We start from the raw sequence: 60,159 nt of genomic DNA on the forward strand, positions 1-60,159 counted from the left end.
TACAGTTTGAAAACTGTACTTGAGTCTCGAATTCATGTGTTTTCCCATTTTCGTGTACAAATTGAGCGCCCAATGTATACGAATGGGAGGATTCTGTTCAAATTTTTCATTATGCTGTTAAATCAAACCGCCATCTGTAGCAACTAGCGATCACTGACATTCAAAGCGCCGAGTTACCATGCCCCGAAAACATAGACATTTCACCCCAAGGTAAACAAAAGTTCACACATTCACGAATATACATGTATATGTCATCGTAAAAGATAACGAAATAAATTATGGGCGAGTAAAACAATTTTTCAAACATTTTGTATTAAACAACGCAAACAATTTTTTTCTTTCGAGTACTTTAATCAAATTAACGCGTAATCAAATAGTTTCGGTAATCAACTATTTGATTGTTGTATGCTTTTCGTTTTCTATTTTTCTGATTGTTGTCTTAAACATCGTAAAATCTAAAGTTTAATAAAGTTTATTCATGTTCAGTATCATTCAAAGCTCAAAGTTTTTTTTCCTTATATTTTGTTAATAGTTGGTGCAAAAGTCTGGTAAAAAAATTAAACACGTGATGAATAATTTAATGATAGTTTATTACTGTTAAGGAAACGTAAATCGCACCAGGATGGATTTTTATTAAGATGCCCTTTCACTGATAGAAATATCGCACATTACCAGTTGACAATTTCAATTGGGCCGCACTGCCATCTTACATTTATCTAGTAATCGTATATATGTACAAAAAAAAAAAAAAAATACTTTCTTTACATTAAATACATAAAGCTTTATCTTACAAAGAATTTCAACCCCGTATCAATCGATAGGTGCAATAACAAAGCTACCACTGTACACATGAAAAAAAAAAAATTTACTTTTTAATTCGCACGCATTCTCAGAGTCTTTATTAATTTGATCGCTTGTACGTCTACGTACGCTCTTAATCAACGTTCTTTGATACATTCCTACAAAATAGAAGCTCATACAAAACATTGCTTACAAATCGTGGATGATTTTTTTGTAATTTTTTTAACAAAAGTAACTTGATTGAAAACACAAATTGTTGTATATGCGACGAAAACATCGATTCAGCCATTATTACAGTTTTCTTACCACTATATGCTAAACAAAAAACCAAAAACGAACTTGTGCAGCAAAAGTTCTCATAATTTGTCTAAACTAGATAAACAGCAAGTGAAACGAATTTCCTCTAAATTTACTACATAAACGCATACTTTTACTTTTTGTAACATGCACACGAAAAACATTTATTTATTTATAATGAAATCTCTATCGTTAAATTAAAAAAAATCGCTTACAGTTACTGGAATGCTATATAATACAAATAGGTTTGTCTAACCTACCATTTATTTATACATGGGCAAAATTACATCAAAGAAAACATGGAACAAAAAAAAAAAAAAAATCCCTCCCAACCAATCTCGGTAGCATTAGTATTTTCAAGAATCCAGTATCCTTGAAAGAAACCATACAACGTGACGCTCGAATCAAACAAAATAAAGCTTTACAAGTATTTACATTTGATATTATAAGGGAAAAAAAAAAAAAAAAAAAAAAAAAACTGTACACTACACTAGAGTATCAACGCTCGAAACGGTGTCCTCCCTCTCCTTCTCGTTCCGACCACCAATATCAAATAAAAAAAATACGTAATGTCCAAAGAGAGCAAATAATAACCCGTGCGCTCTCTCTCGATCGAGTGGCCAATCTGCCCCTTCGCGACACAATGTTCGCCGACAAGCGTTTCAAGAGAGATTCCAGCAGACCATAAAAAATAATAATCCAGTCACGTGTATATAAGACACAATTGATCAGTCGCTCGCTTCTCCCAACTATATAAAATACAACAATTCGTAACAACGATAACAACAACGATAACAACAACGATAACAACAACGATAACGGCATCAGGTTGGCGGGGGTAAAAAGGAGGAGGCGTTTTCAGACGGTGACGCCCTGCTGAGCGAGCAGCCGCTTCCTCTGCAGCAAACTCGGCGACTCGGCGCTGTCGATCTCCGGCCCTACGACCTGCCTGCCCAGCGACTCGAGACACGCCCTCGTCCCCTTGGAGCTCCTCAGCGAGGCGTTGGCCAGCTTCCTTATCGTCTCGGAGATCGGGCACTTTATGAACTCGGCCGTGCACTCGGCGCCACCCCTCGCGCCGCCGACCCCCTCCTCCCCGGCGTCCTCCTGCTTCCTGCCCTTCATCCCCGTCCTGTCCATCGAGCTCTTGGGCGAGGCCTCGACGTAGCCGCTCTCGTCGCTGTCGGCCTCCTCCTCGTCCAGCGCCCCCAACTTTCCGTGGAAACTCGCCCCCACCGGTGGTGACCTCGCGTCCCCCGTCACCACCACCCCCACCGCCGTGCTCGATGTTGCCTTGGTTGGGGTCTCCTCCTCGCACCCGTCCCCCTCGTCCCGGGACTTGCTGCAGGCCCACCGCGCGCTCACTAGCTTCCGCACGTCCTCCCGCCTCGCCATCAGCGCCGAGTACCCGTCGCTCTGGGGAAACGACGAAAGTTATGCCATCAACCCCGCACTCGCACCTGGTGAGGTGTATGAGATCTGCCTACCTGTAGCCGGGTGCCCTCGCCGTGGGGCCGGAAGTCGACGACCTCGTCCATGTCGTCGGCGTCCTCGAACACGAAGAAGCTGTCCCCGGGAGTCGTCGGCTCGGGCTCGTCCTCCTCTTCCTCGTCCTCCATGGACTCGTCGGGCTCGCCGGTTGCTTGGGCTCGGGACCTGCGCTGCGGCCTGGCGCTCCTGCGCCGGAAGCGCGGGCTGCCCGCGCAGGTCATGAAGTGCGGCGAGCCCTCCGAGTTGCGCCGAGGACCCTTGGTCGAGCTGCCCGGGGAGGTCGATGGTGCCGTTGGCTCGGTTGTCCCTGTGCCGTTGGCCTTCTCCTCGCCTGAAAACGTTGAGGGTTCGGTTTACTCGTTTTGGTTTTCCCCGATGGCTATAGAACGACTCTCGACCGGCCTGCCTTCCGGGGAGGCTCGTTATACATAAACAACTCGACCTATCGAACATTCAAAACCGATGGCCGTTCCATTTTCCAATATTCCCATTTCTTGTGAATTTACAAACGAAACGTTAAACGTATTCCACTTGGTTCCACATGACCTCTGTTTTTATCTCGATGTTTGGTTGTTACGCTGTACATTTTACTTATTATGGAAACGGAAAGGATGATCGTAGTGACAATCGTGAATTGAATTTATTATTAAGGAGCTAAGAGCAGCATATCTGAAGAGAGGGAAAAAGAAAAAGGGTTGAAAATAGTGTGACTGACCGTTGCGCGAATCGGCCTCGTGCGTCATGAGCACGGCGTGCGAGTCCTCGCCGCTGGAGGCGCGCTCCTCGCTGTTGGCGGTGCTGGCGGTCTCGCATCCGCTGGATATGCTGCCGTTCTCGTCCGAGGACTCGCGACTGTTGAGGGCGTCGAGGAGCCTGGCCAGCCTCCAACTATCGGGCTCCTGCCAGCCGCAGTGCTGGAGGGAGCGCAGCTCCTCGAGGAAGCGCTGCTGCTCCATCTCCTCGGCCACCGCGTCCTCCTCGATCGCTGAGAGCTTCGGGGCGCTTTTCGACCGCTCGAGCGGTGGACGGTAGTTCGAGCCACCCGTGCTCAGGAGGATCTTGCGCCGCGGCAGCGACGGGTTCTCGTACACCGAGTTCGCCAGCGACAACCTGCAAGTGATCCAAAATCGGTTTCGTCAGTGCACGCGGTGGCAAGGGCAACGAAAGTTCGAAGTAGAACTAGATACATTTATAAGACGATGGATTTTTATTCCAAGGAACATATTATAATCATTCGTTTTACCGTTACGCAACCGCGAGATTTCTCTGCGCAACTAATTACTAGTATCGATGCATCGGTTCATAGAAATCATCGTAGAAAGTTGCTGGGACGTTTTGTATGGGTAAAAGATGGGCCTTACAGTGCGGTGAAAATAAAATTCCCAAATGGCCCCTCCTCTTACCCCCAGCATCTTTGAATGTGTACCCACTGTGTATATTAATAGTATAAAGTGAAAACGGGCATTAAATGGCGAAATGAAACGTTATTAATTTCATACCGCGTATCATTACTACTACTATGATTGTTGAGAATCTTCGAATATACGGCCGATTATATCACGCATGGACGAGGCTTACGTAACGTATCTCCACCGGGTTTGCAAGTAAACGTGTATAGCTAAAAATACGCGACTGCAAAAAAAAAGACACACTAAAATTCTTTGCATCTAATTTTATTCTAAAACTCAAGTATGTGTGTATAAATTGACCAGCAAAAAAAAAAAAACGAGTTATTCTACGCGCCAAGGACGGTATACAGTGTTATTGGAGCCCCCCAATCTGTCTCGATTAACGTGTGGTTGTACATCATCATAATAGTCACACGAGTCTTTCACCAGGAAGCGCGCAAGGATAAATTCAATGATAAGTATACTGGACACACGCGCGCATAAACATATATATATATATAGGCCCACGCACAAGTTCAAGGATCAAATAAACGTTGTCAATCGACACGATAATCAACTCACTCCGCGTAATTTGTAAAAAAAAAAAAAAATTGAATAATTATACGTATGCATATATGAAACGGAGGTCAAGCCAACAAATAAGCAGATGGATGAATAACTGTATACACACAAATGCATTAATTTTATCTCGTTTCCGTATGCATGATTTATGAAAAAAAAAAAAAAAAAAAAAAAAGGTATATACGGATGATTTCGAGTGATTTTTTATTTCTACCGACACATCACCGATGAGCCATCACTTTTACGCGCAAATATCCTTCGCGCGTCCTTCCGCGATTAAACGAACGGAGGTGGAGGTGGGGGGGAAGAAACTAGTCCCCAACAAACAAAAACGTGAAAAAAAAAAAAAAAGAATTACCTGGCGTTCTGCTTGGAGACCTTGTCGCGGCGAAACTCGAGGAGGGCCTGGTGGAGCCTCGCGTCGAGGACAGAGGCCAACCTGCGGGCGGTCGATTCCTTGGAGCACAGAGCCGCGTGGCACCTGAGCTCGGGCCTGAGCCTCCGACCCTCGTGCCTGTACACCCAGACGAAGAGCCGCGGGTGGGAGGCCGGGGCCGTGCAGTACGTCACCCTGTGGGCCCAGTACTCGGTGAGCCCGTGGTCCTTGGTCGTGGCGGTCAATCCGCCGTTCGTCACAGTCAGCCTCATCGTCACGTCCGGCCGGTTGCTGCTCGTGTAGTTCCGCCAAAGCGTCGACACCGGCTTCTCGACGCAGCCCTCGCCTGCACAAACATACCATACACAATCAATACACGATCTTCACTCGCGTGTCGTTCAATTTTACCCATTCCTTTTTAACACGTTATTTTTATTGTTGCTTACAGTCGGCAACTACATATATCATGATCATATCCCAGAGAGTTCGATCCACCTATGAACCCACATGTATAAAATGTACGAATTCCTCCTTCGAGCGCGAGCTAATTAACTTTCCCACGCGCTGGATTCATTATCATCGGGGCTTATTGTCCTCGTAGCTTTGCTCCCTCCTTCCCTCATTTTTTCAAAAAAAAAAAAAAAAAAAAAAAAAAAAAAAAAAAAAAAAAAGGTCGCTAGAAAAAGATTTCTTTCAGTTGTACGACACACGTTAGCTTGGAGTCCATGTAGCGATATAACAATAGCTGGAATTTCGAGGCTTTGCCGTTTGAAAAGTAGACCTCGCCTGCTCTTGTCAATTATACATATTATATTGTATATCCTCCCAGCGAGTTATTACGCATAATTTCAGGTTTTTGAGAGAGAGAGAAAGAGGATATATAAATACACGTATAGCCTCCTCACGCGTGACCACCGAGAGAAGGTAGAAAGGACAAAGAGTACAGTTAGCGGTGTAAATGACCTCTTTCTCCGTATTGAAAAAGAGAGAAGAAAATAAAGAAGAAGAAAATGTAATACGTATACGCCCTATAATATATATATACAAATATTTATACGTACACCAATTGTATTAGGCGGAAGATTTCGGATTGTTGTCGCGATACAGGATAGCTTTTGTTCTTATTTTTAGCCCACGATTGTATCAGTTATCTGATGTATACTTATACACAAAACGCGTGATGGTGCCTCCTTTTCCTTTCCTTTTTCGAGATTCGCTACGCAACGAGTTGCCAAAAGTTACAGCCAAGTCTCTTTTTTTTTTTTTTCGAGACCTTACATACATATACACACGCGGAGGAGTGAAAGGTGGGTAAAAACGACACGTAAACGTGATTCGCGTTATTTTTTACCTTATACCCATGTATACGCTGTACACGCTGAACTGACTCGAAGATTCATCCAATATATATTATATACGAGCTTATCTATTGTGCGTCGAAGCGATGGATATTTATACTTATTCATACCTGCGTGTACAAATCGACCGACCCCACTGACGCGTATCGACATAAACATCTATGTAGATAAGGCAAATGGCTCATCGTGTTTATTTACTTCGAATCGGCGTTAATAATGTATACCTACTCGGATATATATATGCATTTTGTTGATGCCGAACTCGACCAGATGGAAGCGTGTGGCGTGTGTCTCCCTCGATTGGACAGAGCCGCAGGTGATGTGCGTTTTTACGTTACAATGCACCGATAATATTATATGCCGGGAATGCGCGTTATATTTATTGTACATTTTAGCCCCGACAACTTGTTGGGTGACTTTGGCAACCTTCTAGGAATCGCATACCATATGTGTGTACGCTTTATATCTTGAATAAAACATGAATGGCTAATGATTGAAAAAAAAAAAGAAAAAAACAAATTACTCGCAATAAATTTGTGGGGATACAGAAGCTCTTGATTAATCGAACGCACATGATTTTTGATTTCTTTCTTTTTTTTTTTTTTTTTTTAGCCAAATCGTGTGGTACGCGTAAATAAACATAATGTATTAAAATGTACGTGATTGCTACCCTCGCGTGGCTTAATTACATCGCTGGATTCCGTTGTGTGCCATTATACACGAGAGCATCATACATTGGTATACCTACTAGATCTTTGCGTGAAAGTATATATAAATACATACATACAGGTTTAGCTCCTATTTGTATACATATCTTCATGAGAATCGTGCGCGCTCGTTAATATAATTTACGGGTTGTAAGCGTCTATACGCACTGTTTTTTTTTTTTTTTTTTTTTTTTTTTCTACGGATCCAGCTGATTATTCATACGCCATCAACTCGACAGTTTCATCCTACACTCCTGTAATTTGGTAAGTAAAGAAAAAAAATCGTCGTTCGTTCGGCTGTACGTGTATTACATATAGCGTTAAAATCCATGTGGAACTACCATAATAGCGCGCACCTATTATGCACACGTGAGGAAAATAATATTTCCGCGGTTGGGGGGGGGGCTTGTCGCGAAGAGCATCGCGATCCATCCCACGCGCGCGCCGTGCTGTTCTTTCCCTGGCAGCCGGTGCATTATCGCGTTATGAAATCTCAATTACGCGCGAGCCGAGCGAACCGCGCGGCGACAATTAAAATTCATGCATCGTCTCTTTCTCACCCTCTTGATGGCTATCCTTCCTCCCCTCCCCCCCTGCTGAGGGAACAATTGCCTACTCGTAGACGCGAAAAGGAGGAGGAAGAGTAATACCATCGTGGAAGCGGTCCCTCCAAGTATGGAGAGGAGGAAAAAGTAACTCGCGTGTACGCATGCAAGTGTAGGTATACGAGTACATTGTGACTTTTGCCGTTACGAGAGAGCGTATATGATGTTTCTTTTGCGCCGTCTCGGCTCTTCGTGGAGGAACGAAAGGGGAGAAAGCAGCTTCGGGAGGAAACCTGCTCGGGCGGATCTTTGTTCCTCAATTGCGATCGATTTTTTCGCGTTTGGTGTTTTGTTGTCTTCCATAAACTCATACACCGTATAATAACTACGCGCACAATAAAATACATTCATGTCCAGTCGATCTTTTCTTTTTTTTTTCTCGAATTATCATTGTCTCCTCTACGAGCGCGTCACTTGGGTACAGCTACATATTGCACAACCACGCAGATGATGGATCATCGGCGAGTGAAAAAAAAAAAAAAAATATTATTTCCAATGCGTAATTATGGTAAGCGTATGGATACACGCATGTTTTTTTTGTTTTGTTTTTATCAATCGCCGTGTTTTTTTCTTTCTTACCCTCTTATACACGGTGACAGTATAGCACTTTTGACAATCGGTCATTTTCAGGGAGGGCAACCGAACATTTGCTGCAACTTTTCACACTACTATAGCTTTTTCGTCGACAAAATACCCACATACTCTCTCTACATAGCTAAAAAATGTTTCCAAATCACCATCACTGTATTTATAAAAATCTGAGCTGGAAGTTGGGGCGAGGGAAGCAAGAGATGAATGTATATTTATATCACACAACCGCACGGGCATCATCAGCAGAGGCGCCCAACAAATCCAAGAGCTGCAAATCTGTTGGTGCATCTGCATAATCTCGAGCATCGGTACACACCTCCTCTAGCCCCGTGTTCTCGTGCGGGCCGCGTACATACCCCAGGCTCAGCGAGAAATTTCAAGCGCACACGCGGAAGCAGGAAGAGATAAAGAGAACTCCCGCGTCCTTCTGTTCTATTTACAATGTACCTTTTTTTTTACTCCTCGAAGCCCCCGTACATGTGGGGCTGTATATACTTTTCGATCGCCGCGCAACAATCGGCCTGGCCACTATATCAGCACCGGACATCTTTTCGGCGCACGCCTGAAATTCCCCCGAGGCTTTCCTTCCCCCTCCCGCGCGTTGTATACCTTTATCACGGGAGCCTCGGACACTTTTCTAAAAAGTCCCTCAAAAGGCGGGATGAGGAGCAGGGGCATGAAAGAGCCCCTTTGTTTCGCCGCTCGGAGCACAATGGACCCACGATTATCACCAGCCAGAGAGAGAGAGCGCCTTCTCGTTATACTTCACTTCACCTTTCTTTTGGAAAATAATATACCCCCCCCCCTTTCACCCCCGCGTGGTATGCGCACCGACCAATTAATTAGCCGTGCTGATGCGGTTCCCAGCGTTCCCAAGCTGAAGAGGAAGGAAAAAATGTTTGTTTGTTTTTTTTCCGGCTGTATTGACCCCCAAGTACCTGCGTGCGCGTAACACAACGGGGGTAAAGATGTTCTCCGTATACCCATGCGTACACCCTATACTCGCGTCGAGGGATCGCCGGGAGTGTGCGGTGTACAATTTAACAATTGATGGGCTAAGCTTACGAGTATATTGATGGGCAGGGCCCGTGGGTGATCGGAACGAAAACAAAGAAAGGGGGAGTAAACGCCCTCTTAATTACATGCGCGCGCGTGTGTGCGTCAAGGCTCTCTCCTCTGTGTGCGTCGTGTACATCGCGTGCGAGCTGATAACCCAGTGACCGATTGGTGGATTTGATGGCGAGTTGCGTACGTGCGTATATTATATAGTGTGGTTTTGTCGAGCGCCGATTCGAAGGAAGGTGGAGAGAAAAGATACCCACCCATCGGTCAACGAGGGACAACAGAGAAAGAACGAGACCGAGAAAATGTATACGTATTTATGGACATGTAACTCGAAAGAAACGATTGCACGTTTTGCGGAATCTCCTGGTTTGCGATGCACGCATGTGGGTTTGGCGAAATGTTATCCACCGCCGTAATTACACATGTGCCTATGTACATGTGCATCAAAGACAGGCGGGTAAACGTACATGATGTACTTATATGCACGAGAGCGGCGCGCATCGCTGTTATTGTTGATGTTGCGCAAAATTGTGCAGCGATGCGAGTTCGTACAATACATATACGTATACCTATACGTGGGCGTACATTTTTGTATTGTTACAACGAAATCGCAGTCGCGTGAGAGAGAAGGAAAGGGCGAAGAGACACTTGATTACTCCTACACGCACACACAAGCCGCTGTACTCGTGTTTTAATATACTTACACCGATGCACAATATAAACTAATAATGTTGTAACAACATGCAAGTGATGTGCAATCGTTATTTCGAGGGGAAAACCGCGTGCGCGTGGGGACAAAGTTTCGTTTTTGTCGCTGTAGCTTTGATAAGCAGTTGGCGAAATGATTTTCGCCCAAGTCGATCATATCGAGTTGGCTTGTAAAAAAAGTAAAGATCGTAAATGAAATTTTACGAGCTTCAGTTAAAGATGCCTATAGGTATTTTATTGGCTTGTGCATGTGTATACGTCGAGTCAAGTGGTGCGAAACGTATACGGGACCTTTTTTGAAATTAATTAAGGTTAAGACCGAGTGTTACGTAAAAGAGATAAAAATGTCGCGGGTTTTTTCTTTCAATCGTGAGCTTTACGAGGCGTATATGAGAACTCGCAAAATAAACTGTAAGTCTAAGTAAAGTCCACTGAGGGTAAATCGCATTATTTTCTATTATTACATTACGATGTATAGTAACAAAGAAAAATATGAGTAACGCACGAGTCACTTTTTAGCAAAATAGTAATTTTAGCCAAGGAACAAATGGTTACGCTGGGTAATGCCATCAGGTGGAGTCAACGATTTCAAAAAGCAATGCCCGAGCCGCTACATAAACCTACAAAGAGCCCATAACAACCCGATGACAAAAGAAGAAGAAAAAACGCCGTATTGTTCTCCCAAGGAAATAATTCAAAAAGGATTGTAAAACCGTAGGCGGCACAACACTTTTAAATTTAGAATGTGGAAAAAACGCCATCCCCAATGCAGTATTGGCGTTGAGCCTCGACAACAACTCCCAGCTGGTAATAAATACACTTTCGCGCGTTGGAATATCGAGGGCAGATACACAGCGGTGGGATACAATCATATACAGATCGAAATAGGCTCGCGTGTCGATTTGCATCGGTATACCTACACTTAATATGTACACGGTGCAGCATCGGTTCACGGGTAACGTTATGATTACGCGCATGTATACATGGGTGAAAGAGAGCGGCGCGACAGGTGTTTTCCCAGCGATGCCGAGAGAAGGGGAAAAAAAAAAGAAAAAAAAAGCGATCTTATCGGCACCGAGTGCGCGATGCAACGAGCATTTATAGCTGCGGCGAAAAAACAATACGAGAAATGTCAGGTGCCCGCCACCCGTCATTCATCGGAGTTAAAGGCACTTTTTTCGAGAGCTGATATATGTATACTTTCCGCTCGCCCACACACACATGGTGCATATACGTACAATTGTGGAAAAACAAAAAAAAGCCACGCGTGTGCCTTATCGATCGACACGGAAACGAGATTAGCGAGCATTCTCGGAAGTTCGAGAGCCGGTGTAAGTTAAAAACGCACGTAAAATTAAATCCCACGCGGCGTAGGGAAAAGAAAAAGACCGTGATTTGTTGTACCGGAGGGAATCGGTATTAGCCCGGTTTTTATGGATTTCAGGGGAAATTTCAAGCCCCATAAACCATGCGTTGTTAACCAAATACTCTATACCGTACGTCTCTGTGGGACAAAAAGCGGCATTTCAGGAGAAATGAACACGAGCACGTCCATGTATAATCGACAGCTTTGGAAAAAAACGGCTGCTAACTGCTGAGCTCTTTTATTCATCGAGCACGTGCGAAAACATAAACTTGCCTACAGTATGTACCTATATAATATTATACGTGTACGTAAACGCGTTGGCCAACTTTATTTCTGAATCGGTTTCGTCCTCGTGAGGTTTCTTGGCCAAAAATCACCACTGGCAGACTCGTAACCACATGTTTATTGGTACTCGCGATAGCCGATTGGTCGGCACCGATTGACTAACGCTACACTTACTGGGACTGATCCTGCGTCAAACGAAGCTTGATGTCTTTCGCCGAATCGATATCCACAGCGATGCACCATATTATATGTGTATCGCAGGAAGAAACGACCGAGGAAATGTAACTTTGCCTTTCGTTTTCTCTCTCTCTCTCTCTCTGTATCATACAAGAAGTATCTTTCTCGTACTTATTTTCCCCTGGTGTTGTTTTTTTTTATCCTACAGAACGCGATCGTTTAGTAATAACTCGAGTTTAATTGGTTTGTAAAATATAATGGCACAGGACGCGCACGACTGTCTCGAGCATTTGGAAAGTAATTATCCGCTGGTTACCTTTTTTCCTCCCATCTCGTCTCTCGATTATCCGGCTGATGATTACTACACTTGAATAATACATGACACACGTACGGGCACCCTCATGCACTTTGATTGTTGTGCCACACTGTGTACCTTTGAACGATCGCTAATTTTATTGCAGGAGTCATTTATGCACGCACGTATGGTACTTCTTCTCTTCTTGCGAGAGTACAATCGGAGAAACCAAGAAAGATCAACGAGGGGTGGGGGGGGGGGGGCAGTGCAAATTGAAAATAAAAAATAGGGAGGTGAGTCGAAAAAAAAAAAAAAAAAAAAAACTGTTTACCAGAGCAGAAATAAGTGACTCTCTGGCGCGCGTGGAATTTGCGAAACGCATCGGGCCGTAAATCAACCTCGGCCTTATCGCTTGCTGATTTTTTTGTTTTGTTTTTTTTTTCGCCCGAGACACGAACCCATCAAAGATTCCCAGTCAGTGCCAGTTAATAATCCTCAAATTAGCCTTTTTAGCGACAACGAGGCAGGGGGAAGGAGGAAGTTGTATCCTTCGACTCGATCGAAAATAAACGATGAGAAAGAGGTAAAAAAATCGCATCGGGACGAAAATATCCTCGCACGTAATATAAATTTCGGCAAGTGTATAGACGCACACACGTTTGCAGTGAAAACTCGACACGCGTTGATTAATCCGACATGTCAGTTGTATAGGATGCAGTAAATATATTGAAAGGTATACATCGAGGATCAGCTGCGTGGGAGAAAAGTATCGGTGCATGAATTGCTTTACATATACACACACGTACGTATTAACATTGAAAAGCTCGAGAGAGAGAGAAAGACGCGGGAACACGCGGAGATCAATGCAATCTCGATGAGATTGAAACGTAGTTTACAAGTGCAGTGTATATATATATAATACACCTTACACGCGAGGGCACCCCAGCAGCCTCTCTCTCTTCTCGATCCGAGATAATATTGTTACCCTACACATGTACGTGTACCTATACGTTGGGCCAATATTTTTCCATATCCCGAGCACGGAGAAATATTTCGTCGTCGCTGTCTCAATGCTCTTGGCAGCGCTCCGGATGCATTTTTTCCCCCCCTTTTTCTGCGGTACTTCCAAGAGATGAAAAATACGCGGTCGAGCATTCGTTGGACAATTACGGAGCTAATTGCCACGGCGGGTAATTGAATCGTACAAGCCTCGATTGTTACACAACTCTGACTAAGCTGAAGAAATGCACGTAAACCGAGTGCCGATTTTTCGTGCATCACAAGGGAGATAGTCTCAATCAAACGTATATCTACGCAGGGAAAGTTGTCGAAGAACCCGTTCAGCGATCAAAGAGGGAGAAAAAGGGTATTTTCGTTAATTAAATTTCATCGCACGTGATTGACTATTTTAGAACATTCTAGCGAATCTGTTGATCGGAAGCACATTTTTGCGAACGTTTGTACCATCGATATTATTCGTAAGTGACACGAAGATAAATAAAAAATATAATGCGATCGATTGTTATCGGTACATAACCGAGTGTCTGGCTTTTTTTGTTTCATACCTCAGCCGCGTTGTTTTCCAATACGGGTACTTATACAACTTTGATTGGCTTACGCGCAGGTGATACACTTTATTGCGTCCTTTCTAAAAATAAACACGATATATCCCCGAACGAGCGATGTGCAATCGAAGAACCGGCACTCGCTACACGTAAACATAAAAAACATCGCTTCGATGCCACATCAGTAAAATTATTTGTTTCGTCTACTACAGTACTAGAAGGTTCCGTTTATTTTTGTACACAAGTAATAGGTACTTTCGAGAGCTAAAATTTCCACGTGGAGAGCCGTACTGTCGCTCTTTACTTCGAGTACACATCACGGTGATTCCCGGCAACAATAATTGACGACCGAGTCACTGCTTCTTCAATCAGTGCGTGACTCAATTCATCCGGGGTTCGAGAGGACACGCGGATAGTGACGTACATGGGAAGAGAGTAGCATCAATTGAAAGCTCACGTGCATGTGTTGTACGTCACGAGCGCGAGATCGGTATATTACTTATGATGCACTTTATCCCGAAGTACATGGGTATATTATATACTGGCGCGTCGCGCACGGGCATCCTCAACTTTAAACGCGCAGCGAAAGATTAAAATTCAATCTACAGCAGCAATACATATTAAGTATAAGAGGAGAAAAGAAGGAGGATAAGTGTAATACAACCCTTTCGCTCTGTTGTGCAACGCGCGTGTGCTCTATTTGATAAATAAGTCCCCTGCACATATATATCACGTGCATTGCAAGCGTGTCGGTGATCCGTGTCTGACCGGACACGGCACGTATCTACTGGCGCGCCGTATATACAATGTCCATAGCTACAGTATACACATGTTATTTACAGATATACGTTGCCTGTTTCTTTTTTTTTTTTTCCTTTCCACGTGCACAGGGATACACATTTTCTCACGTCGAGCGTTTACTACACGCATTCGCGTACAACCAACAAGGACACAGGTTTGTCAACCAAAGCTCGTTATTTTTTCATTATTAAACACGGACGCACGCCTCTTTTTCTCAAAGTACCCACCACACGCGGGGGTGACGTTTACAAAGCCACCTGTACGTGTTGACACTTCCTACAAATTCGAAACCATCAGCCGGTGCGATTTGGAAAACTCGGCTCGATTGATTTTGGAAAAAAAAAACTGTAAAGCACCAAGTTCTCGTGTACACGTATTACGCCCATGCGCCCCTTTCTCTGGGCGAAAAGTGAAAACGCCGTTAACATTTACAAAGCGGTGCTTGGAGAACCCGATGACAATAATGATCGGTAATATATATATATATGTATATGCAACGCACGAGGGGCTGTTATTAAAATCGAAAACGTTATAAAGCGACAATCCTCCGCAAAAGTATGAAAAACGTCCCGGCGAGACACTCGCGTTTCGCTGCCCACCCAACCACGTAACGCGCTGCGACGGCCACCAGGTATGCGGAGAAAGTGGCGACGTCGTCGTTTCCTCCTCCCCCTCTCTGCTCCTCGTGCGGTCGACAAACTTTCATACGATACGAAATGTATTTTTCCACAATATACGGCCAACATGTGTTTGACTGCTCGGCAATGTACAGGGAAGCTAACGAGATACCGATTTCCTCTGTCTATCGGCGAGCAGCGGGAGAAAAAAAAAAAAAAAGTCGGCTCGGTGAAATGGAGCTCCATCCTTTTTTGTTCTCCTCTTAAATGTGTATAAATATACCGTTCGGTATCTAACGAGGCAGCGACGGTTGCTAGTTAGCGCGAGATTCCTTTTTTTTTTCCTCCGTTTGTTTTCGATACGTATATAAGTGAAGCACATAATACAAGGACGAAAGCCGAACCGGCAAAAGATGATGTGCGACATCGCGTGCCGATCAGGGATGCAAATGCTCCTGCTGATTGTTTTTTTGCTCCCCTCCTTCTCCGCTGAAACGGTTGTCGGGCACTTCCGTTAGAAAAAACTAAAAAAAAAAACCGGCTCGCGCTTGTTATTACCTACAGTGCGCACGCGTTGGTTTTCTTTTTTTTTGCACCTCCGACTTTGGTCTCGGAAAAACGGCCTCAGCTTTATGCGCTCGGCGCAAACACCCGTCGTGCCGTTCGGATAAATAGTTTAAGCGCTTCCTGTTTAATTAATGCGTTACGAAACGCAGCCGATCTCCAAGAGTATCGTAAAATATACCACTCGTGTGTACACATGGCCGGCTTGTGGCGAAATTTTGCATTCTGTCCGTGAAAATGTATGAGCTTGAGCTATTCTCTCCCACCTCGAGTGTACATAGACACGGTATACGCGTTGAATGACAAATTAAAGATCACGAGCGTCCAATACGGAGGAGAAATATTCTCGGTATGGATTTCACGCGCCGATCAATCGAGGGCTGTAGGAGCGTGTCTGCTGATGGGCAGTAATGAATTCCGATGCACAACAGCGCGTATCGTCCGCTCTATATCTATATAGGGTATTTTTTATTATATCGATTGTTATAGATACAGTCACGCGCTACGCACATGAGTGCTTGAGGTCCCCTAATTATACCTACAGGGGCTTGAGAGTAAGGCAGGGATTTCCATTTTAGCGGAGTGCTAATTAACTGCATCCTTTTTTCCCTTACTTTGTGCCGTGAGGGGAGGGTATGTGTGCCATTCGAACAATCACGCATACTTGGGTATAATATATAAAATAAGTGTAGATCTTGATAATCAAATGATGGGGTCTTTTTTTTTTCTTTTGGTTTTACGATGCTCTGGTATGTTTTTTTTTTTTTTTTTTTCATTTGAGTAAAAGTAAGAGCGCGTTGTTTCGTTCGGGATACGGTAGATTCGTGAGAACGGGAGAGAATTTCTCGCAAATTTGATAAGGTTATACCAGAATGAAAGAAACTTCCCGAGACATTTTTACTTGATAGGTGATGCACTGCCTTTCTTTCGAATTTCCAGTGATTTTTTAATCATGACGCACGTGAATAGTATGGCTACGCGGTAAGCTCATTTTCTCTACAATATTATTCTCGGAAGACGTTTGTACGAGCTGATATTATGATTCAAGGCTTTTATACTGATCGTTTGGGTTTTTAGATTACATGTACAGGTGTATTAGAGATCGGTAATCTGTTTTATTAATAATTCGATCGAGATGTACGTTGATAGGTATATTTTTACGAGGACTGTAAGAGTTTTTTTGTGCTACGATCGACACGAGATAAGTTTAATGGATTTTTACGTTTAACACATGGAAAAGAAAAAAATAGTAATCATAGTTTAATCCGATTTTTTTCTATGGGTCTTATAATCGTTTCAGATAAGCGCAAAACAGTGCAGATAAAGTACGTGTATTGTATACTCGGACGGAGTAGGATTGAGTGACTTTTTTTTCTTTCGTCGCAATCCGTAAATATTGGAAAAAAAAAAAAATTATCAATTCAAATGGTTACTACTTTGCAGTTTACCGTCCAACGCACGATTTTATCGAGGCACGTGCGGTACGAAGAAAGACGCTCATGATAATAGTATCGTTTAATTGTAGGAAAAAAACCATTTCATTTTACGTTTTGGTATTTTCTAAAAACCTCAATTGTCAAGGTACATACACTCGGACGTGACTCCAGTAGAAAAAGCCATACTCATACACGATTTCACACAAGTCAGTTTTTTTTTTTTTGCACATAAAACGCACGCGTGTCCAACGTTATTGGAAAAATATTTTCAACAATTTGTGATCAATTAAATCAATCGGACCTTGTTAGTAAATTATTGTGCGATGCGTTTCCAAGTGTCGCTGTTTATAACAAAAACAACAAAAAAAGGCTGCTGAAACTTTCAAGGCTCAACTCGTCCTTCATTAAAAAAAAAAAAAAAAAAAAAAAAAGACAGCAACAACAACAAATACTCGAATGCCGATAGATGTATGCTTTCCACGATAGGTACTTTCACTTTCTCCCGTCAAAGGGAACAATGAGCGCCGAATGATCCTCGGGAAGTGCGTACAGAACGTATAGATAGAGTCAGCTGAGCGTATACTAGCACATGTATGCATTGATGTACGTTTGATATAAAAATTACAGGTTTACAGACACGTGTTGGAGTCGATGTACCGGTGACACATTGACTCAAGTGACGGCACGCACTTCCGTCCCCATAAATATACATATAACGTATACGCATTGCACACGATCGGAAGAAACGCGCGCGGCCCATCTCCTGTTTTGCTATTGCAAATATGATCATATACATACACGGAGCTAATGATCCATTGCCCGCGAGTACCAGGAAAACAAAGTTTCTTTTTTCTCCCCTCTCTTTGTTGCGCAATCCATCGCACATGTATATACACATAAGCTTGTGGGTGTATTCCGCAAATGCTGCCAGCAGTTAAGTTACGTAGGTCGTGGTAACGCCGCATGGTCGGGCAGCGCTAGCGTCAACCTGTACTAACTGTCGGTGGGTTCCGCATGTCAACAAACTCCGAAATATCAGATGGCATGGGAGCGAAAACAGTAAAAAATATCAAAGTTTGTTGACATGCGGAACCCACCGACAGTTAGTACAGGTTGACGCTAGCGCTACCCGACCATGCGGCGTTACCACGACCTACGTAACTTAACTGCTGGCAGCATTTGCGGAATACACCCATAGTCCGCAGGCTAAGTATACGTCCTTAACCGCCTTTTTCACTAACGTTTAGAATAATGATTGAGACAATCAATGATTGTATCATGAGTTTTTGTATAAAGTTCAATTTATACAAATAAGTTGGTAAATATAGGCACACATGATTAATATTTAAACATTTTAAGCTGTATAAATATATAACATAGATTCCAAATATGCATTATTACCGCTGGAATATGCTAACAAAACCAAATATCCGTCTTTCTCACCCAGCAAAATAATAGGTATCTGTATAATCCTGTATCAATTTATTGCACACATGCGAAATGTTCAATGACAGTAAACAATGACACAATTTCAAACTTTACTTTTAACTCTTCATTTCACACGTAATTTTACAATGCAATTGATAAATTATTATTCATACAAAAGTATTAATATTCTTATAGGAGGTCGATTTTCAGGCAAAAGATTATTTGTAAACTTGCCGTAAACAGCACAGCCAATGTCAACTTTTTATTTTCTATCTACACAACTAGTTGCGGCTGGTTTTAGCGTTTCAGATTTCTAAACTAAAAAGTGGCCCTAAAATTCTGAAGGAAAGCTTTAGATATTTTAGGCCCTAGAGCCATGTTGTCAATTATAAACCAGCCGCAACTTATTTGACAGATACAAAATGAAAATTCAACATTTTCTGTGCTGTTTGCGGCAAGTTTACAATTTATCTATTACTCGAAAGTATACATATATAGGAGGTTAATATTTGTATAAAACATACACTGCAAACTTGCCGCAAAATGCACAAACATCGTTAATTATTTATTTTGTATCTATTTCAAGAGTTGCGGCTGGTTTATAAGTGACTAAATGGCTCTAGGGCTAAGCTGCCTAAAGCTCTCCTTCAGAATTTCAGAAGCAATTTTTGGCCAAAAAAATCACGACCGCTAGATGGCGCTGATCCTAATGATTATAACTACTTATAGTAGAGCCATTTAATCAATTATAAACCAGCCGCAACTAATTTCGTAGATACAAAATAAATAGTTTAAGATAATTGTGCTACTTGCGGCAAGTTTGCAGTGTATGTTTTATACGAATATCAACCTCATATATATTTATACTTTTGGGTAATAGATGAATTGTAAACTTGACGCAAACAGTGCAAACAACGTTAACTTTTTATTTTATATTTATGGAATTAGTTGCGGCTGGTTTATAAGTAATTAAATGGCTCTAGGGCTAAGCTGCCTAAAGCTCTCTTTCAGAATTTCAGAAGCAATTTTTGGCCAAAAAAATCACTACCGCTAGATGGCGCTGATCCAAATGATTATTACTACTTGTAGTAGAGCCATTTGATCAATTATAAACCAGCCGCAACTAATTTCGTAGATACAAAATAAATAGTTTAAGATAATTGTGCTACTTGCGGCAAGTTTGCAGTGTATGTTTTATACGAATATCAACCTCATATATATTTATACTTTTGGGTAATAGATGAATTGTAAACTTGACGCAAACAGTGCAAACAACGTTAACTTTTTATTTTATATTTATGGAATTAGTTGCGGCTGGTTTATAAGTAATTAAATGGCTCTAGGGCTAAGCTGCCTAAAGCTCTCTTTCAGAATTTCAGAAGCAATTTTTGGCCAAAAAAATCACTACCGCTAGATGGCGCTGATCCAAATGATTTTTACTACTTGTAGTAGATCCATTTGATCAATTATAAACCAGCCGCAACTAATTTAATAAATACAAAATAAAAAGTTAACATTGTTTGTGCTACTTGCGGCTAATTTGCAGTGTATGTTTTACACCAATATCGACCTCCCTTATATTTACACTTTCGGGTGATAGATAAATTGTAAACTTGCCGCCAATAACGCGAACAATGTTAACTTTTTATTTTGTATTTATCAAATCAGTTGCGGCTGGTTTATAAATAATTAAATGGCTCTAGTATAAGTATAGTAATAATCATTTGGATCAGCGCCATCTAGCGGTAGTGATTTTTTTGGCCAAAAATTGCTTCTGAAATTCTGATGGAGAGCTTTAGGCAGCTTAGCCCTAGAGCCGTTTAATCATTTATAAACCAGCCGCAACTATTGAAATAGATACAAAATAAATAATTAACGATGTTTGAGCTACTTGCGGCAAGTTTGCAGTGTATGTTTTACACCAATATCGACCTCCCTTATATTTACACTTTCGGGTAATAAATAAATTGTAAACTTGCCGCAAACAGCACAAACATCGTTAATTATTTATTTTGTATTTATTTCAATAGTTGCGGCTGGTTTATAAGTGATTAAACGGCTCTAAGGCTAAGCTGCCTAAAGCTCTCCATCAGAATTTCAGAAGCAATTTTTGGCCAAAAAAATCACTACCGCTAGATGGCGCTGATCCAAATGATTATTACTATACTTATACTAGAGCCATTTAATTATTTATAAACCAGCCGCAACTAATTTGATAAATACAAAATAAAAAGAGAACATTGTTCGCGTTATTGGCGGCAAGTTTACAATTTATCTATCACCCGAAAGTGTAAATATAAGGGAGGTCGATATTGGTGTAAAACATACACTGCAAATTAGCCGCAAGTAGCACAAACAATGTTAACTTTTTATTTTGTATTTATTAAATTAGTTGCGGCTGGTTTATAATTGATCAAATGGCTCTACTACAAGTAGTAATAATCATTTGGATCAGCGCCATCTAGCGGTAGTGATTTTTTTGGCCAAAAATTGCTTCTGAAATTCTGAAAGAGAGCTTTAGGCAGCTTAGCCCTAGAGCCATTTAATTACTTATAAACCAGCCGCAACTAATTCCATAAATATAAAATAAAAAGTTAACGTTGTTTGCACTGTTTGCGTCAAGTTTACAATTCATCTATTACCCAAAAGTATAAATATATATGAGGTTGATATTCGTATAAAACATACACTGCAAACTTGCCGCAAGTAGCACAATTATCTTAAACTATTTATTTTGTATCTACGAAATTAGTTGCGGCTGGTTTATAATTGATTAAATGGCTCTACTATAAGTAGTTATAATCATTAGGATCAGCGCCATCTAGCGGTCGTGATTTTTTTGGCCAAAAATTGCTTCTGAAATTCTGAAGGAGAGCTTTAGGCAGCTTAGCCCTAGAGCCATTTAGTCACTTATAAACCAGCCGCAACTCTTGAAATAGATACAAAATAAATAATTAACGATGTTTGTGCATTTTGCGGCAAGTTTGCAGTGTATGTTTTATACAAATATTAACCTCCTATATATGTATACTTTCGAGTAATAGATAAATTGTAAACTTGCCGCAAACAGCACAGAAAATGTTGAATTTTCATTTTGTATCTGTCAAATAAGTTGCGGCTGGTTTATAATTGACAACATGGCTCTAGGGCCTAAAATATCTAAAGCTTTCCTTCAGAATTTTAGGGCCACTTTTTAGTTTAGAAATCTGAAACGCTAAAACCAGCCGCAACTAGTTGTGTAGATAGAAAATAAAAAGTTGACATTGGCTGTGCTGTTTACGGCAAGTTTACAAATAATCTTTTGCCTGAAAATCGACCTCCTATAAGAATATTAATACTTTTGTATGAATAATAATTTATCAATTGCATTGTAAAATTACGTGTGAAATGAAGAGTTAAAAGTAAAGTTTGAAATTGTGTCATTGTTTACTGTCATTGAACATTTCGCATGTGTGCAATAAATTGATACAGGATTATACAGATACCTATTATTTTGCTGGGTGAGAAAGACGGATATTTGGTTTTGTTAGCATATTCCAGCGGTAATAATGCATATTTGGAATCTATGTTATATATTTATACAGCTTAAAATGTTTAAATATTAATCATGTGTGCCTATATTTACCAACTTATTTGTATAAATTGAACTTTATACAAAAACTCATGATACAATCATTGATTGTCTCAATCATTATTCTAAACGTTAGTGAAAAAGGCGGTTAAGGACGTATACTTAGCCTGCGGACTATGGGTGTATTCCGCAAATGCTGCCAGCAGTTAAGTTACGTAGGTCGTGGTAACGCCGCATGGTCGGGTAGCGCTAGCGTCAACCTGTACTAACTGTCGGTGGGTTCCGCATGTCAACAAACTTTGATATTTTTTACTGTTTTCGCTCCCATGCCATCTGATATTTCGGAGTTTGTTGACATGCGGAACCCACCGACAGTTAGTACAGGTTGACGCTAGCGCTGCCCGACCATGCGGCGTTACCACGACCTACGTAACTTAACTGCTGGCAGCATTTGCGGAATACACCCTGTATCATCGACAGGTGATGGCTCGATTCGCCTTTGTTTTTGCCCGCGGATTTTTACGGCCGGCGTGGAAAAATATTTTCGCCAAAGAGTATTCAAATCTCTACGTATTATTTCCCTCTGCCTCTGAAAAAAAAAAAAAAAAAAGTTTTTTTCCCCAATAGGTACACACACTTGCGTGGCGATTCGAGTGCGAACGTAACTATCCGCAGATGATCAATTTCAAAGTACTAGCTCTGATTAATCATCGTACGTTCGGGGGGGCCTCTAAAGGTGTCGGTAAAGATAAGTAATAAAAATTTACCGTGAATCACAAATTGATATCTCTAATCGTTGGTACACTTTGTCTGGATGAATGATTTATGCACGATAGCGTTTTTTTTTTTTTTTTTTTAAATTTATTTATTGTACGTGAATCAACGAAGATCATCGAAAGTATGATTTTATCGCCGGTCTATTAATATCCGTGCTCGTTAATGTAATTTCGCGGAGGAGTATTTTTGCAAAAGCCGAACGACGATACTGAAACACATTGTACGAGTCTGGAGGAACGTGGTCATAAATTGTCTTTGCTGCCATCTATTAACAATTTTTTTGTTTCCCTTGCGACAACTTATTAACTTTCAATTGCATCATTGTAAACATTGCGTTATCTCATTGTATCGTGAGTAATACATAATAAACGTTTAGCTGAGTCGGTTAGAGCGCGGTAAAAGAAAAACAAGGTGAGCCTCTTCTTCCGCTCGATCGGAACATTATGGAGATATAATTGTTTACTTGGCGAGTTTTTGTCTTTCCAATAAACACCTTCTACGAATCACCCCGCTTTGATTTATTTTTTATTTTTTTCAATTGTCGCAGGTACCTTTCACCGGAATCTACTTAACGATAAAAAAAAAAACTCATGAGCAATCCCCTGCGTTTAACCCAAAAAGTTTTTCATGGCATTTTGAAGATTCACCCGAGGTAGATCTATTTACAGCTGTACAGATGTGTACTTTTGAACAATTTCTGATGTCTTTATCAGAACACTCTTAGCAAACGATAAAAAAAAAACTCCACCTCAGAAACGACGAAATGAAATGCAGTCTTTGACCTACGGGATAGCAACACCGATTTCGATTGAACGGAATTCTTGTTCCGATCGCTTCGGTGATAAACGCCACGCCTTGCCTAACGAGCCTCGCGTAGCAACCAACACGCGTAAAGAAAGAAAAAGAAAAAGTAATATAGCTTCAGCTATATAAATATACCAACTCACCTTTGGCCCAGCCGGTGAGGACGTTGCCGAGGTAGGCCACTTTGTAAGTGGGGTCGTACTCGGTGATGGACGCGTTACCCCTGTGCCTGCGCCAGAGCTTGCCGAGGCCGCGTTTTAGCGACCTGAGGGTACGGCTGCCCAACTCGCCGCTCATCACGCTCGAGGTGCTCGTCGTCGACGACGCCAGGCTTACCCTGTCCACCGAGTCCAGGCTAGCCCGGCGCACCATCATACCGATCTCCGCGTCGCCCATCTCCGTCGCGCCGTCCTCCGACTTCATCCTCTGTTTCTACCTGACCAGCCTTTTGCGCGTCTGTCCTCTCCCAATTTGCGGCAGGTGTCAAATCACGGGGAAACACGCACTGACGGTTGGGGGTCAACACTTACCGATGAGCAAAAAACTATGCGTTTAAAATCGGACACGTTTTGGTTGTCCGTCGCGAGCTACCGTCAAGCGGCGCAAAGTGTCGGCCGAGCGACAGTGCGATCGGTTGCTGATGATGCGGCTCTTGCCGGTATCGCGGCTCATCGCGAAATGCAAGCGCGCCGCCGGCGTGTTATTAATTGCTGATCCGGCGCCGCGGCCCCATCCCCCACCCGCTGTTGGGAGCGCGCGCGCGCTCCTATAATATACGTGTGTATATGGATGTGGTCGTTGCTGGCGCTACTGCGTCTGTGATGTACTTTGGGTGATTTTTTTTCCCTTTTTTGGACTCTACAGATGATTTTTTTCTTTCTTTCGGGGGTCCTGGGATTTTTCTTCCCCGTCCCTTTGCTGTTGCTTTTCCCTTCGAGGTGCTAGGTGCTCTTCATCGTTCGAGTCTTGCTCTCGTGGTGGATCTGAAACATCAAGAAATATTCGGGATGTTGTTACTTCTTTGTTGTCAAATCAGTAAAATACGAAATAAATCCACGTTGTGATATAGAGACAATAAATAACAATATTAATAATAATATACAATGAGAGTCGCAAACACATATGATAGAGTTTACAAAATGCGTACAGCCAAAACTGATTTAATTAAATGATGAGCGTGTGTTGAATGAATAATTAATTAATTGCGATTTTTGGGATGTGTGTTATAGTATACCGAGACGGAGACTTCGAGAAGGCGAGATAAGCGAGACTATTGAAATGAAAATTTTGAGTCAATTGCAGTCCGTACGAACGATGATCGGCCAAGATAACAGTAATAAGTACGTTTGCGGTCGGAGGTGAAGTTTTTGGTAAACATGGCACGTGGAATCTTGAAATATGATGGGTAAATTGAAATTTTTCGTGATTCACGAAGCAAATTGTTTGTTTTTTTTTTTTTTTGCATTTTCATTATTTTTTGTAAAAAATTCCCCCAGAGTCGAAACGATAATCGTAAAGAAAAAAAAAAAAAAAAAAAATCTCCGAAACAGCGACCTCAAGATAATGCAAACAGCTCCATAAATCAGTGGACCCATCCAGCTTTGAAATAAATTTTTCCAGAGTAACTCGCTTACGTACTGCATTCAATAAACCACAAGAGTAACACACCTGATTCATCATGTACATACGTATAATGATACAAAATAGACGTATACTGTTGAAATTACGGAAAAACGTTGTGAGTGCACGCGAGTACAGAATAAACCCCGAGTCGTCATATTTTCCATGGCGCCCCACTGTAAATCCCATACCGATCGGATTCCTAATCGGAATCGGAAGCGCGCGGTCGTCATGTATATACCCAATATTGCGCAAAATTTTACATCCACGCGCACGTACACACACGAACCATGTATACCTATATACATTATGTGCAAGGCGAGCGCGAATGCAAATCGTCACCGAGAGATGCCCATTCCGATGGTAATTGCTAAATTGTGCAACGGCTCACAGCTGTACACGAAACCGGCCCATATATGTATATGTACGTATCCCTCATACGTTGTTACGCTGCGCGTATGACGGGCACACTTACTCCCATAAGTAGCTTACACGAGACGCCAGAGGCGCTTCCGAGTTAAGCGACCGGTTGAGCGGACTCGACTTTTTTTCCTTTTTTTTTTTTTTTTTTGCTTCCATCTCTTTTGGTACGGTATGGATATATACACCCGTAGGTTTCTAACGCTGGTATACATGTTTATACGAGCGTGCACGTATATACGTGGCTTATTGCGTCAATAAATTGCTTAAATTATTTAATGCGCTAAATTGGCGCGACGCGCGGCCGGGGACGTGTATGCTAATGAGACGTAATTAATGCGTAATTCTCCGAGTAATGTACGATTTGACAATTGCATGTGTGTACATCGGGAAGAAAACGCTTTGTTTCGACCGCGTCCAAAAGTGTGCGGGGGTGGAAAACAGTGCAAACGAAGGAAGCGATCGCCAATGGCCGGTGTGGTGCGTTTTAGTGGTAAATAGTGCAGCATATTATTTAAAAAAAATTCCTTGTTTTGATTTTCACTTTTGCGAGTCTGGCAACAAAAGTCGGCCGCTGATACACCCATCGGGAGCACGTTACAAAAAACAACGAGCTTTCATATTCGGCAGGATCGTCGTGCGTGTAAAATAAAAAAAAAGGCGCCAGGAGACCAGTTGACCTTCGACGCACCTTGACTGGCTGGTTGTTTTTTATTTTTTTTTTTTTTTATTTTACACGCGCGTATATATTTGTTCGATCGACTCTTCTCGTTTTGTTTGACACTGCGTGTTGTTATATAGCTGCGCGCGTTTCATTGCGAGCGCGATAAAATCGCAGAGACCCAATGAATTTTGGACGAGTCTCCTCTCGAAACTCGAACGGAGGGGATACTGTTGTTGCTACGTGACAGGCAGGTTTTTTCAAACATGATTTTCGATAATGGGTTGGTTGTATATGAGTGGCAGGGTTTTTTTTTTCAAACAACCGAAGGAAGAACCAAAAAGTGGTAAACCCGACTCGGGAAGAAAGAATATGGCTTTGTGTATCCGCCACACCCGGGGAGGATGAGGTTTTTTTTTTTTTCCTACTGTGTCCGTGTTCCTGAAAATACTGATCAAAAGGAAATTTCTACTGTCGATGTAAATTAGCATCGCAAATTGCGTTATGCCCAGGAAATTCAGAACATGCGAGATTCGTCAACGACTTTGTTGATTTTCCGATTGATCATCATAAAAGACAAATACGTAAGAAACCTTATTTGCTTGAAATGAGCCAAATTGTACCCAAAAAAAACCTCCATGCAATTGTTGATATAAACAACTTGTGTCGCTTGTTAATCAACTTTTCAAGAGTCCGAATAACAGTTGAATGAGTACGTGACTGTATACAGGTAAGTCAGCTTTCTCGGTTTCTCCAAACGCGTTTACGGAAGAGATGTACGTTTTTTCTCTCTCACGAAGCTGCTATTAAATACAGCCTCTTCTCCGTAAGGTTCGACAAGACGTGAATTTCTCTCTATCTCTCGTACACGAGAACGTGCAAGTTAAAGTACACACGTAGGTATAACTGCAGCAGGGAAGATGGTGTCTAAAAGTCTTTTCGTGCGAACAAACATCAAGCGGAAGGTTATACGTGTGTTATTATACGCGCGCGGTGTATTCATGAACGCCGTACAAGCGAGTTCACGCAGCTGCGACGAAATTCGTGCGACGCGAGAGAGAGAAGCCTCTTGGAAATTTCATGCAAATCCCCGGGCGATTATATATTGTCTCTCCTCTTCGAACAACACACGCCTATATGGCTTTTACTTCCCTCGAAAGTGAAATCGTGCTCGTGAATTAATACATCTTCGTTTGCGCGTCCATTGGATTTTTCTTCTTTCTCCGCACGTTTCGCCATAAATTAGTCACAAGGCGATGGACGCTCTTCATCGTACAAACTAAACAAACAATAAGACTATACAATTATACACGCTGTCGTCGATCAAACAACAAAAAGGGAACTTGCAATACGCTCGAATAACGACTGGATCACGAATATATAATTATACTTACTTCACGATTTGAATAAAATGTTACTCAAGGGTTTTTTTCATTCATTCGCGTACAAGACAAAAGCTCGAATCGGTTGACCGCATCGGTTGGAGGCCAAAGTACAAGGGAGAGCCGGAAGAAGAAGAGCTAAAGACACCCATACCTCTCACATACCTATACCGATACTTCATTGGTTTACCAATCACACCACGGCCATTGTTATCACCACCAGCCTGTACAGGTGCACCCCTGCTGGTACTTCCTTTCGGACGCGATTTAAACGCGTGTCCTTCTGCACGAGCATGCTCGCTTGTATATATACGTGTCCTATTGTCTATACGCGCGGACGTCGCGTCGGCTCTTACGTTTACGTGCAACGAATCCCAAATCGACGCGGCTAAGTGCTCTTACGTATTCGGACGTCGTTTCGTTACTTCTTCCTCCTTTTTTTTTTTTTTTTTCTTTTTTTTTTCCACTTTTGTCTCTGACGTTCTGTCACTGCTGGGTTGAACGACTGGAATCTTCTAGAAGTTGGTGGGTTTACTTATACAACTGTCCCAGGCAAAGGCGAGTGGAAGGATGTCCCGTCTCGGGCACAATAAATCTCGAGAAGATTTTTTTTTTTCAACCTAAACGAAACTGAAACGAAAGTGAGGATGGGGAAAAAGAAAAGAAAAAAAAAAAAATGATTTTCGAAACGATTGTCCGCGCGACTAGAGCCATATCTCCGCGATAACGAACGGTATCTTTTCATCGCCCGTAACAATAATACACGGGCGCGCGAGTGCTTCCAAGAAAAGTCATCACCGCTATAATAGTAGAGTGATTCTCCCGCGCGAGCGACGTGGATACTCGTGAAAAATTGATTTATCAATCGAGTGTGTATGTGTATACACGGTAGTGCTCTGCGATCGGTGTATCGGCCGATAATCATCGGTAGCGCTCGCGTATCGCGCCAAGATGTCATACTCTGATATATAGTTGGGGTTACCTCCTCGGATTATCTATATATATTTTGACACGCGCGGAGTTGCAGTGTTGTTTCTTCACGCGCGCCGATCTTGCCAAATCGGTAAACCCGATTTCTTTATTTACGAAAAATTCAAGGGTTTACTTGTAAAAAAGAAGCTGCAGTCGACATAACTAGACAAGTATGAGTATACATTCATTATTCTTTGGTATAATAAACTAGTAGTGCGAATGTCAAATGAGTCATCGGCCGGTACAAGGAATGACTTTTTCATTGATATCAAGTCACACACTGTAGGGGTGTCCATTTTTTTCAGATGCAGAAAGAAGTATATAACTCGACAAAACACTTTTTCTTGCGGATCTAATGAAAAAAAGGGAGAGGAAAGTACTTATCATCGATCACTGTGTATAGTCGCGTAGCTCATCGGCACTTGATCAACCGAAGAATATGACGCGCCGATTTTCCTCTCTTCCGTTTTTTTGTCCTTCGCTAGGTAAAATATCCTCTCGTTGCCAAGGGAGACGTGATTTATCGACGCTTCTAATTATCCCCGAGTGCCACTACACGCGTGGAACATTATAGATTTTCCTCGACTGTCGGGTTAGAACAAGTGGTACACACACCTGTCCTTTTTTTTTTTTTTATTTTTTTTTTTTCACGCGTCAAAGTGAAATAGAGACGGTAATTGTTGTTTCCCTCACACGATTAAAATTAAGACGATAAGGCTGATCTTCGAAAATATCCGAAAAGAAATACGTACAAGGGCCCGGATATACTTACTAGAGTCGGTGGAATCTTTGAAAGCCCGAGGGTACCTAAGTAAAAGGGAGCTGTAGGCACGTATACCCAGGACTTTTGTGATTTTCTGCCTGTTCGCTCACAACTAGTCATGACTCTGTAGAGCAATTTTACCGCTGTCGTTACTTTGTAGTGTTGCAGCGTATTGTCCGCAACCACGACTTGGGATCGTTGCATCGAGTTGTAAGTAAATGCCAAGTGATCGGTATATTATCCCACTGTTGGGACGGTTTTTCTTTTTCTCGGCTGTTTAGATCGTTATCAGTTGGCGCATTCGTTGTAATTGCACAATGAATAGAAAAAATCCATTTAAGCATCAATAATACCGATCACGCGGGGATTCACACTTTCAATTATTAAATCTCGCGAGCCCATACACGTGTGGGTATATATACCATTGAGTAACAGCGATTAGAGATTCGCAAGTACCGCGAACTTTTTTTCCTTTCAATCGCGAATCAATCGAAAATTCACCCGTCCAATAAATCACGTGCCATTAGCTGAAAATAAAAGTGTCCGTTCAACGCGCAATCAAGCTCCATTGCGAAAAAAAGACCAAAACCGCCGACTCATCCGCAAATTTACACGCGGAGGAAAAAAGAAAGGAAAAAAAAAAAGAAAAGAAAACTCCCCAATCGCGTTACGTAAGCCCATCCAGGGAAGACTTCAAAGAGGATATATAAAAACCCGCCGAGCTGCAGATGTTATTACACGCAGCTTCCACTTTCACTCCGAATTAAAACTTTTTTTTTTTTCCAAAAGTTCCAACCGCGCGAGTCAATGTGCCATTATTGTAAAATATGATCGCCGTCGTGATTTTCAATCCTCCACTGACATTCGACGGCGATTGATGCAGCCACATGATTGTCTTCCATAACCTCCCCCTCCCCTACATATACATATATGTGTATTCTATATATATACATCACCAGCTGCTTCTACTGCAGATGGACAGACGAGTAGTCATCGTTTAACTTTTACAAACAGTTAGCAGTATAACTTGCGGGCCACGATGGAAATCGCGGGTATTGCGAGGTGGTATGTACATTTATATATATATATATATATACAAGACTACGTGTAATATAATACAAAAGTAAGGAGAAAAGTAGAGAGATTATCTCGGTAAGTTCCGTTTAGCGGAGAGAAAAACGTTACGACCTCGTCAGCTTAACAAGCTCACGTTGGATTTATCTGGTGTGTGTGTGTGTGTGTGTATGTGTATGGTATACCTACCTTGTTACACCGGGTGATGTACAGGTAGAGGTGGTATATACAACCCCCCTCATTGCACACCAGAGAGGATGAAAATGACAGTTCGTGCACGCGCGCCCCCGTGTCTTGGGTATAAGTATATGGTTAATTTTCTCCCGTGGTGTATATCCAGGTATGAAGAGCCGGCACTCGGTGAATAATACGCGAGAACGAGGCAAATGAGATAAAGAGATTGAGGAGCTTGTGAACACGTATATATATGCATACATTTACACGCGAGTGCACATATATATAGGTACAATTTGTAGCAAAACAATACAAGTGCTGTGTATGTATATACACGTGGAGGAAGGAGCAGAGGTGTAACTATAAACAGACGCAATGGGGCGCTCGTAAAAACCACCGCAATCCGACCGACGCACCGTTCGAGACTAGCTTAACTACTTATATGTACCGTATACGAGTTCCTCCCTGGTTCTATAGCCGCTTGTTTTATACATATACATAGAGCTACGATCAACGCGACAATTAACGGTAATACCCCGCGGCCGTTAATTAGTCTAACATTTGCCATACGCCCGCATTCATGGGTACTCATGTATAGGGTATGCATTTTTTTGTTTCTTTCTACAATTTGGCTCTTTGCCCCATATTATAGGTATCTTTCAAGTTGAAGCTCTACAACTTTTCGAGTGATTTTTTTTTTCTTCTTCTGTAAACCCAATCGCCTATATAAGAGCGCATGTTGACGTATAGGTACACTGGTCAAACGCGACGAATCGTCCCAATCGTTATTTTATACGAGAAATAAATCTACGAGTCGCATCGTGTACTTATTCAAGTGACACAAATCAATTTTCGAATCACGTATATACCTATTCATCTCATTACAGTCTCCAAGTATAAATTCTCGTTCCTCGGTACTTATTTGTCCGATGTTTTAAAATTCCATTCGGTACTCGGGTACGCCTTATAACATTGACCAAAATCTCGCGCTCGAGAATCACCAAAAATACAAGGATGTACCCAATGGCAAGCAAACTATTTGTTTCTCTTGATTTGCACTTCACTCTAGAGTCAGCATATACGCGACTTTTTTTTCCGGAAGAGCCTCCCCCCCCTGTGAGTAAAAAATGTATAAATGAACATCGAGTCGGACGCAACTCGATCCTTTCGCCATCGGCAAACGCGCGACAACTGGTTATTTCGAAAAAGGAGCGTCAGGCCTTTTTATTTTTTCTTGCCCCCTCATGTACGGTACTACACTCCGCTGGACGTCGAGTTGTCCTCCTCTAGCGATTTCGTCACTCTCGCATCGACACTAAAGTGTGTGCGATTTGCAGTCGCGATTGTCACTTTACAAGCTTTCCCTTAAGCTCGTGGTAATTTCAAGTAGAGTAGGAAAAAAAAAAAAAAAACAAACATCTTTTCAACGAGGTAATAAAATCCATTAAGTGGCATTCTCAAAGTTTCGGAGGGTGTTTTTTTGTTTGTTCTTTATATCCTTCGGTGGTTTGAGGGAATTTTCATTTCAACGTGTGTAAATTGACGGGAGAAAACCCGTTTCTTCTCGGGGCGGGCAAACGCGAATTTCACCGTAAAAATGCAGCAGATATACGCGGCATCCAAACGTCACCTTTGGGCCTCATCTTCCATTGTGTATTTTAGACGGTACATCATACATAGCGACTCCGCGAATCGCGATTCGAGTGATTTCGACGAAGAGAAAAAACAAAGGTTCTCCTAATTCATTTACGGAACTCTATACCATGTGCAATATAAGTATATAATGTATACCTGCGCCATTAGCGCGAGTAGAAATGACACGACGCCCACCTCGACGAGGTGGTGCAGGCATCCATAAAGTGAATTTCTCGACGGTGGCTCTAACGATACACACTTACTACAATCATGTAGGCGTCAATCGACTGCGCCGGTGTTGGTGTGATTTTGTACTAATTATCCGGAACCACAACCACATACTTACTTTAGCGTTTTCTCTCTCTTCCAGCGAATAAGAAGCGTGAATTAGGTAGAAAAAAATCCAAGCGAGGATGGATTTTTTTTTTTTTTCTTCCTCCAAAGTACATAACAGGTGTTGCCGTTTATTAGAAATAATGGGCCCGCGACGTGGCGCGTGTCGAAAATAGCTTAGCTCGCCTGATTCGCAAGCGCTTCTAACGAGATTTGGTACCCGGAAAAATTAGCTAATGGTCAAATATTCCAGTATAAATATACATAAGCACCATACCTGTGATCAATACTGAATATGGGCAAAAAAGAGGCATATACACATACATGGCCGTAGGCTTTTTTGTAACCATATATATATTTGGGGTACTGTTAATGTCAACTGTGATAAACAGACACCCTGTAATCGTATCGACGTGACTACACGATCCGTCTTCAAGTGTCGTCAATTACTTTGCTTGTAGAAGCCACCATCTATAGCCAATGTGGCTACAGTTCCTGGGAAAATCATTTTTCGACAGGACCTTCATTTGCGGGTCATTTTTGTCAAGGTGGTACAAGGACAAGGGGCTGCGATCTTGGTCACAGTCATGGCATTTAAAATATCATTGTGTAGCCATACATACATGATTTCGAAAATAAAACTGTTAAACTTCAGTATCAAGTGACATCAAGTAGCATCGATTCTATCGAGGTATCAATTGAAAAACGTCACTGATACATTTGGACTCCTGTATAATACGTATATACAGGTGATACGCGAACGAACTTTTAAACCGATAAGATAATTAATAGCCCTGCATCTGTTTCGCGTGAGGATTAAACATATATCCAAGTGCCGACTATTACTTAAAACGCAGACAAGGAAACGATCATTACGAGGATAGCGATGAGCCGTACGGTAGTGCTGTGCACTCGGGTCTCATTAGCTCGGACTCTCTCGTTGAATTAATGCCACGCTCGCTTTACCAGTAAAATCGCGTTAATTATGAATCCGACAACCGACATTAACTGTTATATACACATGATTTTTCAGGAGCAACCTCGTACATGTACGTTATATTACATACGTACACGCACCTCACGTGGAAGAAAAAAAAAACATGGTTTAACAGTATATTTCACGTATGATCAAATCGATAAGTAACTATAACGAGACGATACATCGCCCAAGCGATTTTTCCGTAAACGCGTAGTGTACATACATGTATAATTCGCTCATCTGGACTCCCTATAAGTATATGGCGCAAGGATGTGAAATTTCCAAGTGTATCGGTAAAATGATCCACACGCAAATACCTGCATCCGTACATCTTGAATTTCTCTCGTAAGTAAGCAGAATAAGTATGTACAAGCGAGAGAGTTTTCGAAGGAATGCCTCGCCGCGCACCGAAACCGCCAATCGCGAGTGTGCATAATATATACCTATATTATTATATGAGAGACGGGGGGGGGGAGGTCACAATTTTCCGACGTTTCGTTTGTCGGGGGCAAGTTCGGGTTGCGGGGGGAGTCGAAGAAAGAGTGCGGCAAAAAGCACCGTTCGTCTCCGCACAATGCGAAATTACCGATTCAGAGGGGAGGGTTCCGTTCGTTGCGCGGGAGGGGGATGCTCTCCTCTGTACGGTAATGTTAACGGAAAGAGCGAGAGAGGTTTTTTTTCCCCCCTTCAATATACTCGGTTTAACCTGGTGATAGTCCAGGGTGGATTTGGCGATTTACCGGGAGTAAGTTACATGTACTTGTGAAAATATAAAAGGAGGGTGAGGAAAATTCGTTTTTTTTTTTTTTTTCTTCCCTTTCGTACTTTCTGATTGGTGCTTGTGCCGTTGATGCTGTCGACGGTTGATGAAATGTACATTGTGTCGTATTCTCTCTTTGTAAAATCGTCTTATTGTTTCGGAATTTTACTCGCGTGAAATTGGTACGAAAAAAAAAATACCGCTTGAAATTATTTCTACTATTTTTCTGCTAGACATTGTTGAATGTATATTTTATTTGTTTCAACCAAAAAAAATCCTACGCGATATTTTCAGATTGTTTCACTGCGCCGTTTCTCATGTATATATTTTACTTAAGAAAAATCTGAATTGAATATAAGAACGACATAAAATGGCATTTTATAAGAACATGATCCGTATAAATCTTACCGCAACAATATTTTTTACATGTACTTGACGGTAATTATGCCACACAATGTGCTACACAGATTACGTGTAGGTGTATATCGGTGGCTCGGAGGAAGAAGAGCTTAGCTCGAATTTTTCAATGTTATTTCAAATGGAGAATTCTGGAGCTAAAATTTTCTTCCTCCGAGCCATCACCGATGTAATATATCCACACGACTAAGTATAGGTATAGGTACACGAGAGCAAATTGCCCACGTCGCTGCAATGCACGTTTGTATTATTGTATACAGAAGTACAACGATACTTGACTCAGACGTCAACAGCTACGACGCTAGATGTCGTGCGTACTAAAGTGTATCAACTCACAAATGTATTAACATTGTTTCCCTTATATATTATATTCACGGCCACTTTCCGGTATATAGAACCAACTTGGAATTCGGCAACGGGTTCCACGGGTGGCTTGTGATGGTCGCAGGAGCGATCCGCAGCCACTCGTACAATATAACCAAAAAATAATCACCTCTAGGCTCAGGCGCCCGGCAAAGATACGGAAAATTTGTATCCGATTGTAAAAGGGTTCCTTCAGGGCCAAGATCGGAGGAACTCGTCCGAGCTCAACCCCAAACGAGCTAATCATAATAAAATCTAGAATGGCCTAAAAAATGGTATCATTCTTTTCAACCCTCGAGTGGCACTTCTAACGGTTAGCTAAGTATAAGTACTGTCTATAGTTGTACTAAACTGCAAGAGTATCAGGAATGAAGTTGCGATAGACGTGTAGTGTAGCACTGCTATACTTGTTCGATCGCGCAAGATCGATTGTGTGCTTATTACAGATTTAACCGTAAGTAAGTCCAGAACAGTACATAATATACTCATCCAACGTAGATATGGACGTATGTAATATGTATATGTATCGAGAAAGAGACATCACTATAGTCATAATAATGTACAAGTAACTGTTGTATGCATAAGTATGCAACCATAGTAGAGCACTGCATCGGTACATTTATAGGATATACCTACACATTTATAGCATAGACGCAAACAGCTAAGGCGACGATAAACATTTTGGCCGAGCCTATATAATATATTATATACAATAAAATCGGTTGCGCCTCTCTTGCGAACCTTATACACATACGAATGCAATGTACCGATTATCATGTAAAAACCTTCAAATTTGCACACGCGAATCTATATATTATACACAGTCCCTGTGAGCCGTAAGTACGCGATTTCAAGAAGAGAGTTGCAGGTGATCGGCTGTTAGGTACATATATATACATGTACTCATACGTATGGAAGAGAGTAAAGTGCGTTGTATAGCCCGTATACCGTATGGGCAGGCAACGCATGCCTCGTAATATATATAACTTGCCCGGTTATAAGTACACCTATATGTTTGGCCTGTTACTACTGCTCGTACTATGCACGGTGATGCAAGCCCGATATTTTGAAAGGCAACGTCTCATTAGCGATCGGAATAAGTAAGTATCGGTGATGCGAGAAAAAAGAGAGAGCGAGTATGAGAAGACGCCCCGGAGATGCAGGTGGGAAAGAGGTCGATCGGCCCGGAAAACGAGCTATACGGAGCGCCCATACGTACACACGTGTGTAAATACATGTATAGGTGTGTACGTGCACTTTCGCGCTGCAAATTTCCAAACGATCGCTCTCGTCTTATTTTATGTGCAAACTGGGTACAATATAATAACATAGAAAAACCGGTGTGCTTTGCCGATTTCCATCTTGCGAGTGTGAGAAAGTTCTTTTTTTGCCCGATACGTATCCATCACTTGTTTTTGCGTTTTTTTTTTCTTCTCTACCCACCCAACGATACCCCGTGCCGTTAATGTCAATGTCTCTGCTAATGGTGCCGATAGTAGTAGCGCGATCGCACACGTGTATTCAAACACGTCGATCAAGAGAGCGGCCGATGAGTCCTTTTTCCATATGCGTGGACTCACGAGCAAAGTGGAGCATCGGTTACAAAATCACGGGACACCTTCGCCCCCGATAAAGTCAATGGAGACACATACCGATAAGAGCAGCTCATCGTCTTCTCGCGATGGCAAAGGACTTTTCCTCTCGACTCGCGAGTTTCAGGGTCGTCGGGCACTGCCTGGTATATAGACATGTATATATATACACGTTCACCGTCCACTCGTCGAGAGAAGTATAGCAGCCTCGTATGGTGTATACCCGTGTTATATATACTTATACTATAGGCACGCTGACATAATACATCGCTACTCACATGGAGCACCATTACAACTATAAGTGAGCACTATATACCGAGGTACGAGGGAGAGGAAAAAAAAAATGCAGCCTAGAGAGAGAGAGAGTGGCGCAAGTGCCCCGTACCGGACTACCTCGTTTACAAGGGATCCCCGCGTGCTATAGGTACCGCGTTGTTTGATCTCGAAGCGCAAACACCCCGCGCACACGTAAAGGACTCGCGAATTCCAATTTAGCCACGGCTATGCACTCTTATTTTCCTCCCTCCCACCCCTCTCTTCGTCGCGAGTTCCACGAAATTGTGCAATTATTTTCGTTATCTGCCGCTGCGTGCTCCCGTTTGCCTATTTACATAATGTATATAGGTGGGTACATACTTGTGTATAGGGTACATCATGTAGCCTCGTGTACGGGTACACCCTATGTACTCTTCGTTAAATATTTCAAAAGGCTTCCACCGAGAGCGGCTCTCGTTAAAATTAATCGGGGGGGCCCTATTTAGAGACCCCCGTCCAACACTCTCTTTTTTCTTCCAGCGCCAATATCACATGCACCTTCGTCGGCACAGTCCCAAAACGAAGCCCATCTCGGGCCATTGTGTGTATACATATAGGTGATTCATTGCGGGTATACCCCATCCCCCATCCTCTCTTACTTCGGAGAAAACCCGCGATTTCCGCGTTCTTATTAAATCCTTGGATCTCCCCCTCCCTGGGCCCTAATTAGGGAAATAAAGCGTCCGCGTTTCGCGCCGGTGCACACGAGCGTCCATCGAAAAGAAAAAAAAAAAAAAAAAAAAATTTCATCGGTACATTATTTATACACCCGCGATTCCTCGTATACACAGTGTGTGTGTATAGGTACCTGGTATACAGGCGCTGCCTCCTCGGCAGGTGGGTATAAAAATCAGGCAGCCATCAGAGCGACGCTTCCGTTGCGTCACGTATGTATAATTATACACGCATGGGTCTACAATAATTGTTACGGCTCTTTGATGCACGTAAATTTATGCGCGAATGTGGACTGCCTCACCCCCCTCCCCTTCTCTCGATATCCCATATAATAATGTATACAGTAGCCGTTGCGAGTTGTATTGGGTAAGTATACGGGTGTATATTTATATACACGTAGAGGGAAAGAGAGGCCCGCGAACAGTGCTTTCTGACATCTTCATTGCTTCGGCGCGGCTTTCTCCGCACCTCGTCGAACCATCTCCGTATCCATGGGTCTCTCACTTCCGAACAGCTTTTACTTTGTCGATCGTGGTGTTGTATACGGGTGGAATTTCCGACTTTTTTATGATTTTACTTGTGGATTTTTATAAAAATATGTGCTTGTATAACTGGCCGTGTGTACTTATACGCGGACGTGGGTCGAAGTATCTTAAAAATCCCGAGATATGTGAAATAAATAGGTGTACCTATAGGTGCCCAGAGAAAAAAGTGGTCACTTGTATAAATAAACGCGATTGAAAGTACATGGGCTTACCGATTTAACATTTTTATTCAATTCAGAGTAAGCATGGGAAATACTTAATGAAGAAATAAACAGACGAGCTGGTTATTCTGAGCTCTGGTAGTTGAAAATATATATACATATGTTAATCTAACCGAAAAGTTTCGAAGGGTATTCCCGTGAGTAACGCTGGGTTAAACTTTCAAATAAAATCACATTATTATTATTATTTTAATTGTTGTTGTTATTTACCAAAACTTTAATTGACCGTTACGTATCGGCATGACCTTATCAAAATGACCAGAGAGCTTACATTGGAAATAACAGTGATTCGCGAACAAACGACGATATCGCATTACGTGCGTGTGCTAGAGTCACAGTGCCGGCGATAACAGAATTTCATTGCACTTTGGGAGAGAAAAAAACAAAAAAAAAAAAACAGGAACGATAACTTGGGACAAGCAACAAGTCGGTGTATAAACACATACACAATACACTGCGCCGCACGGAAGTGCGCAATCACTCAAGCTTGGATCGTATACTTTGGGCTCTTCCTCCATCTATTTCCAGCTCGCAGATCTCCACGTCATTGGGTATCATTATTTTGGATCCATCACGTATCATGTGTACGCATACCGAGACAAACACACATATAATATGCTCTACCGTGTAAACACGCGCTCCATGCCGACGACGACAATTACCCACAATTGGGCGTGGCGCATTACGTTAATGTGGCCTATACGAGTTGCTGCTCCAATTCGACGCTAATTTCGCCAGACGACGATCTTACGCTGAACTGTGAATAACACACTTTAAGAAAAAAAAAAAAAAAAAAAAAAAAAAAGGACAGTACTATGTGCCATGGGAATTCTCGAATCGTTAATTACAGTCTTGTCCGCGTTATGTCACATCGATTTTGTCGTTCTTCTTCGCGTGATACAATGGGTTTGACATCCGTCGAGTGCGTGCAGTGCCTCTGACGACTGTGGTAACGTGTACAACAATCTCGATGTGCAACTTTGTCCTCTGACGGAGTTTAAAAAAAATATTGTTTGCCGTTTTTCTAGTCGAAAGGCCATTTTTGACAAGTTTCGCCAAGTTTATACGAGGGTCCGTTGTTGTTTTTATTTTTCGTCAATCTTCCCGAGCATCAAACCGCAAAACCTGACTTTGAATTTGAATTTGAATGAAAAAGGAAAAGACGCGGAGGAGAGTCGAGCGAAAAAAGCAGTCGCAGAAACCAGTAGTACCCAGATGGTATAGAGCCAGTCGATGGCAGCACATAAATACACCGCTCGCGCGGCAGCTTGTCTTTGGCAAATTATTTTAATTGCACTCGGCGCGCATATCCTTCACACGTGTACCACGAGCCTCTTTGTTTTTTTTTTTTTTTTTTTTTTCTTCTTTGCAAAACTATCCTCCTCCTCCTCCTACTTGTTGGTACTTTTTTTTTGTCCCCTCCCCGTCAAATTTACGAATGACAAACTCGTTTGTCGTTGCTCCGCGAAAAAAAAGGCTCCCTTCCTGATAAATCTCGAGAGTTGCGTAAATTGGCGATATGAAAAAACCTGGCCGTCGCCTATAAATATATACATACACCCGACGAAAGTTTCCATCGAAACACGCTTTGAGATGCGATGCGAGGGGGAGAAACAAAAAATCGGATGCCAAAGAAGGGAAAAAGGAAACTCGAGCGCGGATGCGAGGCGACGAAAATTTCGCATTCGCCGCTGGTTTCGGGCAGTTCCTGCCTTCGATTTCTCGCTGCTACGCTCCTCGAATGGCAAAGCAGACCCTCTCTTTTGTATGTGCGGAAGCGCAGTACGCGATATAGGCAAGACAAGTCTGCCAACGACAGTTTGCACGTTGCCGGGACATGTGCCTACTTACGCTGCTGATGCGCTCGACAGCAATTATCCCCCCCCCCTCATTTGGCGTGAATTGCCCGCAGATGTGCACCTGATGCTTTTGCTGACACGCGCGAGATGTCGACTATGTAATCGTGTCTATTGTTGTCCATTGTGTTGGCGCAATTTTAACTACGAGAGCATCGTCGCCGTCGCCGTTGTTACTGTCACGTTTGCAAACAGCTGATCGAGATTCAATTCACTTTTTTCCATTTTCCTTAAGGAATTCATCATTATAAAAAAAAAAATCAAATGTTGTACAATTATATAGACTGCCAATTGTTTATCGATACAGTAGTAGTAGGTATATATATACACCTTATGTATGGAACAAACGAGTTTTTTTTGTAATCCAACGTGTACCTATATCCAAAAACGTTTTGGATTGATTACCAAGTTAATTCAAAAGTGACCCGCCCATAAATTCTCTATATTTTTTGTAAAACAAATTTGCAGTTTAACGGCTTTTATATCTCGTTGGGATATCGCACAGCTTGCAATCATACACAAAAAGAAAAAAAAGAGAGAGAGAGAGATAAGTTGCCGCAGCAACCTGTAAGCGGAAAAGCATCACGTGTGCAAAGGTACATGAGATTTATTTGCATTTTCCCAGCGCTACATTGACTTTGGTACCCTCCCCCGCGCTTTCACACGTCCACCTACGCCTATTTGTTAAACAATATTAAAATCCTCATAGGCACCACCTGTAGGACGAAATCTCGCGTTTTATTTCCAACACGGAATGAAGAATTTGCACACACTAAAGCGAAAATAAGTATACCTGTGTGTACGAAATTTTCAAGGCTCCGCCGTAATATTCGATACCATGAAGGAACTATTTTATGACCCGTTCCGAGACTATACCATGAGAAAACCATAAATCAATGGCATGACGAAAATAACGTACAGGTGAGTACCGCGTACCAATATACATACTGCAGGTGTTTACAATTTTTTCATTTCTATACTTGACTCGCGTCGCCTAAGAAAATAAATGTCTCATAGCGATGAAAGATATATATGTACGTGCCAAGAATTTTTAATGTGTATATTCCCTCCCGCCAATCGTTTCAATATATTGGCAAATCTAAAATTCAAAGCGACGCGTTTTTCGTTCAAAGTCAGCGTTTCATTGATTAAACGGCAATTAATTAGTTGCGTATACCTCCGTATGTATGTATGTATTACATCCGCGGTGTAAGTTATACGGACCGGTTCGCCGTCCTTTCGAGAGCATTTTTGTGCTTAACATACGCACGTAACTGCGAGTAAGTTTGAATTAACAAAAAAATACGCATAAAAGAGGGGGGTGGGAGAAGAAAAAAATTGACAGATTTATTAGTCGATTTGAGAATCGCCCCACTATAGTTCTCTCTCTCTATCTCTCGACGAGATGACTTGGGCTAAAACAGCTGCATAGGTCGAAGTAACTGAAACTGAAACTCTCACCCCTTGGTTTTCATTTTTCATTATCATTGTTTTTCTTTGCTCTCGAGCCCCATACTATTATGTACACGCATATACATATACGTGTATATACAATCTGCAATACGTACAACGAGAGCACGCGGTTCTTTTATTCATCGCGCGCTGCCTCCCGTTGCCTATACATTATACTTACCTACCTGCCGAGGAAATAGTCCGCATAACTGTTGTGCGCGCCCGAGTCGTCGCACACACACACACATGTCCATACGTATATATGTATACATATACGAGGGCTATCTCTCGTCGCGGCTTCGCGAAGCGTAAACTTGACTTCCCTCCATCCTCCCGTATATACATTAGCTCCCTTGTATATTACTTGTCACTTTGCCATACATACATATATATACCACCGCGGGCAGCTATAGACTACACAGTACACACATCTCGTTTTTCTACCCCCCTTCAAATCCCTCGCTCGCACACGTTGAATTTACGAGCGCGTACAACCATCGCTACACGCGGTTGGTTTCCTCCGTTCTCTCTGTACTTTTTTTTTTCTTTATTTATTTATTTATTTATTATTATTATTATTTTTTTTTTTTTCTCAAATTAGAAAATTGACTCGCGGTGTTACTTATATACGGCGAGCAAAGGGCTCTCTCCCTTCGAATCCATTATCGATGAATTATCGAGACCGCCTGGGTTACTTGATTTACAAAAGCGATTCGCCAAACATTCAAATTGGATTCATGTAATTTTCGAAAGGCTAATAAATCGTAAATCCTACGTGGTACGGATGCGATTATCGGGCTTTGGTTATTCACACGTCCTTTTTTTGCGAGTCCGCGTCGTCGGAGGTTTGACATGTTTATCGCCTATGCGCGCGATATTTAAGTTTTTGAGCGACCGATTTTCGAACTGACGGGGAGGGGGTGGGAATGAAATTTATTCGGAAGCTCGGCGACACATCTAGTGGAAGGACGTATGTCGTAGCGTTGCAAGGACGAAATATATATAAATAAAAGCAAAAATTTCGGAAGCAGCCAACAAAGCCGTGCATGGATAATATGCACTACAGACGTATACAGCGCGGACACGGGGCACGCAGCTCCGTTATCTGCCCGACAACTATTACTTACACACACGCGCGCACACAGCCATCAGCCGACGATTCGGCACAGGTGCTTTTACGCATTTTTTGTATACCTATATGGACGCGTGAAAGCTGTAGCTACGTATACAGGTATACGCCTTACCGCGATGCCAACAGAGAGCTATATGGTGATCGATCGGTTGATGGAGGGGGGGGGAGGGTGGAACGACGACATGAGCTAGCTTCCGGCCTGGATGTTATTGTATGATGTGTATACCCTCTATGTAAAGATGTGATACGTATACGTGAATTTTAACAAAGTGGGCTTATATTAAACCTTGCTTCCATTTCATCACTTATACGTTTCTCTAAATCATAATATTATAGGGTCGAAGATTATTTAATACGGTCGCAAGGGGCCTAATGTCCATCCAATACTGCAAGTAAATATGTATAGGTGATCAAAGGCTGGCAGGTTGTTTTTTTTTTTCGTAGGGGGGACGTGACGGTGCGGCCAACCAGAAGCGGATCTCGAAACGGGAGTGAATCGATCGGCAAAAATTATCGAGCTGCGACCCAGAATCCGAGGAATTCGACTGAATAATAATAACAACAGTGATATAAAGAGCAGAGAGAGAGAGAGAGAGAGGGAAAAAAGGATGAGGAGGGGAGAATGCACCGAGAGCCGCTCGGCGCGCAATTATTCGCCGGTCGCGGGGATCGATTGCGATCGGCGCGACTGTTAAACCCGATCGAAGGCACGCGCGCAAAAAGTCAAACTGGGTCGACTTTCATTGATGGGGGGAAAAATTCGACTCGGTTTTTTTTCGCTGCGACGGGACAAACATTTTGAACTGTGGTGTGTTACGTACCCCTCGAACCACCTTGATGAGGCACTGATGCACCTTGCGATTGATTGTTCAAAATGCACGATCGGCACACACCGTCACAAAAAAAAATCGGCGCGCGACTTACCGATTCGAGAAAGAGAGGAAAAAAAATCTTGTGGGTTTCGAGCGCGAGGAACAAGCGTCCGGCCGAGCGCTCGTGCACCAACTGACCACCGCGAGGCTCTCCTCCTCGACCACCACCACCGCGGCGGTAAAACCTCTCGCCGCTGCTCCTCGTCGCCCCCACGCGGCCGAGGCGAGATTTCGCCCGGTATATGGGCGAAGAGAATGTAATGCAAGAGAAGTATACAAGCGTTGCAGTTTTTATACATATAACTACCTATGTACTCCTATACAAATACACACCCATGGATTGTACCACCACGAGCGCGGCGTTCTCTTCTTATCTATGGGTTCGCGGAGCCTCGCGTACTTATATATATTTCCTCGGAAGTGCACACCGAGCGTATGCAAAATTATTTGTAGTGCGCTTATGCCAACCTATGGGCCATTGTCGAGCAAAAGAGAGAGATGGGTTTTTTTTTTCTTTACCCGTTTGCTGGAGGTATACTACTGTTATTTTTCGTTTCGTAATAGTTGCACGCAGATAAGGAGACGCGACTGTTTTTTCAGGCTCAGGTTGTTTTGAATACAATGTTTCCAAGGGGCAGAGAAAGAGTGCAGGTGGGTGGAGTGGCTTTTCACTCGAGGAAACTCTCGTCTGCGTGTTTGGGCACGAAAAAAAAAAAAAAAAAAAAAAAAAAATGCATTTTGAAAACTCACGTATTTTTGTACAGAAGGCGTTTCTTGTCGCTCACCTGAAACAGAAACAAAGGAAAACACGTCAGCGTCAATATTGTTATCATTGTCATTAATTTTGTGGATTATTGAAAAAGTGGATTTTTTTTTTTTCTCTCAACAGTTCATTATCGCTGTTGGATGGGAGATTGGTTTAAATGGTAATTTTCTTTTTTTTCACGCTGGATTAGCGAAAATTCACAAAAGAGCGTCTTACGAGTATACAGCAGAAAAAACGGATTTGTGGAAATCTTGAGAGGTCGCTTTACGGTCTTTTCCTCTTTTTTTTTTACGCGGATTAGTTGATTTTTTTTTTGTTCTTAACTGCGCAGTTTTCCCTATTGTCAACTCTGGCGAGAAAAACTGCAAAATTATTTTCTCGAGTCCTCATAATTTTGCACTTTTTTCAACCTCTGTGTTTTTTTTTTTATCTCAATTGGATACCCCCCTCTGAAAAAGCAGGAAAAAAAACTCGAGTTTTAAAAGACTTTCATGAATTTTCATAGTCACACTTTATCCATCGAATAAAATAACGTAACGATGTTGTTAGCCAATTAATATTCAAGTCAATTTTTTTTCCAAAGCACACGTATATCTGCAATTGCAGCGCGACGCATACATTGTAGTTGGAATTTTCGTCACGTTAGTAGATTTTTATTTAACGAAGCACTGCGCTCGCAGGTCTCCTTGGCGAAAACAATTTCAAGAGCCGTCTTTGACAAGAATTGGACGCGCACGATAAATAATAACAATGAAAAAAAATTTTTTTTTTTTTTCAAGTAACACACGAACGTAAACAAAAAGAACTACTCAGCCAATTGTATATTTTCATTGCGGCCCCTTTGTTGCTTAGCATTGGAGTTCTGGTATTTTTTTTTTTTTTTTTTCACGCCAAAGTCCGGCAGTAAAAATCAATAGGAAATAAGTTTTTATGCTAATTTTAAGGTTACTCCAATGCATACAATGGCACAAAAATTTAATTTTACCGTATGTTCTGTAAACTCGTTGAAATGGAAAAAAAAAGAAAAAAAAAAAAAAAATATGCGCAAACGTTGTTGCAACCTCGCTAATTTAAAAGTCAATCAGTTTTTGTTAAACATGGGAAAAAAAATACTCAATTCTTAGATACACATCACTATAGACTGGTAAAGCGGATAAAATCGATGAAACAAAAACGTCTCAAAATAAAAGCAGCGTTGGCTAATTAAAAAGCCTCTTGGGGGCACTACTTTTTTTCGGACTAATTAGGTCCTTGATCACGTGGACGGTGATGTCGGGGATAAAACAAGTCGCGTTCAATCGAAGAGCCCTCGCAGCGTGTCCTCCGGGTACAAAAAAAATGATCGATACGCTTCCACAATTGAAAAAATATACACAACGCGTGGAAAACGCGTTTTTGTTTTTTTTTTTTCATTTTATTTCATATATTCATCGCCTCTCCAGCTACGCGTAATTTCCCCCGATTAATTCAAAGCTCAAATGCCAATGTGTCACTGTATGGATAAAGCAAACCATTGTTCCGGGTCGCGTGTGCAACCGGTTCGGGGATCGCGATTTTTCGTACCACTTGAGGTCCCCCCCGTCCTCGAACACACGGCACTCGAGCGCGTGGCGATGGAATAAAACGTCCTCGCTCGGGTGGCCATAAACACACGAGCCTCCAAACGATTGCGATTGTTTATCACCAAGTGCCGCTTCGACGCGCGTCGCGCATAACAAATGATCCGGTGGCTGCCAGTTCTCGGCCTTTGGCACGCGTCCATTTTCTCTCCTGTGTACCTTTTGTCGTTCGTACAGCCGCGGAATGAGCCCCACTCGTCGGCAAAGTGGTGGAAAAGATGTGAAAAAAAAAAAATAAATAAAAAAATTAGATATAAATAAGCACTTTGCGTGTTCAAAAGGAGGACACGCGCTCGACCCTTAACCTTTTGTACATATATAATATATACTCGTGGACTGACCTCAACGCGAAATAAATTAGTGGTCTTCTTTCGTACGTGTGGCTACGGGAATGAGACAACAGCCGCTGTTGTAACTAATATACACGTGTACTTGAGTACTTGTGCCTTTTTTTTTTTTTTTTTTTTTTTTCTGTGTGTATAATATTCGGCACGCGCCGCTGCGACTAATGACGAGGTATATCGTATGAACGCGATGTATACAACGGAGCTGTGTTTATCGAGGATGTGTATATGTGATATATGATATATATGTTATACGATCGCCCTGGTGTTCCAGTTGAAGAGTAGAATTTTTTTTCTTTCCCTTCCCCACGCCGATTTGGATGCGCGATTTTGTAGGGCACGAGAATGGGTGTATATATATATATTTAGGTTGGAATAGTTTTGCAGAGAGACACGGTGAACACGTCGTGGTTTTACGAGCGCTGGGGAGCAAAGCTATTCGCATAAACGTGTACACTTTTCATCGGTATGGGATCGTGACTATTTTTTTTCTTTTCTTTTTTCAGGGGTATATCAATAGCCCGATCGGATAAGCGTGCAAGTGTATCCTATATTTTTCGTAAAATGCCATCTGTAATGTATATATAGTCGGGTAGCCGGTGGCGTAAAAAATTGATCGATGGTAGTATAAATATTCAATTCGAGGTTGTACGTAACTGTGTTATTTTGATCGATAGGCCGTGGACGCATCCTCGAGGTTTTTTTTTATTATTAGCTGCACACGTGACATGGAATTGATTGAAATCGGGTAGAGCTGCTTATAAAGGTCTGCTAAATTAATTTTGCAGTAATTTTAATTTTACTAGGAAAATGCATACAAATATACGACTGGCTTGTGCTGAGCAAGCCTATATTCATGGTATATATATGTATATATATTCGTTTTGTTCAAATGATATGTTAATAAAACTGTTTCTCCGGTAATTCATGAAAAATGCAGCAGACCGGCCGTATAGCATTCATGTGTACTCGATGCTTGCGAATGACTTTTTCTTTGAGAAATATGCATCGCGAGAGCCAAACGAATCTCTCGCTATAAATTTTCTTCAGGGGACTTTATGTTATACATGTGGTGACTAATACGGATTTTTGTACAAAATTGTGCATCAGCATGGCATTGCAACATTGAAAAAAAATTGATCGATGAATCGTATAGGGCCTTGCGAGTTTGCTTGGAATTTCGAGCTGCTAATCTCCGTTGAAATATGTGTGTTCTTTGCACGGTTACGAAAAAAAAAAAAAAAAAAAAAAAATGTTTGCTGTTGGCTTTTTAGATAAAAAAGTTTTGCATATGTTTTCTCTCTAGTTTTTTATTATTTTTTTTCTCCTCATTCGTAGCTCACAAGTCGAATATTTTCTTACTACGGAACGTAATATAATTGGGTATAGAAAAAGTAATACATACACGGTGGGTACAGAATTTAGTTGGCAGGAATTGAAATTTCAGGGTGGTGATTTATTGCAGCGCTATACATTGAGATTTTATCCGAGCCTGATCTCGATAAAAGCAGAATCTTGGGTGTATAGAAATTTCCGAATTATTTTTTGCGTAAAAGCTTTATTAATGAGCTTAGCTCGAGGGACGAAACATGCGGTGTTTGGACGAGTTTTTTTCCCAAGACTCGAATTTTACGGTGTATAATTGCTCAATACGCTCGACTCGACTCTGCTTAGAGCGGATAAGTCAGAGGACTAAAAAATAAATGTGCCACCCTAGAAACTTCAAAAGAATTGAAATTAAGTATTTTGTCAGATTGACGCAAAATGTGTTGGAAAACAAAAAAAAAAAGTGTGTCACACCTTATTTATCTTTTGTTGGCGAGTCCCTCTGTACTCCTGGAGGCACGTGAAAGATCATTATCTTTTCTCCCGCAAATGCGAATTTTTGAGGACTATCTGAATATTTTTTCGCAAATTTGCTCACACATCTATATTTATTTTATACTTTACTCGGAAACTCTTTCACCTGCCTTTAAATAATAGAAAAACAATTCCTCGAAACTATAATGTAATTCGATAAATTTTATCCACTTGTCGAGTCGATGTTTTTTGCAGTGGTGTACATACTTTTTGTCGAAAGTCTCAGCAAAACTATTGACACAATAAAAAAAAAAAAAATTTCTTTAGCTTTCAAAACAGCCCGAACAGGCAGGCCATTAGATAATAATACAAACAAGGTTCAAGTGACCGGAAAAAACCACCCATTTTCTTTTTTCTTTTTTTTTTTTTTTTTACGTCCAAATGACCTATGAAGTAACACGAAGACGCATCAGCCACATTCGTGTTCGCGCTACTCAACTCGTTGCGCAAGACGTCAGCCGACTAACGTCGCCAGTGTATTATTATTATTATTTTTTTTATTTTTCCATTCTTATTATGAAATTTCGCTCAAGTTCGCAATGATCTCGAAAATTCGGAAGGTTCAGTGAGTAGGTGTTTGATTCCACGGCCCATATAATGCAGCGCCGTTCAATTGATCGATTCGCGACGAAAATTCCATTTGTTTGCAGTTTCAAATTGCACGCGCACGACTATCGGCATGTGGCACACGATATGGTATTTGCCTTCTTCACCGCATCTCGTGCGTTTGACTCTGTCCTAATGCAAGACTCGTGTCTGATGGTTTTTATTTATTTTTCGAGTCTTTATCCGTAAAAGCAAACAAATGAGTACGTCTGTCATTACGTCTCACTGTCACAGTTGTGATGTACTTGCACACGGGCCAATTGGACGTTTAGGATAATGCTGGACTTGCCGTGTGCTGTTAGTTTCGGAGTATGATTTTTCATCGAAGTGAGGTTGTCGAGAGATGACACGGTGGAATTTAGACGCTGGTCGTAAGTCAATGCGAGTGGTTAGGAAAATAAAGAAGAGAGAAAAAGCATCCTTGAGTATACGCAAACGAATTTTCAAAAGACAGGCAAAGATTGATACGTTATGTGCGTCTATACATCAGTCGGGAGGTCATTAGGTGAGGAAAAGGTAAAAAGAGAAGAAAAAAAATGGCATTCCTATTCACCTCCAATTGTGATCTCATCGACATCCTCGACTTGATTGATTGGGTACTTTTTTGCGCTACACATTTTTTTTTGGCCACAGTAGAATCGCAATGGTAAAACTGATACCTATACGTGCGAATTCAATAAAAAGGTTCTCGGCAGGTGATTGGTAAGCCTTTTTTTCGTCCGATCTTGGAGTTTTTGCGCGCGTGTAGTCGCGAGGGGGTTGTTATATACATATAAAACTCGTAAAGGAAAGAAAGCCCGCGACGGAGTACAAAACGAGTCTCGCGAGGGGAAAAAAAAAAAAAAAATAGATATGAGGTAAAATTTTTCAAAGCCGAATCACGGCTCGAAATTTATGACGTTTGAGAAACTTGTCTGAATTTCGGAATTATTTTTCCTCCGGCGCGCATGCACGAAACGGTATGCATGTTGTATCTCATCGGCTCATCGTTGCAATGACGACGTTTGCCTTGAAATAACGACACAGTGACGTACAACTGAATTTCGTCTTCGTCGTTACATTTTATGCACGTCCACCGCTTTTTTGGAAAGTTTTAGCCTGCACAGCTCTCGTGGAAATGTACCATTTGAAATCTGTAAAAATGAATAAAATAAAGAAAAACTATCGCCAAAAAAAACTGGGGGAGAGGGAAAATGTAAACACTATGACAAAACCTGCACCCACAACATTCTACCCACGCCATGGGTCGACACTTCAACAATAACAAAATATCTCCAGCTTACGAGAGAGAGAGAGAAAAGGACTAAGGGGGTGAAAAAAAAAGAGTGTGTTTACCTCTTTGGCGTGCGTGCCTCTGAGTAACCTCTGAGACTAGAAACCACCGGGGAAACCTGTTTTTCGGAACGCCGTGGTGCCCCTTTTTTCCCGTCGCGCCGGTCCCCAAAGCAACTGCAGCTTTTGGCAAAAATCGAGAAGCAGCTTTTACGCTCACATTGTGCAGCATACACGCGTACTTGTGTGCATTATACATCCCCGTGAGGACTTTTTGCCATTCAAATGTCCTCGAGCGGATGCACTCGATGAACTCTCGTATACAAGGTACCTTCATGCATACAGGCACACGAGCGCTCGCATCTGAATATTACGGATCTCATTGTGCACGACGCACAATGTAGGTAACTATATACTCTCAAGATGAGGTTTTTTTTCGGCAAACTAAGTATTATTCTTAAAATAATGGCAAGTGTCAGACCCGAGCGTTTTTTGTTTTTTTTTTTTTTGTTTTGACAAATGTAAATACCAAATTCAACGATCGGACAACGAAGATCTCTCCTTCCTTCCGCAGGTATACACCACTCACAAAAGCTCGTCGGAGGGACAATGCGCATTCAGGCCCCTTTGATTCAAATCGATGGAGCGTGCGTGTATATATATTGTACGCGCGTGTGTGCGAAAATTAGCGCCCGCGGAGAAAAAGGAGCTTCGTGTGTACACGGCAAACTCACCAGTGATATTGTATACCTGTTGTCCCCCCCCCATTCCCCTGTTCTACGCGGTTCTCGGGCCTCCGGTGCTGCACACCGAAACGAGAAATAATCAAAGGGCCGTATCGGAGGCTCGCGAAACAACCAGACGTCCTCAGGCAGCCTCCGATGCACGCGAATCACGAACTGCGTTTACATGCAAATGAGCCGCGAAAACGCGAAACTTTCGCGAAATTCCTCCTACCTGTGTGCACTTTGATATATATGAGCTTGGGAGGGAAATCGCGCGAGATTACGCGAAGGTTGTGAAACTTTGTCGTGGTTGTTGTTTGACGAGCCAATCTCTTCCCCCTAGTTTTTTGAGTGATGTATAATGTTACGTGCAGTGCGGGGGAAGAATAACGAGCTGGGGTCATTATTGGGTGTGCGAGGTATCGGTGGCCGATTATGTGCCGGATCGAGAGGTTAAAGGTGTAAATGCGATTTCACGTGTACTTTTCGTGATCTCGTGCTAATGGCCCGCGGCTCTTTAGCTCCTTTTTCGACAAGTGGTCTTTATCATGGTAAAATCATGGACCCTCGTTCTTTCCCGAGTTTCTCCGGACACGGTGCGCGTCCTTTTGAAGCTTTCGCAAGTCATTTTCGGGGCTATTGAAAGATTTCGTTTACCCGGTAGTAGTAATGCCTTTTCATTTTCACGAACAAATGGCTACACGGGAATTATTGTGAATTTTTTAAATAAAATCCTTTTGCTCGACGTATCACCGTAAATATTAGTTTTTCGCGAGTGTAGTGCCTTCGTTTGGCACAGCTCCCGTGATACTGCACACCTTTTTTTTTTTCCTCTTCCGTTTCATCGCAATTTTATTCTCCTAATAGGTATCTTCGATCCACTGATGGTTTATTTTTAAACTTTTGTTTATTTTTTTTTTTTCCTTTTTAGAAAGAAAAACTAACGACAGTATGCATTATTCTCGTCGTTCCTATTCTCTCGTTTCACTGTATGCTAATAATTATCTGTCGCGTATATGTCGCAACGATGAATTCATTCGTGTCAAGGATCACAGGGGTACCTTTTTTTTGTTCGCTTTTGAGACTAGCCGATCGCAATAAGCGCCGAGGGAAATAAAACTTTGCTATGATTAGTTTTGCTGGTTCGGTGCGTCGCGCGTATATCGTTGAGCCGCAAAAATAAAATGACATATCGTGCACGGATTTTTCTTTTTCGTCCTTATCTCTCCATGTGCGTCAATCGGCTAGTCTTTTTTTCTTCTTCCGCGGGTGATTCTTTGAAGTCACGATAACGAAAGGAGCATCATATTTGATAAAACAATCGTTGTTGGCATTTTTGTTACTCGTGTTTTTATGTCTTCGAGTGTTCACTTTTCTTCTCGTAGAATAAATTGTTCATTAATTTTTTTTCCGTACAAATAGCTGGTATATTAATTTGTTTTCGTGATATTGCGCAACTCAGGATTTACAAAAAAAAAACCATTGAAGTTTTTTCATCGCATCAAAGCTCCCGAAAGTACGAAAATAAAAACCGGCCATCAAAAGTATTTTTACCCATCACGATGGAATTGAAAACGCTTGGTCAGCGCGAAGGTGCACGATAAAAGTATATGAATAAAAAGCATCCCTCTTAATATTGCCGGTTTTTGCAGGTACCGGTCGAATGATAAATCAATCACACTTCGCGCGAGCAAAAAAAGAATGAAGTAACGATCGACAAGCGCTCATTTATTTATACACTCGAACGTGGATGGTATAAAAAAACATTTTTTTTTTTTTTTTCTTTTCAACGAGCACAGGCGAACCGATCACCAGCCGGACGAAAAGCATACGCATATATATGTATAAAACCAAAAGCCACCAACCAATCGTATACGAATCAACTGCATTGAGTGTAAAAAATGAATACAGGCTCGATCGAAAAAAGGAGAGAACCAGCCAAACTGCGAGCACAACTGTACCCTTACTGCGGAACAAGCAGTCAACGACTCGAGTATCTCGCCCAAAGACATCCCGGATCTAATTTCGTCCTCTCGCGCGCAAAGAGGGGTTATACATATATATACGTACGCAACCCGCGGTTGATTTGGTCGCGAGCCGATAAAGCCGAAGGTCAAGCTTGACGACTCAAGGATACGCATGCAAGTTCCCAACCAGTAGAACGGGTCCGTCCGAGCGTGTGTCCCCTGTGCACACAACACCCCTCCTTTATTTTTCCAAGGGGGAGGAGTGTGTTTTATGTACCGATACACGTATACACGCAAACACGGGGGAAGGGGGAGGGAGAAAGGATCGCCGCGCGCGCGAATCGCATAACGAAAGAAATACTTAATTCCCTCCGACCGACAGAGAGGTATTTTTCGGGCTAAGTCACCTTCTTCCGATTAAGCGGTGAAAAACATCGTACTCTTTACGATAATTGCAGGTTGTGGATTTTTTTTCTCTTTTTTTCGACGGGGGTGTGTTGTTTACCTCGTCGCCGCGGTACGGGGGTAGGTGTGTGGACTTTACCGAAAATTCCCGGCGAATCGTTACAAAAGCGAGCACTTTCTCGGGGGGGGATTTCGCGAGAGCGGGCCACAGAGGAAAGGTACAAAAGCCGTTTCCAGTGGGTGGAATTTCCAGATAAACAGCTAGACGCCTTGTCGTACGTTATAATCGGCCAAAGACAAGTTCAATGGCTTTCCAAGCGCCGTGTTTATTGACCGTATACGTACACACGTATACACTTTTGTACTTCCCACCGATAAGTACATCAATTTAAAAGTTATTTGATGATGTTGGATCTTTCGTATACCTATCTTCCGTATGGGGGTACCTTGTTTGTATGTCATTTTTTACCCCCAAGTACCTCTGCGATTGAAATTTCTTATCGAAAATCACAACTTTTTTTGAGCTTTTTTGTCGATGTACCGTAGCTCTCGCTTTTCACGCGCCGCTCATGCGTGTCCTTTAGCAATCGGCAAGGGTTTGCTGTTTTTTTTTTTGTTTTTCTTCCCTCAAGATTCAGATATGTCCAATTACATACACGTATATGCCCATAGTATAGGCGCACAGGGGCAAGTTTACAACGAGTACATATCGCGTGAGTCTCGGAGAACATAATGCGGACGATTTTCCAAAATGGGCCATTTATGAAGCGTCGAAAAATTATACCGAGAGCTCTGATGGAACTATACCGAAGCTGCTGGTGCACCACACCGGCGATAATTCACTGTGGGATGTTTACTGCATAATAAGTACATATATATATATATATATATATGCTTGCATCTGATGACTTGCGTGCGAACTTGTAATTAGGTGTATACATACGTGTTTGCTACGATTTTTGCGCTTCTCTGCTGCTTCCACACCGCTGCAAAGAGTTCCATCAGGTACGTATAATAAGTAAGTAGATACGTATACATACGTACACCTGATCATGTATTATATATATATATGTAGGATACAATACGATTCCGCTCTTGTATTGTCTATATGTGTGTGTGTATATGTGTATGTACGTATAGGTGAGTATCGCGTGTGTTGAATAACGAGACGCCGGATTCCTTAGAAATTGCTGTGGGCTGCGGCATCAGTAGAGACGCGTATATATATGTATAGCCGCGAGAGTTGTACAGCTGCAGATAATATCGAAATTCGCGCGCGCAGAGTCCATCAGCGTGGAATTCGAACGTGCCGGCGCGTATGTGTTCCCTTGCCCGCTGTTCTTTGCGTGTATATACGTACGTGAAGAGGGAGAGACGAAAATTGTTGTGGTGCCATCGGTGCACCCTCGTACCTTCAACCCTTTTTTTTTTTTTTTTTTTCTCTCTCCTTCGAAAAGTACCGAGGACAGGGAAAAGAGGGAGCCTCGGAGCGTGTGGGTAATTTACCCCTTTCGTCTTTGTCGTTCGATGGCTTTGGCCTTTGACATTTCAGATGTTGGAATCCAAAAGGAAGCCTAATAAGTACATGTGTTGCGCTCGACCTTATGATTGGACTCAAAAATGACGGAACGGGTATTATATGGTGCATCCTCCAACTTTCGGCATTTGTTACGCGGCAAACGAAAATCCGCGTTCTTGTAAAACCTTCGACTTTCAAGATCTATCATCTTTAAACATCCTTCGGACGCTCAAAGAGTTTTCGACTGTTCCACTCCGATGTAATATATATATATACGTATTGAAAGGAGCTTGAAACGTGCCCGTGTGTCTTATTGGCTTGCGATAGATGCACCCAAACTACGTATGAATGTCGTCGCAATTCTATTGAATAATTACAGGTAAACGTAACACATAACATTCCTCCGGGATCTTCCCGCGGGTGTCTCGGTCCAAAAGGATCATATACTTTTTTTGTCGTCCTCTCACGAGATTTTATCACACACACATACACGGTATCTAATGTATCGAAGTTGCGCCGATAAATATAATATATGTATAATGTATATGTATAATTCGAGGATATTAATTTATAATGGTACGGACCCACACACACTCAATGTATATGTATATAGAGGGAAGGAGAAGGGGTGAGAGAAAAGGAGTCGGAAAAAGGAAAACCCGTTCTCCCACTGACTCGCGTTTCTTTAATATAAACCAGTATACTGTATGGGTGTACATATATATACGTTATGTATACTACTGCTTGGCGGCCCGTCTATACCTTACACTATACTACTGCAGCCTGTAGGTACTACTTTTATATATACCCATACTACTGTCATAAGGGGGGCGGGAGGGGGGGGGCCTTTAAAACACGCGCATTCCACGCCGCGAGCGTCGCTCCGGTCGGACTGGCTCTCTCTTTCTCGCAAACACGTCGACGTGCCGTCCAGTATATATATATACTTGTACCTTTCCAGCAGCACCAAGTCCCACAGAAAAAGGGGCCCCACACATACTCAGCGCACTTTCTTCGCGCGCACACGCACGCACGCACGTACACGGGTGGTATTATTGGTGTGTACCCGTGATGCACGTGCAGCGGGCTCGGGGGCCCAGTTGAAAGTTCCACCTGTCGGAGTGAGGCCCCTCGAGAGTACGTTCGCACGACGAGGCTCCAAAAGTCGATTGGGCCCAACCTGTTGTACAATACGTACAAAAGGAAAAAAAAAAAAAAAAAAGAAGGGAGGAGGACGCAACGAATATGGAATATGATACCTGTACATGTACCTATTTATATTTATGGGATCGGGTCTAACTTTAGTATATTAGCGTGTACAACATTAAGAATGGGAGGGTGTATGGCCCCATACGGTTAATATGTGATGTATGTATTTATATATATATTGTATAGGTATGGGTATGAGGTATACAGATATATACGCGATGACGAAACACGAGATGGGCAAGGCGAAAACCTGAAGCATGACAGAAAAGCGGATACTCGCGCGTTGTACAGGAAGCCGTGCTGCTGCAACAAGCCTAAAGAGGAAGCGCGGCCGAGTACGCCCTTGTGTGCGTGTCGAATTTTTTTTTTTTTATTTCTTCCTTTTTTTCCTTCTTTTTTACGTCTACAAAGACCCTACGCTTCCTCCCTCGTTTCATACCGATTTTGGGTACAACGTGCCACGTATATGAAACGTTAATGGATACAAAAGGCTAATCCACATAATATAAGAGTGACGTCGGTTACTTTACGGGGCTTACCTGACTCACACAGGACTATGACTCGTGCAGTGCAGGTATATATGTTACACGCGGTGAAGGGAAAAAAAAAAAATCGACTTTCCCATGCATGCCCCAACTTCCCCAGAGCTCCGTTCGACTCCGTACGCAGAGAGTTTTTTCTTTTTCTCTCGGATCTAAGTACGTACATCCGTGCATATAGACCTCGCGTAAGCTGCACCCGTAGATACATTTTTCAAAATGGCAGCAGTTAGTTGTGTATATACCGATCGGGGCCCATAACAGCCAACTAAAGTACCGGTGCAGCGCGTATACAAAAAGCGTACCGCGGAAAAAAGCACCAGCACACAACGTTACGTGTATATGTATAGTCGCAGACCATACCGATCTATTGCCGATTTCCTTCACGTGCCGTCCTCTTCTCATCCTCTCGACTCGCGAATCCCGTACACGTATGTTGTGTGTGTGTGTGTGTGTATACGTGCGCGCTTGCGCGCCGATGCCAATGTTCTTACTCACCTCTCGTTTGAGCGTTGCAGCAGCGCCTGCAGTTCGAGTCGCCGATGATGACAATACATCACCGAGCACAGCATTTTGGAGCAATAAACCGATGTACGCACTGAAATCGGCAATCGAAGTAGCGTACAAATATTACGTATATATATCATACATACGCATGCACACGCGCGCACAGTATTTAATTAACGCGTTGCCAGGGAGGGAAATCGTTAGTGATTTCGTACACGCACGAAAACAACTATATACCTACTCGTACACAGGAGTATAATATTTAATATATCGAACAACTCGCACTAAAGTCACGGCTAACCGATTCGGAGCTGCTTTCTACTTGGGCTCCGCTCTCTTTTTATTTCCGATCTCGATGTTTGTCTGTCCGTCCGTTTATTTGTCCCCACGTTACTGGGGAGGAGGAGGAGGAGGATGATTTTCGCGCACTACCCCGCAAGGTGATGGTCGTCGATTCACACAATAAGTACACACTGCACCTCGGATTGTAGCGACACTTGTATGCATCTCAGTACCGATCAAAGTGTATATTAGGTGTATACATGGTTGTGACGGGAAAATTCGCACGACAAATAGGACAAACCGATCGGCAACGGACGCGTATGCGGTGTACATGAGGTGCCTACATGGGCATCATCACCGTGGGGCACGGTGTGGCGGCGATACGCAACATAACTGGACACCGGTTGGTAGGGGAACTGAAGCGCGGCTGTGGAGGCACGACGCCCGCCGTTGCTCTCTCGCGAGACTCGATCTATATGGCTAGTGGGTATATATAACATTGCATATACAGGTATATCGTAAAGGATATATTATGGTGCCGGTCCCAGGCTTTCTCTCTCTCTCTCTCCTTTCGCAGCTACACGTATATGTATATACAAGACCCCCACTTCCACACCAGACACCACCGCTCACCTTAGCCGTACGTGTATGAGTGATAATACATGGGAGACACACGTATATGTACACCTCATAGGCGTGGGTGCAGGACTGCAGGTATACGTATAACCTATACATGTAGACAAGTGGTGCGTGCACTGGGCCAGTTTGCGCGCTATGGGCAATTATTGGCTTGTGGGACCTACGGGCGAAAGGTTACATGGTTATACTCCTGAGAGGCTCGAAAGGGCCTTAATTTTTATTTATTTATTTATTTTTTTTATTCCTCTCTCCTTCTTTCGAGCGAGAAATAATCTTGGAAAAATCATTTACAGCCGAGAGTACATCAGGGTGTTGTATTCTTCTTCTACGATAACATATTATACCTACCTACCTGCGTACCACACTTTGTGTGTGTTACTTTTGTTTGTTGCTTATACAGTTACACGTACACGTGTGTATGCTCACACAATTGTAGGTGATTCCGCGTATACCTGTACATTATAAACAGTTACCCGTGATAATTTAATTTTATGCGCGTATTTTACAACTATTTGGATTCCTTTTCTTTTTTTTTTCAGGGCATCGCTCATTAAAAGGCTCGATTCTTACCGATCTTAATTGTTTGTAGCACTGCTTGTCTTGTTAATCGATGAAACGCGCGAGCTATGATTTAAAGATATGCTTACCTATACGTATACGTATACTCTGTATATTATTACCATTATTGTGTACATGTTACATTCGCGCAACGGTATTACACACAAGCGTACTTATACATACATCCCGTGAACACAGTATATAGATAGACTTTTAACGCTCGGCTGAAAAATATACACTTGTACGTATATGCATATTATGTACCTGTATCTTATATTTATGCCAGGTACATAAAAATCGGTATAGCGAGCGAGCGTAATGCGGCTCGGTTGAATGATTTGATTTGAGGAAACGCGCGCACAATACGTATATCCTGTCGGGTATAAAAATATATATCGGCTCGAGCGAATAACTTTCTAAATACCCGGATTTTTAGAAAGCCGATAAATATACTTTCGATGCATATGTATATATATATAGGTTTAACGTTGTTGCGACGGGCATTAAGTATTACCGATTTTTCAAGCGCGTGGGTCTGTACAGTTTGATTAACGCTTTGTTGGTTTTCTCTAAATAATCATACGATAACTCGTTGTTTTGCTCTTATGCCTGTACATTGTTTGTGCCACGCATCGCATAAATTATAAAACTATTTTCTCCCGAACCACCATCACCACCACCACTACGATCCTCGTCGTCGTCAACGCAGAGAAAACAAAATACCACACGATTTTTCTTACCCTCGTTCGTTTCTCTCCTGCACGTGATTTTTAATCATACGCAAAGACTATGCCACAAAAAAAAAATCCACGCACGTACACAGAGTAAACAAAATCATCCATTTAATTGCAAATCGCAGTGATATAGTTTTGTCGTATAAAATTTGCGCGCCCCGCGAGTACCTCGTGTACATATATATATTCATGGGTGAGTATATCATACATAATAATACGTATATACCTTCGTGTGTTTATCCGAAGCACGTGTGTGGGTATATAGTCGAGATCGCATAAATAAACATATACCATGTATACACACGCATGCATGTCCACGCGCTCGATCGTATGCATAAGATGGGCTATTGTGTTTCGCGATTTCCCCCCCCCCCCCTACGTCGCAAGGTCGATCTCGCGTGGAATTTCGCGAGCGATCCGCAGATACATAGAGAAGGAGGGGGGGGGTAGAGATTTTTTTTTTCTATTTTCGCGAAAACATTGCATAAGGAAGTGCGCTTTATGCAACGAGTGATTCGGATCGTGTTTTGACGCGGTCGCAACAGTAGAAACGAAACGCATGGATAACAACAATTGAGTCATGGCGCAATGTCGACCGAGGGAAATGTGGGTATTTTTTTTTTTTTTTTTAACCTTAATAACGCTTCGAGTGCGAAGTTTCGTTCAATTCGGCTCGATTTGTTTCATTGCAAAATCACTCCCGCGCAAAAATTATCTTCACCTGATTTACCCGATGCGTG

General features: G+C 42.2%; 1 protein-coding gene across 1 annotated transcript; it reads right to left on the reverse strand.

The window, feature by feature from the left end:
- Positions 1 to 571: 571 nt before the first annotated feature.
- Positions 572 to 43,887, reverse strand: LOC106635734 (uncharacterized). The gene is made up of 7 exons (XM_089592708.1): positions 43,818 to 43,887; positions 23,799 to 24,638; positions 4,918 to 5,281; positions 3,301 to 3,699; positions 3,065 to 3,082; positions 2,586 to 2,850; positions 572 to 2,514 (listed from the first exon to the last, which is right to left on the reverse strand). Exons 2-7 carry the CDS (start codon positions 24,076 to 24,078, stop codon positions 1,957 to 1,959), a joined length of 1,884 nt encoding a protein of 627 aa, XP_089448834.1. The 5' UTR covers positions 24,079 to 24,638; positions 43,818 to 43,887; the 3' UTR covers positions 572 to 1,956.
- Positions 43,888 to 60,159: the final 16,272 nt, after the last annotated feature.

This window comes from Copidosoma floridanum, unplaced genomic scaffold (genome assembly GCF_036245765.1).
Source record: "Copidosoma floridanum isolate Cflo_tuat_1 unplaced genomic scaffold, Cflo_Japanese_pri ptg000001l, whole genome shotgun sequence".
Lineage (NCBI taxonomy): Eukaryota > Metazoa > Arthropoda > Insecta > Hymenoptera > Encyrtidae > Copidosoma > Copidosoma floridanum.

Excerpts from the sequence above, each read along its gene's own strand:
- LOC106635734 (XM_089592708.1), bottom strand. The coding sequence starts at position 24,078 with ATGAAGTCGGAGGACGGCGCGACGGAGATGGGCGACGCGGAGATCGGT. Across the intron at positions 5,282-23,798 it reads CCTCACCGGCTGGGCCAAAG|GCGAGGGCTGCGTCGAGAAG; the intron begins GTGAGTTGGTAT and ends ATGTTTGTGCAG. Across the intron at positions 2,515-2,585 it reads GCGAGGGCACCCGGCTACAG|AGCGACGGGTACTCGGCGCT; the intron begins GTAGGCAGATCT and ends TCGTTTCCCCAG.